We start from the raw sequence: 52,126 nt of genomic DNA on the forward strand, positions 1-52,126 counted from the left end.
GCGGCTGATTTCTCACGGGTTTCACTGCGGTTCAGGAGCGCGGACCCTGCTGGCTGCCACTTTCCCAGTTGCCAGCATTGCCGAGTTCCAGCTTCTTGAGCAGCTGTGGCTTTTCTGTGTGGGGTAGGGCCCTGGGGTGCGCAGGGGAGTTGCTGGGGTGGTGATGCGGAGCTGCCCCTCCCCCTTCCTTTCTCCTCCCAAACCCCTTTCTCTGATGATGAATGTGGGCTAAGCCTTCCAGCTCAGGCACTTTTCAGAAGCCTCACACTGGGCACATGTGCAGGCCTCGCAGGAACATCTGGAGGTGGTGGGTGTGCACTGACCTTGGGCTCCTCACTCGTTAGGAGGGAAAGAATTCATGCCACAACGGTAGGATGGTTTGCCTTTTTTTGAAAATACATTTTTATTGATTTCAGAGAGAGAGAGAGAGAAACATCAGTGAGTAGAGAGAATCATTGATGTGCTGCCTCCTCCACGCCCCACACTGGGGATCGAGCCTGCAGCCCGGGCCTGTGCCCTGACCGGGAATGGAGCCATGACCTCGTTCATAGGTCACCGCTCAACCACTGCGCCACGCCGGTTGGGCTGTTTTGCTTTTATTGAAACAAGTAAATCAGACAATTACAAGAATTTTACAAAAATTAACAGAGCCTGTGAGGACCCCCGGTCTAACCATGTGACATCTGCACGTTCGTATCACTCCACCAGGGCCCTGGGCCCGGAGGGGAAGGAGGGTCCCCCACACACCGTCGTCTACAGCGCTACGAGACCAGAGCTGTCTCTCTCTCTCCCTCTGCTGCTCCTGACCCTACCCATGGGAGGCAGCAATTCTCCAGAAACTTCCAGTTCTCACAGTACAGCAACCAGCCAGAGAGCAGGCCTCACTCGGGCAAACAGTACTTGTGGGCACTGCTCCCGTCCGACTCCGGGTGCCGATCACAAGCTGGAGAGGAAAAGGGCAGAAAACACGCACACACCTTCTAACTCATGTTCAACAGCAGCCGAAAGGGTTCTCTATTTTCTTCCTGGTGGCAGGGATTCTCGCCTTCTGGTTAACACTCACATTAGGTAAAACCCCTGTTACTAAGAGGAAATAAAATTGCCTTTTTATCTTTATCTAGAGGATTTCAGAGGCTCAATAAACAACTGTTAGATTCTGAAAGAGGAGCTGGGGTTTCATTCTCATTCGTGCACACCTCACTCCGCACCCTCTTAGCCATAAAAACCCTGATAAGCGCTGGCAATGGGGCTCCAGCGGCGTCCCGGTCAGAGCCCGCCACCCTCCCCGCGGGCAAAGGAGTTTAAATGGAGCGCCGCCCCCACCAGCTTCCTGCTGGTTCCGTGGCCGAGTGCTACTGCCCGTCCCGCCTCTTGCAGTAGTTGCTGTAGGCCTCCTCGAACATGTCCTTGCAGGGGATCTTGGCCTTCAGCTTGGAGCAGATGAGGAAGGAGCCCCCCATCTTCCTGTGCAGCGAGTAGGTCTCCTCGGGGGGCGGGATGAGCCGGTGCTTCAGCATGATGGGAATCAGGTTGTGGATCTCCTCGGTGGTGCTCTGGGTGCCGAAGTCAAAGGGCTCCTGAGAGGCAAAGGCCTTCCCCAGCGTGAGGATGGCGTCCACGTGGGCATCCTCCATGGCCTGCAGGCACAGAAGGAAGGGATCAGCCTGCCGCCCGGAAAGCTCGGTTTGAAGCTGAGTGTTTCATTTTTAACAAGATCGATCCTGGTAACCAGAGCTGGAAAGCAGCATTAATGCGTGACCTGGGCTCCGTGTGAGACAGAAGGGATGGCAGGGCCTGCAGCCCAACGCAGGCAGGAGGGCGCCCCACCTAAAGGCACGCAGGTTCAACGTGTGTGCAAAACACACTGAAGAGTTTTCAGGCCCTAAGAACAGGCTCGAGTGCTGCCGTGAGCGGGCTGATTCCTCCCCGCTCCTAACCCCCGAACTCCAGGCGCAAACCTCCGAGTTGCTGGAGTGAGAAGGGAAAGCCACCTTCCCGACAGGTCCCTTAAGCACCCCACTCGGCTGCCCCAGGCCCTGCCACTCAGAACCTCGGGCACAGAGGGGGGCAGGGGCTGGCTTTCAGGCACCGAGCTGCCGGGGCTCTGCAGCGAGGGTGGCTGTCACCTCGTGTCACCCATTTATAAACGGAGGCTCTGCTGTGACTGCAAAGGAGTCCACCCCCACCCCCGCACCACCCCGCCCCCTGGCAGGCCCCGGAGTATGCCTGGAGCGGCAGACATGAGCCACCAGGGCCACGGGCGCGCACCTTGACCTCATAGCCGGTGAGGAACTTCATCTCGATGGACTTTTTCAGCACAGCCTCCCGGTCCTGGTCGGCGGCCGCCCTGATGATCTGGGCACACAGAGGAGCTGCTGGGGCCAGAGCCACCCTGCCCGCCCCCAACACTGCCACCCGGCTCACTGTTCCTCCCGGACCCTGGCCCCGAGGTCCCAGCGGGGCCGGGAGCCTGGCGGGGCCATGACCTCCCCAGACTGATCACAGGACAGGAGCCGTCAGCCTCCCTCCCTCCCTCCCAGTCCCCACCCCCAGCCCTGCCTCAGGACCACATGGCTAGGCCCTGCCCCACCCACCCTACCTGGATGTAGAGGTCAGTGAAGGATCTGTCAAATTCCCGAGTTGCCCCAAAGTCCAGGAGAGCCACCTGGGAATGGGCGAGAGCAGGGGCAGGTTGGCAACTGGGGGCTGAGACCCCAACCTCGGAGCCCGCTCCAGCAGAGACCTCCGGCCCCTGCCCTGCCCCCACGCAGGGCTCACCTTGTGCTGCTCAGGATCATAAAAGAAGTTGGACCAGTTGGGGTCTGTCTGCATGAAGTGGAACTCAAACAGCTCCCTTAGGCACAGGACCAGGATGTGGTGGCAGATCTGGGGGCGGGGAGAGAGCCCGGTGACTGAGAGTCTAGGGCTGGGGAAGCCTGACTCCCAGCCCCACCTTCTGCCCAGATGACACTTAGTTCCAAGGGAACTACCTGGGGGCAAGGGGAGGACACGCAGCCCCGTCCCCCTGAGCCACACAGGGGTCACCTGGAGGCTGCAAGGCCAGCTGCAGACACACCTCGTTCCGGATCTCCTGGCTCAGCCCCTCCGCCTGGTCGAGGGGGAAGCCAGACACGAGCTCTGTGGTCAGCACGTGGGGGCTGCAGAGCTCGTCCACGACCTCGGGCACGTAGAAGAAGGGGTGGTCCTTCAGCAGCTCCCTGTGGGGCGGAAGTCACACCGGGCCAGCTCCCCCCACACCCACCCTGGGGGAGACAGGCAGGACAACAGGGACTGGCCAAGTGGGACCTGCTTCTCAGTGGGCAGGACCCGGGCCACAGGCACCCACCCCTCAGGACCCCTTCCCCCCCTGGGCTGCCTGAAGACGGCCCCGCTGTCCTCTGCTGGGGACAGCAACAGGCACGGGGCCCCCAGCCCAGCGGCCCCGCCAGAAGCTGTACCTGAACTTCTTGGCACAGGCGGCCTCTCGCTTGTAGTCGCACTCAAGGGCCAGCTCCCGCCTCAGCACGTCGATCAGGTGCTCGGGGAACAGGCCTGGACAGGGTAGGAGGGTGTCCGGGTGAGCCGAGGGCTCCCTAGGGAGGCCCCCGCGGGTACCCAGAGCCCGTCCCAAATGCCTGCCGGAGGCCAGGAGCGAGCACAGACCTTCCGGAAGCACGTTGCTCATGTTCAGCACGGCCATGAGGTTGTTGACGTCGCTGTTGATGCTCTGGGCCACGCCAGGGTACTGCAGGGGGAGCAGGGGGTGTCCCATGAGCAGAGCGGGACCCCGCTCCTTGGGTGAGTCACAGCTGCCTACCTCTCCCTCCCACCCCGTCTCTAGAACAGCCGCCACTCAGGGCCCAGCCCTCCAGCTCGGGCCCAAAGAGACAATCACGGTCCCATCCTCGCCCACGCCAAGCTCCTGGGGGCTGTTCCACCCCCACAGCCACTCACTGGGCGAACCCGTTCCAGCGCCCAGTGCTGACCAGGCGCTGGGGCCAGAAACGACGACACAGACCCCGCCCTGCAGGGCCCACACCACGGCCGGCTCCCCTCGCAGCCCCTGTGGGACGCGTGCACCCAGCGCCTACCTGGATCTTCATGGCCACCTCACGCCCGTCCTTCATGCGCGCCAGGTGCACCTGCCCGATGGAGGCGGCTGCGAAGGGCCGCTCCTCGAAGTACTCCAGCTTGTCCCTCCAGTTGGGGCCCAGGTCACTGTTGAGAGTTTTCTGGAGGGAGAGGCAGGGAGGGACCGTCAGCCCAGCCCAGCCCCTCCCAGGAGGCCCCGCAGCTCCTCTGCAGCCCAGGCCCCGGCACGGCACCGCCCGCCTCACCGTCATCTGCTTCAGGGGCATGAAGTCCGCGCTCTGCCGCACCCGCTCGAAGATCTTGGCCAGGTGCGGGTTGATGAAGGCGTCGTCTGGAAGGCAGAGGAGTCATTGCAGAGGGCCGGCCCCTGGGGAGGAGCGCACGCACCCTGCCCGTGCGGGCTCCTGGGAGAGGCTGCTCTGCCCTCCCGCACACTGGAGCCCAGGCCCAGTGCCACCAGCAGGCCCCGCCCAGCTCCTTCCTCGCACCCGGCACACAGGTGGACAACAGCTTCAGAGGGACGGACGCTGACCTGGCTGCACACTCGGGGCCCTGCTGGAGACAGCGCCCCCAGCCCCTCACCGCTCTGCCACGAGGCACCGGGTGAGCCTGGGCAGCCGGGCCCCGACGACAGGCCGCGTGGCTCTCTGAACCCACCCAATGACCTGAGAAGGTGCGCTTCTTAGAAATAACAGCCGTAGCTTTTCACAATTATAAAAAAATAAATTTAGGAAATAAAGGATAAAAATGTGTAAAAACCCACAATCTGGTCACCTGCAGGGAGTTACTTTTTCTTTCTGACCCTTTTCCCGGGTTCCATCCAGAGCACTGCCTCCAGCTGCTCAGTTACTGAATGTTCTGAATCGGCTGTCGTGGGAGCCCCCTTCCCCCACCCCCGGCCCTGCTGCTGCTTCACTGGCTTCAGCTTCTGTTAACAGTCACGCCCCGAAGGACGTCTCGGTCCGTGACCCCACGGCACCATAAGGTCCTAATGGAGCTAAAAAATCCCCATCACCCAGTGACCTCACAGCCGCCATGACCTGGTAGCACAAGGCCTGCTTCACGCTGTGGTGATGCTGGTGCCAACAGACGAGCACACACAATACGGACCGTTTGTCGCACTCGATCGAAGTGGCGGCTGCTGCCTCACGTGTACTATACTCTCTACTTATCACAAGAGGCTCGCTCTGTCTCACAGGATACCGGCCCTGGCCAGGTGGCTCAGTTGGTTAGAGCGCCATCCACATCCACCAAGGTTGTGGGTTCGAGCCCTGGTCAGGGCACATACAAGAATCAACCAATGAACACATCCGTAAGTGGAACAACAAACCCATGTTTCTCTCTAAAACCAGTAAATAAAACCTCAAACAGTCACAGGTTACGCCAGCAGCAGCCCCACACGTCCGTGTTGACACCTGATTGCATCACCTCCTGTGCTGGCTCGGTCCTGTGTTCTGTGCAGTGGTGTGTGGAACAGGCGTGGGGCCAGGAGCCACAGGCTGAACCGACTAGACTTGTGTGATGTTTGCCCCGTGGCACCGCCTCAGAGGCTTTTCCCAGAACGTGTCCCTGTGACTACGCGCACGTGACTGCCCGTGCGAGCGATGAACCCGCGACAGCCCCGCAGCCGGGCCCTGACCGTCCGCGAGGCTTCCCTCGGTGTCACTGGACGTGGGCGCCCGAGTCGGCCGTGCACCACCAGACATCAGCTAAGCGCTGCTACGCGTGCACACAGCCCGGCAGCACCACCCTGTGCCCGCCGCCTGCCCGAGCGCCTGTCCCACTGGCCGCTCCACGAGCCCATCCAGCTGCTGGGGCGAGGGCCTCGGCCTCTGGGGCGTCCCACCCTCTGCTCGTGGGGCCACACGGCGCCGGGCTGTTCAGCTGCCTTCCCTCCTTGGGCCACGTGCTCCTTGCCTCCAACACCAACTGGCAGGACCGTGAGCCCTCTTCCCGCTCCCTCCAACCACGGGGGGGGGGGGGGGGGGGGGGGGGAGCGGGGGGGGGGGCGGGGGCGACAGCAGCCAGACTCGTCCACTTCTGAGATGCCAGGACCACCTTAGCCGTCTCTCTGCTCCCAGAAGGAAGGTGACTGGGCTCCCGTTTCAGACCCTGTTTAACCGTCCCTGCTGGCACTAGCCAGGATCGAGCAGGAGGAGCCGTGAAGAACCCCTCCCCGTTGGGCTGAAGCGCGCTGCCCCCCAGGTCCGCGCACCAGGCAGGGCCCACTCACCCTGGATGCTCAGCATCTGGCCCAGCTTGAGCGCCGCCCCGCGCACCTTGCACAGCGTGCTCACGATGCGCTCCGCGTTGGCCTCCGACAGGAAGGGGCTGGAGTCCAGCACGGCCTTCTTCCCCCCTGTGGGCAGAAGCCAGGTCATCGCGGCACCCACCACCCTCTTGAGTGCCAGGGCTCGCAGGGGGCCGTCGGGCAGGTGCAGGGCCTGAGGACCCCCTGGCACACCCCAGCCCACGGCCAACTGGCTGTCTTGGGCCAACACCATCACCCCCACCTTCCTTGGTAAACGCAGAGGCAGGAACGTCGGGGGGGGGGGGGGGGTAGTGCCATTTGAAAAAGCCCAACAGGCTCCCTCCTGGATGCCCATCAAACCCCAAGAGCAACACAACTTCCACACCCACCTCCCTGACGCTGCAGAGGCCTTGGGAACACGCCGGCACTGCCGACCCCCACCACACACACGCACGCACACACACACACACACACACACCAGTGCCTGGGCCTGGGCCTGGAGAGGGCACGCTGAAGGGCAGTCAGCTGGAGCTGGGGACAGGCATTGGGAGGGAGGGACCCAATGCACAGTGCCAGGCCAGGACAGAGGTCGCCCAGCACGTTCACACAGGGCCAGCTGGCTCAGGGAGGGGAGCTCAGGGTCAAGGACAGCACCCGCCCGCTGTGCCTGCCTCTCCCCTCTGCCCAGAGGCCCCTGCAGTGACCTCAGGGGTGCGGACGACCTGTGTCCCGGACACTAGGGGTGGGAGGGTGCGCGGCGATGACTCAATGGGGTTGCAGGGGGGCCAGCCAGGGCCCAGTGCCCTGTATCCACCTCAGCGGCCCAACCTAAACACTGAGTCTGCCCTTGTCCTGGGGGGAGGCGTGCTCGGCGCCCCCTCTGCCCTCCCCAGCTCCTCAGCACCGTTCACTGTCCTGCAGCCTATGGCACTCGGTGCTCTCCTGCCTGCTGTCCTGGGAGCCCCGTTAGGTGCCTGGCCCAGCCCTCAGAGGAGGACTGAGCTAGGTCCCAAGGAGGGAACAGGAGAGGTGGCTTGCAGGGGACCCCCTGCCCCCTGCCCCAGGGACTGTATCCAGCCCAGCCTCGACGGAGTGGGGTGCACAAGGTGGGGTGCAGTTTGCAGAAGAGAAGCCCCGAAGAGAACATGCGCATCTGCCAGCCTCAGGGCAGCCCTGTCGCTCACTTAGGAGTCAGGCTCACTCCTGGGTCCCAGGCGGCAGGGGGTCCCGGGAGGGTGAGCGATGTCAGTTCTGCAGGGAGAGACCGAGCTGCTGGGGGCCAGGGGGGCAGCCGTGGGCAGGGCTCCAGAATGGCTGGACCAAGAAGGGTCCCCAGATCACACCCCAGCTACGGCTCTGTCGCCAGCGGGGACACGGCGGGTCCTGAGAATAACGAGGAGCCGGGCGGCAGAGCATGGTGGGCCTGCCGCTCAGGAGAGCCTCCTCCAGGGCGGAGCTGGCCTGGCTGATCAGCGCCCTCCAGGCCACGGCATCGCAGGCCTGTCCTGAGAGCTGGAGCAGAGGTGGGGGGCTGCCAGCCCCTCCTACCTGGCCTGAGCCCGTCCTCTGGCTCCTGGGCCTTGACCTCCAGCCAAGGTCACTGCTTCCCTGACAAAGGACACCGGCTTGAGCCTGGAGCCAGTCCTAGCCTCCTCCCTGCCCAGACCTGCTGGGCGAGGACGCCCGCCGTGGGGGAGGGAGGGTGCTGCTCTCCCCAGGAAGCCAGGCCTCATGTCCAGTGTCTCCAACACTAAAAATACTCCCGCTAAATCCCCTGTCCCCAGCCCCTTCCAAGGACACACGGTGTCCCCTGTCCTCAGGCTGTGGGGACAGCCTACTGCCTTCTGTCTAGGAGGTTCCTTGACCCACAAAAGGGTCTTGCGAGTGAAGAGGGGCCACCCCTGTGACTGGCAGGCCCCTCGGAGCCCAGCCCTGAACTGGCAGCCTGGGCAACAGGGACAGGACAGGGGTGTCACAGGGGGCCCTCCTGGAAGGGAGAGGAGGTGTCAGATACTGGAAAGACTGACATCTCCTGGAGAGACGCGTGTTCTGACCTGACCCCTGGCTGACCCCGGGAGGCAGGGTCAGAGGTTCAGGACCTTTGCCTCAGAGATGGAGGACCCTGTGGGATCTGTCCCAGCAGCACCCACAACCTCAGCCGCAGGAGCCCTGGGTGCCTGACCAGCCAGGCCCCAGGCCCCAGCAGCTCCAGAGAGCAGGGGCGGGGCGGGGGCCGAACCTCAGCTCCATTGGAGGGGCCAGGGCGGCAGGGTGGGCCAGGATGGTGGGGTGGGCCAGGGCGGTGGGGTGGGCCAGGATGGTGGGGTGGGCCAGGATGGTGGGGTGGGCCAGGGCGGCGGGGTGGGCCAGGATGGCGGGGTGGGCCAGGATGGTGGAGTGGGCCAGGATGGTGGGGTGGGCCAGGATGGCGGGGTGGGCCAGGATGGCGGGGTGGGCCAGGATGGTGGGGTGAGCCAGGATGGTGGGGTGGGCCAGGGCGGCGGGGTGGGCCAGGATGGTGGGGTGGGCCAGGGCGGTGGGGTGGGCCAGGGCGGCGGGGCGGGCCAGGATGGTGGGGTGGGCCAGGGCGGGCCAGCACTGGAGCAGAGCCGCCTTCAGCCACCAGTGAACGTGCCCCAGAGGGGACCTGGGGGCCCCAGAACACAGGTGGGACGTCAGGGCCCAGCTCACCTGAGGAATCCTCAGAGCGGAGGGTCTTCTTGGCGACTTCAGCCAGGGCTCCAAAGCCCAGACCCACAGCCAGACCTGGAAGGAGGGGAGGGCGCTGGGTATTTGCATGGGAGCGGGCTGCTGCCTACTGGCCTCCACCCACAAGGCCCCTCCCCCACCTCCACACACACACACACACACACACACACACACACGCACGCGCACACACGCACCCCTCAGCTTCCCAAGGACCCTCGAAGGCACTCCAGACCATTTTTTTTAATCCTCACCCGAGGACATGCTGGGAGGGATGGAGGGATGGAGGGAGGAAAAGAGAAACAGAGAAAGGGAGAGGGAGGCGGAGGGAGGGAGAGAAAGAGAAAGAGAAGGGGGAGCATTGAAATGAGAGGAGCATCCATCGGTAGCCTTCCGTCCGCACCCCAACTGGGGTCAAACCAGAACCCAGTGTGTGCCCTGACCAGGGACGGAACCAACTCTTCGGGGCACAGGACGGCGCTCAGAGGACAGAAATGTAGGGACACACGTATCTGTTCTTTTCAGAGAAGATCTGGCAGGTGCATCTGTCCCCACCCCATCACCTTTGCTCATAGACAGGCGACGGGACACACAAACACCCCAGGACAACACACAACAGAGAACGAGGCTGGGAGGACCCAGCCCAGGGGAGAGGGGCCAGGAGCGGGCGCCCGTGGAAGGCAGCCCCGCCTGCGCCGTCTGGGAGAGGAGGCTCAGGTCGTCAGAGCCCTGACTGGGCTCCTCGGAGGAGACCACACGACGGCCTGACGCAGCCGCTGCAGCGAGTGGGAACATTCTGCAAAAGCAAACGGTCGGGTCCCCAATCCAAACTGGGAGACGCACAGGAATTCAGGCTGCAGCCCTCACGCAGGCACCCACAGTGGTCGCAGCCCTCCCTCTCCCTTTTGCAATCTTCTAGATCCAAGTTCCTCGGGGCCTGGTGCGCCCGGAGGCAGGGAAGCGGATGGTCTCAACTGCCAGGGAAGGCCTGCCTAGAGCCTTCCCCTCCACTTTCTAGCAGGTCTCGCTGCTGGGGGTGGGGGTGGGGAGGGGGGGGCACATGAGCAGAGAGAGGATGAAACCAGGTGGCTGAGCACAGGGACTACAGCAGAGGCCCTGGAAGGCACTAAAGAGGCCCTCAGGCCAGCGGGCCCCAAGAGCACAGCCCGGGGCCCAGGGGCGGAGGGAGCAGCAGCCCCCATGCCCAGAGGGGACAGCCTCACACTGGGTGCTCTGATGAACCAGGAAACCTGCACACATCTCCCAAATTTTATAAAAACAAAGCTCCTGCCTCATAGTCACTGGAGATTAAACACCTGAACTAAGTCATGAGGTGCTTCCCGTGGGGCTGGCACAGGTGCTGCTACAACCGTGTTTGCTGTTATTACCGTGGCTCCTGTCCAACATGGCCGGACCGGTCCTGTCCGAAGGAAATACCACGCCCGCCACACAGGGAATATTTTTACAAGCAAAAAGCATGTAAAATGAATTCTAACATATATTTTAAGCCAGTTTATCCAAAACGTTATCATTTCAACAAGTACTCAGTATGAAAATTATTAGCGCCCTAGCCCGTTTGGCTCTGTGGACAGATCGTCGACCTGTGGACTGAAGGGTCCCAGGTTCGATTCCGGTCAGGGCACATGCCCGGGTTGCAGGCTCAATCCCCAGTGTGGGGCGTGCGGAAGGCAGCTGATCAATGATTCTCTCTCATCGTTGATGTCTCTCTCTCTCTCCTCTCCCTTCCTCTCTGAAATCAATAGAGACATGTTTTAAATTATTAGACATGTTTTACAGTGTGTGTCTCGCCTGCGCCTGGCTCAGTCTGGACCAGCCACATTTCAGGTGCTCGCCCCGTGTGGCTGGCGGCTGCAGCGCGGGAGGGGCAGTCCGGGGCCAGGAGAGGCTGCACTCTGCAACCAGCGAAAGAAGCCACTGTCATCTGGGTGCCCTCGGGCCCACCAAGGACATCCTGGTGGACTGGCATGCAGGTGCCAGACCTGTTTTCCCTCTGGCGGTCACTGGGCACAGCGCTGGGAGCCTCGTCTCCAATTAAACATTAACTCTCCTGCCCACCCCTCACGTTATCTGACAGGAAAACAAACGATAACAACCTTCAAACTCTAGCAAGTTTCACTAGTGTCTGCATCTAGATTTTCCTCTGCCTAGATCAAGTCCAAAGAGCCTGGCCATTGGGAACAGACACTATGGGTGTGTGTGTCTTTTTGTGTCTGTGTCACTGTGTGAGTGTGTGTGTGTGTGTGTGTGTGTGTGTGTGCTGTGAGTGTATGTGTCTCTGTATCTCTGTGTGTCACTGTGTGAGTGTGTCTCTGTGTGTCTGTGTCTGTGTGCGTGTTTCTGTATGTGTGTATGTGTCTGTGTATGTCTCTTTGTGTCTGTGTGTCACTGTGTCTCTTTGTGTCTGTGCGTGTGTGTCTCTCTGTGTATCTATCTGTGTGTCTGTGTGTGTGTGTCTGTGTCACTATGTGTGTCTGTGTGTGTGTCTCTTTGTGTCTGAGTGTGTGTGTGTGTCTGTGTGAGTGTGTGTGTGTGTGTGTGTCCCCCGAGTGGGGGGGCGGGGTGCTGAGCCCCTCTTCTGCAGGCAGAGGCACCCCCCAGCTCCTCCTGCTGGGCCCCTCAGATCTTGGTCAAACTGTTCCCAGGCCATCTCCAGGCTGCAGGTCAGAGCCCAAACTCTCCAAGGCCCAGGGCCTGTCATCAAATCACTAACCAAGAGAACTGGCTACAAGGTGGCCACAGGCTCCTGCTGTGACCCTACATGCTCCCTCAGGACCAGCCCAGGGCCAGGCCCGCCAGGCAGCCCTGACCTTGGCCTCCAGAGCTCCTGTGTGTGACTGAGAAACGGTGGCTCCTGGCAAGCGGAGAGCAGTTCCCAGAACTCTGCTGGGGGCAAGGCCAGACCCAGCTGGATCCTCCTCCTGTCAGAACGGGCACCTCCGCCCGGATTCTCCAGGTCCTGGCGAGGACACCCAGAGCTGCTCGCTGTCCGTCCCCTGTGGCCCATCGGCCCCCCAGCACCCGGAGCCCTCAGGACGGCACGCCTCTCCCCCCACTTTCTGATTCCTCCTCAGGCCCAGCCTGGCTACACAGTCTGCTGGGAGCCCCGAGAACCAGCGTGGAGCCCGCTTTCAGCCCAGCCTGGCCTCCGTCCCAGCCGTTGAGACGGCGCCAGCACCTTCTACGAAAGTTCCTGACATTCCATTTCCCTCACAAACGGAAGTTTACGTCAAGAAATGGGGTGGGGAAAGGGGTCGGAGGGGGCTCTCCCCCCGGCCGGGATCTGGGAGCCGAGGCCCAGCCTGGCCCCTGCCGCCCGGAAGACGCTCTGGGGTCACCAGAGCCCAATGTGGCCCTTCCTGGATCAGCCACTGGGCTTCTGGCCAGAGGCTCCGGGGCTAAGAAAAGGAGACAATGAAACGCCTTCTAACAACAGCGCGTTGGTGAGGAGCCTGGGGAAGATGCACAGGAGGAAGTGGGGAAAGGATCTCAGGACCCCAGGCTCAGCAGGGGAACGACAGGCGCGGGTGCTTCCATGTGACAGTAGGGCGCGTGCACAGCGACAGCACAGGGCACTCCTGCGGCCTGACAGCGGAGCCCTGTCTGCATTAGCACATCTAACGACCCTGAGCTGGCAAGCAAGTCCACAAAGCAGAGGTCCTCTGCTTCCGGGCCCGAAGGCTCGGTAATTCAGTCCCCTCTCTGCATCGCTGCGTCCTCCCTGCCAGGCCCTTGGGGGAGAGGCCCTGGGGGGGGCGCAGCCCACAGCGCAGGAGGAAGGGGACAGGGAGCCCCTGGAGGAAGCTCCCTGGAGGGCGTTCCGCAGGTTCTCTGGGGCTGGCCCTCCCCACTGGGTAGGGGAGGACCTAACACACTCTGCTGACTGCAGGGGACAGGGCACAGGGACAGGCAGCCGGTCAGACTGCCATCGGTGAGAGGGGTCCCTGGGCGAGTGGGGCGTGGCTCAGCCCGTCATCTGTAACGGAGACAAGAACTGCCTGAGCCTCCTCCCGCCCTCAGAGGGAAAAGGACACACAGGACCCTAAGCCTGGCCTGCCCAGGCCGCGGAATGTCTTGCCCCACAGCAGCCCTCCTGGCTGCTCAGCGAGCCGGCGCTCGGGGCTGGGGGACAGGCTGCACAGCACATGCCCTCGGGAATCAGTAAGGAAACCGGCGTCACTAAGTGCCACCCCACGAGGGGCCAGAGTGAGTCCGGCCCTGGACACCACCCTGTCAACCCAGGGCCCGGTCTCCACAGCCACCAAGAACAGCAGGTGCCCATCAGTCAGTATTGTGTGGAGAAGCCTGACCTCAGACAAGGCAACGAGGGCAGTGTGCCAGGTCAGAGCACACAGAGGAGGCAGCAACACTCTCCCCTCCCGCCCTGGCCCTGCCCCAGCTAAAGGCCTCACCACTACAGGCTGACTCTGCAGGCCCAGGGGTCTCCATCAGTGTCTAGACTCTAGACACAGAGATGGTGGGGTTGAATCTATCACAAACTCAGTGACTCAACTGACTTTCCTTTTATCTTGGAATCATGGCTAAAATATCCTTTTAGAAGACCCATAAGCAGGGCGGGATGGGTGCGGAGGGCCAGGGCCAGCCGGGGAGGGCTGCCCAGGCAGCGCTGTCCCCCTCTCCCCCCATCCCCCTCCCCACCATGGCCGCCTTTATAATCTTATGAGGGTGGTGGCATCGTACACCCGCTTCATGCCCTTGGGCCCCAGCGTACTTGCCGCGCGTCACTTGTGCCAGGACAGACCCTAACCCAGGGACTCTGCGCCAGATCGGAACATCAGCTAACGGCTGACCACTGCCGGCCCACACCTCCCACCCACGTGGTTTGTAACTCTGGGCTTGAGAGAGAGAGCAGGGCTTGGAGCGCATCATGATTCACCATCCTTGGTGACGGCCACTGGCACCTGCCTTACCACCTCCTCAGTAACAGAGAGAGAGAAAGACCCCAAGTACTGGAGAGACCAAGCTCAGCAGACCCTGAAAAATGCCGAGCCTTCAGAACCTTAACACCAACGTGGCTAAGAATACCATCATGTTCCTGGGAGATGGAATGGGCGTCTCCATGGTGACGACCGCCCACATCCTCAAGGGCCAGCTGCACCACAACCTTGGGGAGACCAGGCTGGAGCTGGACAAGTTCCCGCACGTGGCCCTCTCCAAGACACACAGCACCAACGCTCAGGTCCCCAGCAGCACAGGCACTGCCACTGCCCACCTGTGTGGGTGAAGGCCAATGAGGGCACCGTCGGGGTGAGCGCGGCCACCCAGCACTCCCACTGCAACATCACTCAGGGGAACGAGGTCTATCCCTGGGGGGAGCGGGCCTAAGCTATCAGTCGGACATCCCCTGAGGGCTCCCAGACTGCAAGAGGGCACAGGCTGAGCTGAGGGACCCCCCCTCTGTCCCCCCAGTGCCTCTAGTTTTTTAATAAAAAGCCCTGGCTGAGTAGTTCAGTTAGTTAGAGCATCATCTTGATACACCAAAGTTGTGGGTTGGATCTCAGTCAGGGCACAAATAAAAATCAACCAACCTATATATATAAAAGGCTAAGTGTCTGCCTGGGTAATGACGTCACATAGCAACACCCGGCTTCCTCTCCCTAGCAACTAGCCTCCTTGCACTTTCTTCAGCCCAGGAACACGGCTTGCTTTATAGCAGGTGGAAACACTTTACACTGTAATCACATGTCTGTGAAGCGTTTTCCCATGCCTCATCTCATTTGATCCTCACAGAAGTCCTGGAGTTGGTAGATAGGAGACTCGGTGGAATCCCATTTTCTTTTCATTAGCCAAAAAATGGAGATTTAGAAAGCTTAGAAACTTGATCCGACTGAAAAGAAGAAATGGTGGACCTTGAAAATGACTTCAGGTTTTCTCACTGCACAGAATATAGTCAAACACTGCTGCAGTTAAATATTTTACCCTTTGTTCTCCCTGTGTGATCTACAATAATAATCTGCTTCATGTTGATAGTTACTGCTGTGTTGCTGACAATTACCTGAACGAGAAGTTGGGGTGCTTCACTGGGCTGGACAAAGTTTACCTAAATCAGAAAGCAGGTCTAATTAAGCAAGTTTATTCTATGTCTATAAAAGGCTAAGTTGACTCCGCATGTGCAATACATATAAAGCTCTCGCTAGTGCCAATTGCACGTGTGTGTTTCTATCTGTCACTGTCGATAGTGAATTTGGTTGACACTTCTATTATAGAGAAAGGGCGAATAGCGATATTAAAATATCTCTTCTAATCCTTTTAATGGAAACAAGTAATCGATCTCTCTCTCTCCCTCTCTCACTCTGAAATAAATTTAAAAAGAAAGTAATGTTACCCAACTAATAGCCACTGTGTAAAGCAGGGAACGAACCATGCCAAGTCTTCTGGGGAGCAGGGACCACTGGAGGCCACCAAAGCAGTGATTCTCAAACTCCTTCTGGTAGTGGCACCCCAGGACCTTATGTTCTGTGTAACCCACCCTTCTCTTCTGTTAATACTGTTCAATATTAAAAGTGTTCTTACAGAAGAGGAATTGTTAACTGATACGTAGCCCATGGCTAAGCAGCATATTTGTGTCAGAGTTCAGAAAGTAGCTCCAGCAACCAGACATTCTGGCTCCAGGACACTTGCTGACTCTCAACGATAAAAACCGGACCTTGCCCTGGCCAGTTTGGCTCAGTAGGTAGAGCATCGGCTTGCAGACCAAAGGGTCCCGGGCTCAATTCCAGTCAAGGGCACATACCTCGGTTGCAGGCTCCTCCCCGGCCCAGGCCCTGACCAGGGCTCGCACAGGAGGCAACCAAGTGATGTACTTCTCTCACATCAATATTTCTGTCTTTCCCTCTCACTTCCACTCTCCCTAAAAATCAATGGGAAAATATCCTCGAATAAAGATTTAGAATAAATAAATAAATCCTATATCATAAAAGCCTAATATGCAAATTGTCCCCTTGGGCAGTCGTTCGACCAGGAGTTCGACCGCTCGCTATGACATGCACTGACCACCAGGGGGCGGCATAAAACATGGCAGATGTTGGTGACGTGGCGCTGGCAACAGACAGCAGTGAAGGCGCTGCCGGCTTCGATGGGCCCCGACAACAGTGGGACCACAGTGGGACGGTAGAGCAGGTGAGCGGGCAGCACCAGGCCAAGGCAGATGCGAGCGGGGGTCCGATCACCCTACAGACAGCGACCAGCAGCGGAGGCGGGGGTTGGGGCCGCCACCTGGCTCCCAGGCACTGAGAGAGCCGATTGATCACCCCACAGGCAGGATGGTGGAGCAGGTGAGGGGGCAGCGCCAGGCCACGGTGGGGTGCCAGGCGGGGCTGCAGGGCTGCAAGGCTGGGGGACAGGCCACCCCGAGGGACCCACCCGTGCATGGATTCATGCATTGGGCCTCTAGTAAATAAAAAATAAATAAATAAATAAATACCTGACCTCTGCTCAACCAGCTTCCAGATAACCATTAGACTGGACTGTGCTGACTTACATGAAGAGAACTTTTAATGCCCCTGATTTCTTTCTTTCCCCCTCTCCCTCCCAATGGAAACCCTGCCTACACTGAGATGTTAAGATGGTCGTTGGGACGGAGTCGCCATCTTCTCAGGCTGCTGGCACTTGAATAGACCATCCTTCCTTACATCAGCCCCTGCCTCTTGAGTATTGGCTTTCAAAGTGGCAGGCACCAAACCTGAATTTGGTATCACTATGAGGAACTGTTTGAAATGCTAACTCAAGTAAAACAAGGCAACAGTTTTGTGCTAAAATGTAAATGACACTTTATACTAGACTATAGCAACAGATGTCAAATTTTAAGTTAGCCATGTACAAGAAAACCTTAAAGTTAAGAAAATTCTATCTGATTAACGCAGTCTGCTCTACACATTAAGAAGACAGTCACCGCTCTAGGGTTGGTGCCCAGACACCTCCCAGAAATTAAAAAAATATACACACACACACACACACACACACACACACACATATATTAGAAGCCCCGTGCACAAATTCGTGCACAGTGGCGTCCCTTGGCCTGGCCTGCGGGATCAGGCCGAAACCGGCTCTCCGACATCCCTGAGGGGTCCTGGATTGTGAGAGGGTGCAGGGGAGGCCAAGGGATCCCACCAGTGCACTATCGGGGCCGGGGAGGGACGCGGGAGGTTGATCAGCTGGGGAGAGACCACGGGAGGGCTCCAGGGCATGTCCGCCCATCTCGCTCAGTCCCGACTGACCGCACCCCAGAGCAAGCTAACCTACCTGTCCGAGCACCTACCCCCTGGTGGTCAGTGCATGTCATAGCAAGCGGCTGAGCAGCCTTAACATATCATTAGCATATTACACTTTGATTGATTGAATGGCCAACCGGACGACCGGACACTTAGCATATTAGGCTTTTATTATATATGATTTTTTTTAAAGATAGCCAGCCATCAACATTAGGACTCACTCCTGGGTCCAGCTCCCGGAGCACAGAGGCCATCCTAACAATGAGTAGAATGTGGCTTCCAAAAGAGAAGAGACAACAGAGAACAGTATGTATGTACACAGGAGGGGAGATGTATAATCCAGCCCAAGCAAAGGAAAAAGCAGGTAGTCACCCGATTGTGACCACTCATGGCCACTCAGCACTGGCATCATCATGAACCAAGCAGACCTCTGTTAGACACAGTCTTGAAAATAACCACTTGCCCACGGCTCATATGTGAACTGAGTTCATTAACTTTCTGGAGAACCTTCTGAGGACAGCCATGCTTTAGAGGAATGTGCTCCCAGTTACTCTGTCTAGAAGTACACCATTCCAAAGGAGATGGTGTTTTCAATAGGAACGTCTTAGTCAGTAATTAAGCAAGAGATGTGACAAGACAATGTCAGAAAGGCAGATACAACTGCTGTAAGCCTTCACTATAAAATGATCCTTCAATGCTGATAAAAGAGCACAGGTGTGCTGGGCACAACGGCTACTCAAACCCCCAAAGAAAAGGACAAATAAAGCCCACAGCTCTACGGCATCTTAGAATGGACTTGAAATGCCGGCAGCTCAGGGCCTCGGCACCTCATTGTCATTACTGATGCCCCACAAGCCTGTGGGGACCCGGCAAATGGGTCTCCAAACGGCTGGTTCCCGGAGCAAACACCACTCTGTCTAGTTAGCCACACAGGCCCAGTGAGGAACTCCCGCACTATCCGGCCTCCTTCCTGCAGAGGCCTCCGCAGGGCTGAACGGCGGGGAGGCCAAGGTAGTAGGAGAAGCTGAAGCTGCAGACACGGAACCCCAAGCGTGGCCTGAGAAGCAAAGCTGCAGCTCACCGTGTGGCATCAGCCACACCAACCCCTAGGTGAGCTTAGGCACAGCGGATTCCAATAACTGAATCATCCACCCCTGGGAAACATCCAGGAGCCCGTACTACTTCCCCAGGACACCTGTGGGCCCCGCCCTCTGCCACCTCCATGCTGGGGCCAGGGTAGGCCAGCCCCACTCAGCCAGGACTGGCATGCCAGGGCAGGGGAGGGCACAGACACACAGCCGCCTTACCTCCGAAGTTGGCCAGACGCCCAATCCTTGTCACCGGCACCTTCCGCTCCCGAGCCCGCTCACTGAGCTGGAGGGACAACAGAGAGAGCCCTCAGGGACAGCGAATGGGGACAGGGCCGGCCTTCAGGGGCTCGTGCTGCCCCCATCCCCTCTCCACCACCAAAGACAGCAGTTCTGCCGGGCAGCACCTCCACCACCAAGAGGCCTCCATGTTCCCAAAGCCTCCAGACCACAGCATCCCCGGAGGGGCCTGACACCAGCACCACCGGGGAACCACCCACAGGGCCCACTCCAGGGGCCCTCCCGGACGCACCATCTGCTTGTGGGGCTTGCTCTCGGGGCGCGCCTTGGCCTGCCGGGCCTTCTCAATGTCCTCGGCTGTAAGGCCCCCCACAGGGGACTGGTCCTGGTGGAAGAACCTTCGCTGCAGGCCAGTGGGACAGAAGGGGGCTCTGCTATCTACAAAAAGCCTCCCGTCCCGCCTGCCCAGAGGAGAGGCAGTCTGCCCTGGGAGCCCAGCTTCCCTAAAGGGTCCACTGTCAGCGTAGGCAGGAGCTGGGCCCTTGCTGCTGGCGTGATCCTGGGGTGGAGACGACGGCTGGTCCTGGGAGGAGGCTGCAGAGAAGTCTGCAGAGGCGCCCTCGGCCCTTGGCCCTGAGAAGTGGAACTCTGATTCTGGGTCGTCAAAGCTCTCCGACACGTAAGATTCTTCATGCTTGTCCTGCTCCTGCAGGGAACAAAAGCCAGCGTGAGAGGAGCAAGCGGTAGCCCACCCTCCTGTGCCCATCCCCCTCTGCACAGGACAGCACATCCCCACTGCCCCGCCTCTGGCCTTGCAGAGGGTGACACCACATTACTCCCGAGGCCTGTGTAGTTCTGGAGGTGAGACCTGGATCCCAGTCCTGCTGCTGCCAGGGCTCCGCTGTGCGGTCACTGAGAACCTGCTGGGTGTCCAGCCAGGCCCAGGCCCGTTAGCACCACTCCCAGCAAGTTCCTCCTCTATTAATCGGGGCTAAGGACAGGCCTCCAGGGCTCTGGGGTGCGTGATCCAGGGAAAGAGACAGGAGGCCTTTGAGAAGCCAAAGCATAACACAGACCAGCGAGGGCAAGGGCAGTGTACAGACGGGGACACCCCACCACTCCAGGCCAGCGCCTCGCCAGACACAGCTCCCCTCACCAGCCACGGCCTGCCTTTAAGAGGCTCTCTCACTGGACGACTTGGCACAACCAGGTCTGGCCTGCCTGTCCTTGGGAGTTGGGGGCACATACTTTCCTTGTAACAACTGAAAAGACCTGATCTTCAGGCCCAGATTCCTTCTGCTTTAGAACTCGGAGTGACCTTGGGTGAGTTCTCGGCTACTTCCTCATCTGAAAACAGGACTCCCCACAGTCACAGTTTTGTGGGGGCCACAGACAAGGCACAGACAGGCCAGGGGAACAGCGCCAAGGAGGCTCTAAGTGGAACAGCACTGACTCCTGAGGGAGGTCAGGAGCCTGGGTTCCGTTCCACTGAAATGGACTCAGTGCACAGTGCTGCCCGCGGCTCTGCCCACACGGAGTCGGTCCACAGCCTGCGCACCCTCAGCTCTACAGGCTACTGCCTCCAGGGACGGAAGGAGAGGAGGCTGTGACTCTCATGCCCAAATGAGAACAGGCTGAGGGAGCCGAGGTGACCTGGTAAAGGCCACCAGCCGGCCATGCCTCAGAGCAGAAATCAATCGTATTGGGTTCTCTGGGTACCTCTCTGGGTACCTCTCAAGATAGCCAGGCAGCCCTGGGTGAGGGGCCTGAGGCAGGTTCCTGAGAGCCACAGCAGAGCCCCTGTTGCCCCTGACTCCGTGTGGCCGCCTGGCCCTGCATGGCCATGACTGGCTTATGTGGCTCTGGGCCTCTGGGCAGGGAAGGGCCCCGTGTCTCGATGGGACCAGACCTGGTGTCTGCTGCATGAAGACGTGAACAAGCCCCTGGAGGGGCTGGAGGGCGAGGTTTCCGGAGGATCTGGCCTCCATCCCCTCAGAGAGAAGGGAGGCACAGGCCTACGTGCTGAGGGAGAGAATGGGAGCACACGGAGGCCAGCACCCCACTAATGTCCACCTCGTGGTGGGCAATGGCCTCTCCCTCCTCCCTCCTCCCTCCTCCCTCCAAATGACTGTCCTGGGGGATGGCCCTGCCTGAGCAGACAGAGGAGCGGGTGGGAGCCTGGGCAGGAGGCCCCTCCCCTCCCAGGGAGGCCTGTCCAGGTCTCCACGCTGCCGCACGCCTGGGAGGCCCAGTGAGCTGGACAACTGCCCCTCCTGAGTGTTCCACAAGCACCACATCCAACAGGAAGGCACTCTCCTCACTAGGAACGGCACTCGGGCCGGAGCCACAGCCCAGCCTCACAGAGGAGGGCAGGAAGAGGACACACAGACCTGATCCTGTCACTTAAAAACCATGGGCCTCGCACCCAACTTCTTAGTCTCCATCTCCCCACCTGAGAAAGGGGTGCACATCGAGGCCTGCCCCTTTCCAGGCCAGCAGTGAGGCTCAGGAGAGGTCCCGAGAGTGAGACTTGTGAAGCTGAAGGCATCTGTGGTGAGAAATAGCCACGTGGTGCCACGGAACCCTTCGAGAGCAGCAGAGGGGGATCCGGGACCTACGACTAACCAGAGGCCTCAGGCTGTGACGGCCTCAGCCTGGCGGAGCCTGAGTGTCCTTTGTCCACAAGGTCAGCGACCACAGGGGAAACGGAAGGAGAGGGAGGTGTGCTCACGCACACGGGCGCACACAGCTTCCACTCCCCCGGGACTTTCAGAAACAGTCACTGGGGACACCTCGGCGGACAGCCCTCTGCTCTATGAAGCCCTGTTATAATCACCTGTCCTGCGCTCATTTCTACCTAAAACCTTCCCCGTGGTGGTAAAGCAGAGGCTCTCTGGTCTGTGGCACAAAAGACAGCAGGAAAGACGAGAGGAAGACGAGAGGCGGAGCGGAGTGGTCCTCAGCTTTCACCCAGGAAAGCAACACAGCAGCACCCAGAGACCCACAGAAAAATGCAGCGGGCAAGTGGGAAAAGCCTGAGGAAGCCCAACGGACACAGCCTCCTGTGGCAGCTCCATGCGGAGGCGACAGCAATGGAACACGCTTCCCAGCCTGGCCGCCCCTGCCCAGCGGCTCTTGCTCTGCCCAGTGGAGCTCTGACAGCGGGTGGCTTCCATCACTTCTTTACAGAAATCAGCCCAACAGACAACACTCGTTCACACAGGGAGAAGGGTTCTGCCCTCTAAAAACTGCTCAGTGACGGCCACATGCCGGTTCCTTCCAGCTGCCTCCACAGAACACAGGCAAGTGTTACTTTTTCCTGTGATTTTTTTAAATTCCCAAAATTAAAAAGGCTTCTCTTCAATACCTCAAGACAGGCCAGAAACTGAACACAGACCAGGCAGAGGGAACGGGGCCAGTCACCGCGATCCCCACGGACAGGGCTTGAGACCAAGGCCTGAGCTCGGCACCCGTGCCTGATCAGCCAGGGATCTCCTAGTGGAACGCGTGGGCTGGGCCGCTTGCTCCTGGGGCTCCTCTCAGCTCTGTGAAGCTTCCTCTAACTAAGGCGTGAGTCACCCAGCAGCCTCTCACAGGGGCCCTATCCCACCCGGAAGGGTAATGGACTACACTAACCAGTGGGCTCTCTGGCCCTGGCCACAGGGAGACCAGCCACCCTAGCTGTGTCCTAGTCTTACCAAGGGCTCCAAGTCCAGCTTCCCTCCGACTGGCACCCCGCTGGCCCAGCCTCCTTACCTGCGCCGTGCCCAGGAACATGCTGAACTGCTCTGCAGCTGTGGACTGCAGGGCCCGGGCTGCCATGATGAACTCCGCACCAAGGCCGAAGTGCTGCAGGTGGGTTTCCACGGCTGCCTCCGTCAGCTTGGCAAGGCCTTTGAGCACCATGATCGCATCCCCCATAATGGAAGCCATCCTTCAGGGCTGGAAGAGAGCAGGCAAGTCAGGCAGGGGGACACCACACCTCATACAGGGTCACACTCACACTGATCAACTCCCCGTGATCCTGGGCAGAAGGCAACTGGTTTGCACTGACCTCCCTTTTGACCTGGGCTGACAGAGCAAAGAGAGGAAGGGCCCAGGGCTCAAGGTCTGCTCTGGGCCACTCCCTGCACGGCAGCCCTGAGCAGCATGCAAGGCCCCAGGGGCCGGCTGTGCACCCTATGAAGCACCCTAGGAGACCTAGAGAGGGAAGTGACTCGCCTGAAGTCTCCCGCCACCAAGCGGCAGAACCAGAACTTGAACCGGGTATACTGACTTAGTCCAAGGCTCTTTCCTCTGGACCAAACTGTAGGCTGGGGAGGGAGCACCTGTTCCCAGAGCAGTTCCCAAACAGGGCTGCCTGCCCCTGCCCCTGCCCCTGCCCAGCTGCACTCGCTCTGCCCGGTGAGGCCTCTGACAGACACCCACAGACCACAGGGCAGCCAGCGCCCACCCTCCTTCTCAGACTCAACTACTGGGCAAGCCAGTGTTTTCAAACCACAGTCCAGACCACAGTGCAATCCATCTGGAAAATCCGAACCAGCATTAAAATGCAACGACATGACGTGAACAGAAGAGAAAGCGTCAGAGGTCCTATGGGAAGGACTGTCTTATGAAACTTGTTTCCCTCGTGTGTACACGTGAGCTCCTCTGTCTCTTTTTTCTCTACCGAGTCAGTCTAAAATGTGTTTCTTAACGTAGGTCAGGGCCAAAGAGGCTGAAAGTCACTGTACACAGTGGTACCTCCCAGGGTGCGGACTGCTGTCAATCACCCAAGTATTGTTAAGGTCTGCTAGGGGGCTGTGTGCTGGGAAGGCCCTGTTAACAAACTGGGGCTGAAGAAAAACCACAAAAAGGAAAGGAACAGCAGGACACCCCAAAGAAGGTACACTCTGGACAGGGCAGGGCAGGGCAGAGCTGAGATGAGCTAAGAGTCTCAGAGATCAGACAGAAGCCAGAGAGGAGAGGGCGTGGGAGCAGGCACTGCAGGCAGGGGACCTGCATGAACAAACACGTGGAGGCTGAGGAGGAAGGTTACACCTGGACGCAGGGCGTGGGCCACAGGAGGGAGAGGAGGTCACAGACACCGTGGGTCCCTCTTCCCTTCACACGAGTGAGCAGAAGCACATGCTGGCGGTCCGGTAAGAGCACACCAGGACCGACCCGAACTCCAGGGCTTCTGAAGATGGCAGGCGGGCTCAGGCCCTCCTGCCCTTTGCAGGGAGCAGCCCAGTCAGCCCAGGATTCCTGCGGGATCAGCACTGCCCCTCCGCAGGGCCCAGCTGCTTTTATTTGAAAGGAGACTTGTAGTGACAGCCAGGGAAACCCCCTGGTGCACAGGAGCCTTGGGGAGCCGAGCTGACCCACCATAACCTGCCCCAGGAACACCTCCACCTGCACAGGGCTGGGTGCTTTCACTCTCATCTCCTTTTAACCTTTTTTTTTTTTTTTTAAATATATTTTATTGATTTTTTTACAGAGAGGAAGGGAGAGAGGTAGAGAGTTAGAAACATCGATGAGAGAGACATCGATCAGCTGCCTCCTGCACATCTCCCACTGGGGATGTGCCCGCAACCCAGGTACATGCCCTTGACCGGAATCGAACCCGGGACTCTTCAGTCCGCAGCCGACGCTCTATCCACTGAGCCAAACCGGTTTCGGCTCCTTTTAACCTTTATAAACAACTGGATGACATGGAGATTACTGCCCCCGATTCTAAAGGAGAAAACCAAAGCCAGAGAGCTTAACCGACTGGCCGAAGTCATTCAGCTTCTGGAGGGTGGCCTTGGGCCTGATCCTGGCCCTTGTCTGCCCACCACTCCGTACTGCCTCCCCAAGCTCTTGGCCTCTGACTGTGAGGGCACCGCTCAGACACAAGCTAAAACCAAGGTTTTTAGAAGGTGACCATCCCCTTGAAGAGACGGCAGTGAGGTAGGAGGGCAAGCCCAGCCCAACACCTGGTGCCATTTCACACCCCAGGCCTCCTCCGGGCTCTCCCACACTTGATGACTATGATAAACAAGGATGAGGCCCCCCCCCCCCCCCGCCCCCTGCCGCCAAGACGTTCTCCAATGTCAGGACTGGGAAGAGACCATGCAATCAGAGACCAAATGCAGCTGGTGCCAGCTCTCAACAACTCGGCAGCCCCTGGCCCACCCCCAACACACACAGGCACACTGTCACGTCCAGGGAGAAGCACCCTCCAAGGTCCACAGACCCAGTGAGGGAGGAGACATCAGGGACATGCGATGGCAGAGGCGGGGCCCCTGGCCACACCTTATCCGAAGGACCCTCCTGGTGGCCCAGGACCAGGCACCACATCCCACTGCCCCTGGGGTTCCCAGACACAGGCCTTCCCTTTGCTCACCTCTGAATCCAGTCCCGATGAGCAAGGCAGTCGTCTCCCATTGGCCACAAACCCCAGCAATTCCGAAACCTCTAACTCATGTCAAATCGTCCCTAAAACTTCCAAGACCTATTAATTCAGACTTTGTTTTCAGGCTTAAAACTAATTCTTCCTGAATTTCTCATCCTAGTTATCAAAACCACACACACAGTTTCCTTAGAGCGAAGCTAAGTGTTGTGGGGCTTCTCCCCACTCTAGTTTGAATGGCCCGCTGCCCGAGGGCAGGTCCATTTGAAAGATCCGTTTGGTCCTGCACAGGGCAGGGCTGGGACCCACAACCCTGTCCTCACTCTTCTGGTTTCTAAGCATGTCAGCCCTGAGCACAGCTCTGTGACAGGCTGGAACTGCACCTACTTCACACGGACACTTTTTTTAAAAGTCACCAAAGGGAAAATGTTAAATAAGTTGACCAAAAATGTTTACATTTCCCTGCATTTGGGAAATATGGTCTCTTTCAGTATCTTCCTTACTGTATTTTCCTAACTTTTTCGTTCACATATCCTACTTTCAAAGTGGCAAATAGTAAGTCACCTTAAAAAAGCACACGTTAAACGGTCACGTAGAGCCCTGACAGGCAGCTCGCTTGGTCAGAGCGCTGTCCCCGCACACCAGGCTGCAGTGCCATCTCGTTAGGGCACAGACAAGAAGCATCAGTGAATGCATGAGTAAGTAGAACAACAAATTCACGCTTCTCTCCCCATTCTTCTCTCTTTAAAATCAATTTTAAAAATTTACAAAGTACTGTTAAGTATTTCCTCCTGCCAAGACAGTTGTGTTCTCACACAGTGACCTCCCAAAGGGCATGAATCTCACCTTAAACCAGTGGTTCTCAACCTTCTGGCCCTTTAAATACAGTTCCTCATGTTGTGACCCAACCACAGAATTATTTTCGTTGCTACTTCATAACTGTAATGTTGCTACTGTTATCAATCGTCATGTAAATATCTGATATGCAGGATGGTCTTAGGCGACCCCTGTGAAAGGGTCGTTCGACCGCCAAAGGGGTCGAGACCCACAGGTTGAGAACCACTGCCTTAGACAGTGGGCACCATTGGGAGAAAGATAACTAGACCAGTGATGGCGAACCTATAACACGCATGTCAGAGGTGACACGCGAACTCATTTTTTGGTTGATTTTTCTTTGTTAAATGTTATTTAAATATATAAAATAAATATCAAAAATATGTCTTTGTTTTACTATGGTTGCAAAGATAAAAAAATTTCTATATGTGACACGGCACCAGAGTTAAGTTAGGGTTTTTCAAAATGCTGACAGGCCGAGCTCAAAAGGTTCGCCATCACTGAAATAGACCATCTCCTCTGGAAGGAAGACCCACCCGGGGAAAGACCATCACAGAACTATACCTCCAGCTCCCATAACGCAAACCCTGCTTTTCTCAAATCAACAGATGTTGCTGATCAACAGCCTATCATTCATGAGCAGATTCACATGTGAATGTGTATTTCAAAACCACAGCCTGTGTTCGAACCCCTTTGACAAAATTATTTATCTAATGCGCCGGGGCTGTACCCAAACCTCCCACACATTGCCCGGCTCAAAGTAGTGTCTACCTTCAAAAAAGCGGGGAGGGAAGGGGAACCATCGCCAGAAGAAAGTATCTTTCCAGACATTTTTGTCACCTTCTGGTTTTCAAAGACTGGGTCTCACGTGTCCTACTTCTCATGCCAGAATCCCAGCGTGACTCAGAAGTCAGCTACCCAGAAAATGGGTGGAAGCCCATCTAGGAATGCACGAGAACCAGGCACCCAGCTGCACCAGGACCTTTCATCATGATCGTAAACAAAGTTGAAAGCTCCCAAACACATGTAATACACAAATTAAAAACCTTACCCTCCCCACGATTTCATCTGTAAGTACTAGTGCAGTGATGGCGAACCTTTTGAGCTCGGCGTGCCAGCATTTTGAAAAACCCTAACTTAACTCTGGTGCCGTGTCACATATAGAAATTTTTTTATCTTTGCAACCATAGTAAAACAAAGATGTATATTTTTGATATTTATTTTATATATTTAAATGCCATTTAACAAAGAAAAATCAACCAAAAAAATGAGTTCTGTGCCACCTCTGACACGCGTGTCACAGGTTCGCCATCACTGTACTAGAGCCTCACCCCGCTGGATCCTGCTGATCTTTCACAGGTTTTCAGGACCTGGCCTGGGAGTAACAGAGGCCTGGAGCATCAGGCTCTGCGCCTACAAACAAAGTGGTGGGGGTGGGGGATGGTACTCACTGGGAAATGCCTACACGGCACCAGCACCAGAACAGTCCTTTAGTCATTTACTGAACACATGTTCGTTCCCTGCGTCTCCTCCTGGTGCTCTGGGCCAGTCTGTGCAGGTCCGCGTGAACCTGCCCTTGGCCCGGGGGCGCTCACAGCTGTGGTGGCAGGAGGCACATCTGTAATGGGCACAGACACCAGGGAGACAGCCAGGGGCCGGCTGAGGCTCCCGTGCCAGGATCGGGTGGCTGACCCGTGGGAAAGACTGCACTAGTAGCTTGGACACGGGACCCAGCTCCGCCCCTGCTGCTGGCACTAAGCATGTCACTCGTCTCTTCGTCTGTCAGGCGGAGAGCACTTTGGGTGACTGGCCAGGCCGTTTCTGGTCCTAACGTGCTAAAGTGCTTCAAAGGAAGCGAATAAAGATGCTGCCTAGAGAGAGAACAAACTGGAATGCATGCAGCTCACCACTCGCCAGGGATAGGGACTGAGAGAGACGCACAGGCAGTCCCCTGGCAGGGGAGTCCTCAGGCTCAGAGGAAGTTTTCCTGTTGAACTATCTCATTCATGTTGGAGAACAGAGTCATAAAGTGCTGCCGACCGGGCCAGATACGGTAACATGCCGCGGCAGAAAAGCGAGCCGTGTTCCTTTTACAAAATAAATCTAACAGGCAATCCTGACAGGCATAAGGCAGAGGAAGGCATCGTCTATTTTTCCACTCGGTACCCACACGGGGAAACTTACCTGGGGGGAGGGTTCCATACACACCCCAAGTCCCCCTTTCACAGCCAGAACTCACCATCTGTCACTTGTCTCTTCTTACAGGTGACAGCAAGCCAGGAATGGTGTGAATGTACTAAGCCACAGTTCAATCCCCTCCGTGCTCTAGTCGGGCCAACCCAATTCTCCGCAGGCCTCTGCACAGGAGCACACTGGCTTTCCAACTCAAACATCACCTCTTCTGGGAAGCCCTCGCCAACACGTGCCACTCCTAAACCCCATCCAGGCGCCCCCAGCACCGTTCTTACTCCATCCTAGCAGTGACCACACTCAAAATCTGCCTGTGTAACTGTTTCTCCACCGGGGCTGTCAGCAGAGAAGGCAAGGACCACACCAGTCTTTCTGCCTCTGTATCTCCAGTGCCTGGTACTAGGCTAGCCACAGAGCAGCAGGAGGTAACACCTGTTGTTAAATGAGCTCAGCTGGTCTCAGGTTAAGAGAGCCTTGCCAATGCTGGGACTGGCTCTGCCTGCTTGCAGCTCTTAATCTACACAGGAAATTAAAGGCCTCATAGGAGCCTGGTCTGAGGCAGGTTCTCACACTTTAGTGAGCATCAGAATCACCCAGGGGACTGGTTAAAGCACAGGCTGCTGCCCCCCCTCCTTCCCCTACCCTCACCCCCACTCCCACACCCGTTTCTGGTCCTACAGGTCTAGGGCAGGGCCTGAAAATCTGCATTGCTAATGAAGTCCCAGGTGCAGCTGCAGCGGATGGTCCTGGGAACTTTCCTTGAGAACCCTGCTCTGGAGGAAGAGGGGGGAGGGAGCACAGGTGGCCCACACTCGGGGCCAGGCCCCACATCTACACAGAGGTCCTTTCCTAGGAGTTTCTCCCCGGTAACTCCTCCCCAGAAGTCTGGCTTTACCCTTAAGGGCAAACCGTCCACCTACTCCTTCCTTTCCCATTTCCCTTCAAGAAACTGAAAACAGACATAAAAAATGAATGAGCTTAAAGACAATGAGCCACAGAGCCAGGCACCAAGGCCTCTGAAGACGTCCCTCCCAGCATTCCTCAGCACGGACTGTTCAACGATCTTCAGGAGGCCCTCAGGTAGGGGTTCCCAAGTGGCCTTCTGACCCAACACCGCCAAGAACAATCTATTTTTTTAAATATATTTTTATGGATTTCAGAGAGGATGGGAGAGGGAGAGATAGAAACATCAATAATGAGAGAGAATCATTGATTGGCTGCCTCCTGCACACCCCCTATTGGGGATCGAGCTTGCAATCCCGGGCATGTGCCCTTAACCGGAATCGAACCCAGGACCCTCCGCAGGCCAACGCTCTATCCACTGAGTGATTTATTCATGCCAGCCATTGCCCTAAACCAGTGGTCGGCAAACTCATTAGTCAACAGAGCCAAATATCAACAGTACAACGATTGAAATTTCTTTTGAGAGCCAAATCTTTAAAACTTAAACTATATAGGTAGGTACACTGTTATGAACTTAATTAGGGTACTCCTAAGGCTTAGGAAGAGCCACACTCAAGGGGCCAAAGAGCCGTATGTGGCTTGCGAGCCGCAGTTTGCCGACCACGGCAGGGCAAGAACAATCTTTTTTACTTTGGGCATGAACATTCTCAATTCCTAGCTTTCATGGGCACTGAAAAGTTCCTTTACACGCTTGAAATTTTTCTTTTACTAAGAAAAAAGGAAACACCAGCTGACAGCTTCCTCCAAGGACTCAAGAACGCATGTGTTACAGAAAAGACTTCACCTTCTGCACCAACCCGTAAGTCTCTGCAGATGTGCTCTTCACCTCGGCCTTCACAATCCCACACCCGGGCCATCACTCAAATATCTCAGCCAACTCCAGGCTTCTATCTAGTAAGGTCTGGCCTCTGGGTCTCTGTCAGCAAGTTCAGAAATATCCTAATATGCTATCAATTTTCAAAGGCAACTGAGGACATGAGAAAGAACCCAGGAGAGAGAGAATATCTGTCCTTCCCATCAGCTGGCCCTAGCCCAGGCGGTGAGTCAAGCCTTCACAGTGGGAAACAGGCCTCCAGTCATTCATTCCCCACAGCGCGAGTCACCTCCAGAATGTCCCAAACCTTCCCGTCTACAGAAAATCCTCGTTCCCCTTCTCCCAGGCCAACCTGCCTAATAATTATCCAAGAATCCTGACAAAATCTGTCAAACTGCATTTCCTTAAAAAATAAAAAGTAGGTATGATAATTCAGTTATAGGAATGTAAGCCACAACATTGTGTAAGATTGATTATGTGAATAGTGATATATCTATAGGTCAGAATGCTATGCAGCCATTTAAGATGACACTATGAAAGGTGTTCACTGACAAATGAGAAAGTTTATTATATATTCCCGTGTGAAAAAGAAAAAGCAGATTACAAAATAGTATTATCCTTCCTTTTGGAGAGAGGGAGGGAGGGAGATGGATGATAGAGCATGTGAGAAGCAGTCAGTGGTTTTCTCTGAGTGGTGGTCATAATAGATCCTTTTTACTTTCTTCATATTTTCTATAATATTCTACAAAGAGGATGTACTACTTTTATAATAGAAAATATATAAAATAATCTTAAATATTTGTTATTAAAATAAAAAACACAAGCAAACACACAACTGTGTAGTTGTAAGAAACTGTCCAGGTCCTAAGTATCTGTTCCAGGAGGAATAGGTGAGGGCCAGACAGCAGTTCAGAAAGCTATAAATAATGCTCTCCACACCCTTGTTTAGCCACCAAACTTCATCAGAAGACAACTGCCCCTAGAGGCCGCCAGGAAGATGGAACATGGCCACCCCACTTCGGGGAAAGAGGCTCAACTGCCCTTCTCAGAAACTGGTGAGAAAATCACTTGGCACAGGCAGGCAGCAGGTCCAACGCTGGCCCCTGTGTTAAAAGACAGAAACCATTAATGGGTACTCTCCGCCCCCCCCCCAAAAAATAGGGTCCTAGTTTAGAATAATGTAGTAAGTGCAGTGACCACATTTTTTTGCAGCGAAGTTAAGACATGTAATATGCCTAGGGTTCTTCCAGGTCAGGGTCAGCAAACCATGACCCTCAGTCAAGTCCAGCCCTGCTGCCTGTTTTGTAAATCAGTATTTGTTGGGACACAAACCTGCTTGTTCACTTATGTACTGTCTACATCTCATTCATCTACACATGTATTATCTATTGCTGTTTGGGGGGGTTGTTGGTTTGTTTTTAGCTATAACAGCAGAGTTGAACAGATGCAAGAGAGACCTAAAAAATCCCCACAGCCTTAAATATTTACTATGTGGCCCTTTATAGGGAGTTTGTTGACCTCTATTGTAGGACAACAGAAAAGATATAACCAGAACTGTACCAGGAAATCTGGAAAGGTCACTAGAGTTGTATCAGAACAGCCCATCAAGGCTGAAATCCCCAATTACATCTCTGCTCCTGCCCCCCACCCCTCCCACCCCCGGAGCTGGGCTCACCTCACCAGACACAGAGCTGCGCACCCCCAGGGGCCCCCAGGCTACAGCCTGACAAGGGGAGCAGGCTCCCTGGTGACTACCTTTTACTGGGTCACCCAGGTCAGGGCAGCCCCTAAATGCTGCTCATGAAGGGGTCAGGTCTGGGGAGTGTGAGGGGTGTCAGACGCCAACTTCCTTTCCATCTCTACTCCCTCCTTCTGCCGCTTCAGGAGGCTCACAGCCATAGTCTTGCCTCCCCCTAAACTGACAAATGCCACTGTGGGTCCACAGGCTGAATCTGAGTAGATATAAATCATCCCCCATCTAACCGACCCTTCACTGGTGCACTTCCACTGTGTCCCTCACAAGAGCCCCTGCGAGGCAAGCCCCAGGTGTGTGCCTGGGAAACTGAGTCAGGGTCAGAGGGAGAGGCACAGGCCCACAGGGTGAACACTGCTGCCTCCACCCTAAGCCCACAGAGGGCCCTACCGCAGGGCATGAAGACTTCCTGGGGAGCCACATGACTGGCCTGTCTGCCCTGGTCCACACAGACCCCCACACGGGTCTGAAATTGCAGTCCCTGGATGGCCCAGATGGGGTAAAGTTAAAGATCTTGAAATGAGGAGAGTATCCACGTGGGCCCAATGTAATCACAGGGTCTGTATGAGAGGCTGGAAGACCAGAATCAGAAGAAGACATGAGAGCCCTGGCCGGTTTGGCTCAGTGGACAGAGCGTCAGCCTGCGAACGGAAAAGTCCCAGGTTCCATTCCGGTCAAGGGCACATGCCTGGTTTGCAGGCTCAATCCCCAGTGGGGGGCGTGCAGGAGGCACCCAATCAATGATTCTCTCTCATCACTGATGTTTCTCTCTCTCTCTCCTTCTCCCTTCCTCTCTGAAATCAATAAAAATATACTTTAAAAAAAAGATGAAGACATGAGAGCAGCAGAGGTTAGAGGAAGGGATGCAGGCTACCTACAGAAAAAAAACGAGCCCCGCTGGCACCTTGATTTTAGCCCATGGAGACCCATTACCGACTTCTGACCTACAGAACTGTAAAATAATAAACCTGTGTAAACCACCAGGCTAATGATAATTTGTTACAGCAGCAACTGGAAACTAATACAGTGGCTATTTTTTAAAGGCCCATCATTGGGTTGGAAGAGGGGTTATATCCTGAAATAATTTCCAGATCATTTTTCTAAAATAACTTGGTTCGGTCACCACCACCCTCCCCAAACAGTACTGACTGCCAACCAAGTGCCAGGCGCTGCTAGGTGCTAGAATACCCATGGTCAGCTCAAAACACATTCTTGTTCTTGACGACAGAGTCCTGCTGGCTTTCAGTATAAATATGTCTCATGCTCCTACAAGCCTCTTTCCCAAGTTCAGTTCAACATTCACGCCATTGCTGAGCATTTATTAATGCCAGGCTATCCCACAATGTCCCAGTAAGAGCCTCCACTCTGAAAATACCATCACATTCGTTTTCACATTCTTAATTTTCCACAACACGCTTACCTCAGATTTAATAGTTGAATGCAATAGTATTAATAACAAGAACTATCATTATTTTTTTTTTTTTTACCATTAGCCAAGTTTTATTTCAACGTTTTTTCTGCTCATAAATGGCTCTGAAAAAGCTGATATGCAAGAGGCTAACCCACTGCTGTCTAAAGGCAACGACGCGGCCACTGAGAATGTGGCTTGGACAAGAGGCTCTGCTGAGTCTCCCCCACGAGGGGGCGGGGCAGAGGAAGAAATAAACATTAGCTCTGTCCTCCCATGTATTATTATTAAAGTGTGTGCCTACCACTTTATATTGCTCCTAATCCTCCAACAACCCTAAGAGGTATTATTGTCCCCATCTGCTGATGAGATAAAACAGTCAGGGGAAGAAATATCCTTTAAGTCCCAAAGCGTCAGGTGCTGGCCTATCCCTGCCTGTCTGATGCCAGGCAGCTAAGAGATAAGACACCTGCCCCCGGGTCAATAACATTTTTTAAAATAAATAGTCACTCTCCCTGAGACACACAAGGTCCATACCGACTGCAGAAAATTATGAGTCATAAAAACCCTGGAGCTGGCTGGGCTCTCCAAGGCCATCTGGCCCTGTGCAGAGCTCCTGAGCACCGGGGCTCCTAGAGAGAGCGGAAGTCTCTCCCCAGTTCCATACGCCCCAAGTGTCTGGCACTGTGCCTCGTCCACACCAGGAGCTTAATGCCCATAGGCATCCTGGGTGCTCCCGAGCTCATCAAGCTCTCCCACCTAGAACCCAGAACCAGACACCCAGGGGTGCCGAGCATCAGGGAAATGTTCTTCCTTTCTGCCACCACCCTGAGACATCCCAGCCTTCCATGCAGAGCCACAGGCAGCAGCAGCAGCCCCCCCGTTTTACAAGGTGGGGGCAGGAGAGAGAGAATGGAGGAATCGTGACTGTCATAGGAGCAGGGCCAGATCAGTTACCAGTCTGCCGGCGGTGCCCGCTCAGGCACTAGGAGTTGGGCAGTGAGGGGGGCGGTGCCCATACAGGTTGAGGTTCCTCCACTGCTTCCACTTCTCTCCACTCCTTGCTTGTAAGAGGACTGAGAGGGGGAAAGACGGCAGGCCTGGTCCTGTGACAGTGAATTCCATGCAGGCCTGACCAGGAAACAGCAGACCTGGCCCATGGTAAAACGGTGCCCAGCCTTTTCTTTACCAAGTGTTGGCTGTAAACACGTTAGAGAGCAAGAGCCACACACGTTGTTTTAATCTCAGAAAGATATGAGATATTTGCTCCAGCACCTGTCAAACAGTAACCACCTGCGGTCACGGGGCAATCTATGCCTACCTTCACCCTCCCGAGCCAGGACGGGCGCCAGAGAGAAATGCACCGGGCAGAGCACAAACACTGACCCAGGCTCTGGGCTTTAAAGCTGTGAACAGTCCCCAGGGCCTCTCGTCCAGCCCAGTTGGTAGGAACGTGGCCGCCAGGCCCTCTAGTTCCCAGACATGAGGAGTGCGATGAGGCTGCTGGACGGACAGCAGGCTGGGTGCGGAGCCCACACCGGGCAACAGCCCATGTGCCCTCAGGCACACCGCTCTCCTCTCTGGGCCTGCATTTCCTCATTTCCTCAAGCGTGGAACGAGGCCACTGACCTAGACAATCACCAGTTCCCAGAGGTTAGGACTCCATCGTGTATCCCTAAAGTGCAGAAGGTTTGATTTAACAGGCGTCTAGAAAGAGTAACGCTCAAAAGAATTCAAGTACTGACCCTTCTAGACATTCCATAACAATAGCAAATGGGGAGGGCAGACCCTGCTTCCCTGGGTGGGGAGAGGGACTCACAGGGCATCTCAGGAAACAGACCTCTGGGGAAGTCCAGCGCGAGGGTGCAGAGGCAGAGAGCAAGGAAGGGGCGGCCCCTCTCACACAACCTTCTCTTCACACCCACACCCTCATTCACTGCCCTGCCAGGAACAATCAGCTCCGCAGAGGCTGGCAGACCCAGGACCCAGGGCACCGAAGGCAGGACACCAACCTGGCTTTCTCTTCCAGCTCCACCCCAGCCCACCCTGCCCCACTCACTCCGATCAGAGGGCCTCACTCCTTCTAGAGCTGACCTGTTTCCCTCCAAAACAGAGGCAACCAGATGTGAGCACGCTCAAACCCTTGGCCTACATCTCAGACCGCCCCGCAGCCTGGCCTCCCCATCCTCTCCTCCCCACACTGATGGCACCCTCCTCCCTCCTCCGCTAGGACCCTGCCCCTCCCCGTTTTTCCTTTGCCCTCCATCTCTCCGTCCACAACATCCTCCACCTCCGCCCACAACCTTCTCTAGTGTTCCCACCCCAATGTGCTTCCCCTTCAGCCTCATCCTGGCCAACCTCTCCCAGGGATAGAGTGCACTTCCCATCTTTCCTTAACCCAGCACACTGTCTGGCCCCACCCCAAACCCTCCCCTTGTGATACTCACAACAGCCACCTGATGGCTCAATACACCTGAGGCCACCCCAACACCACCCTCCTCAGCATTTCCTGCTGGCCCCACACATTCCCCTAAACCCTCTCCATGGTTCCATGACTCACTCTCACCCCCCATCTGGGATTCCTTCGCCAGTTCCTCTTCCTCAGAGCCCCCAGCCTGGTCCTGGCCCCATCCTCCCTGCTCATCTACACTGTCCCCTGGGCTGCTCCATGGGTGATAGCAACGCTTCCCCAAGGCTCTGCATCCCGTTCTCAGGCCAAGCAGGCCATCTCAACACTGAACCAATTCATTCCAGAACAAGCCCCGTTTATGCACACATCACATCACCCCTCAGAATCCCACAGGCACCATGAAGGGGCCCAGGAGAACGTGGGGGGTGAGGGGATGTTCTACACCGTGACTGTGGTGATGGTTATGTGACTATAGGCATTTGTCAAACTACAGCACCTTACACTGGGAAGAGTGAATGTACGTATGCAATTACATCTGAGTAAAGTAAGATGGAGGAAAATCCCGCAGCCCCTCAACCCCTACGTATCTAAAACTAACATCACCATTACCCCAGCCAGCTCTTCCTCCTCCCGCCCGCACCTCTGTTTTCAGCAGTGACACCACCCATACACACCCAAAAAGCTCCTCCTCCCAACTAGAAATCTCAGTTTAGAAATCCTATCTGCATAGATGTATATTCTCTTGAATCTGTGCCTTGCATTCCACCTCCCCCACCCCCTCCTGGGACTCAGGCCACCCTCACTTCTCACAAAGCACCTCCCTGGGCTCCCTCCCTGTCCACCCTGACCTGCCTTCAACCCTCTGCACACACCTGCTGGCCGCAGTGCCCTCCCCACAGCAATGCCCCTGCTTGGGCCTCGGCTCTAGAGCTCTTCTCTCCCTGGAAACCTCACTCTTCCTTCAGGCTCCAGCTCCCAGGCCTCCCAGTAGGAAGCTGCTTTCCCAGCCCTTTTCCACCAGCATCAGCACCCACTCCACCTGGGTTCCCACAGCTGAGAACCTAAAAGGTCCTTGCAGTCTGCCCTATAACCACACTCTCTCCCCGGCCCACAGTGCACACAGGGCAGGGAGCTGCCTCCCAGAGCCCTCCAGGCTGTAGCTGGACTGGCGAGTGAGTTGTAGGGGCTCAGGAACACTTTCTGGCCTGACCTGAAGTGACAGCTAAAGTGACCAGGAGCACTAAGCCAAGCCCTCCTGACCCCACTGCCGAGATCAAATGTAACAGGACCACAGCTGGCAGCAATGCTGCTCGGACTGACCTACACTCCTCAGGGCAGATCACACAGGCTGCTTCACCCCCATGTGCTCCCTGCCCAGCCCCCTACTGCTCCCCACTCCCACCCTTCAGCCAGACTGCACTCACCCCATCCCCAGGCGCTCACCTACCCCCGGCCTTTGTTCCAAGAGCCTGCTGCCTGGACCAATGCTACTCAGCGTGGCTCTTGGACTGATATTGTCAACCTCCGTAACAGGAATAAGCACTTAGAAACTTTTACAGCAATTTAGTGTTGCCATGCAGGTCTTCCTGCGTCTCGAAAAAGCATTCATCTGCAACAAATTGAGGTGGGGGGGAATAAAACCTGTTCCTTTACCAGAGTCTGGGAAGCACTGGCCCCTTACTCCCACCCCAAACTTCCGCCTCTTCCTACTGAAATCCTGCTCATCCTCAGGAGCCCAGCTACCATGCCTTCTCCTTCCAGAAGCCTTTGCAGCCCTAGCCAGTTTGGCTCAGTGAATAGAGTGTCGGCCTGCAGACCAAAGAGCCCTGGGTTCGATTCTGGTCAAGGGCACATACCTCGATTGTAGGCTCCTCCCAGCCCAACCAGAGGCAACCAATTGATATGTTTCTCTCACATTGATATCTCTCTCTCTCTCTCTCTCTCTCTCTCTCTGTCTTTCCCTCTCTCTTCCACTCTCTCTGAAAATCAATGGAAAATATCCTTGGGTGAGGATTAGAATAAATAAATAAAAATAAATAATTTTTAAAAAGAAGCCTTTGCAGTGTCCATCAGTTAGAAGTGTCTGACCCAGCGTCCCTCGTCCACACCACACCAAGGTGACACCCCTTACTACGACTGCCTGAGGTCGGGGACCCAAGTCTTACTCACTGTTCTATTCCCACTGCCATGTTTAGGCAGACAATCAGCCGATATCTGTTCAACGAGGAGGAACAAATAGGAGAATTGAAACAATGAGGAGGATCTGTTTAACCAGATCCACCCGCCATCTCAGTGGGCTTTTCTTCAAGGGCAGGATGTGGGGGGCACCGACCCTGAGGGCACACAGGGAATTTTCAGGTTTGGACCAGACGCTGCGCCTCTTCCCCAGCCCAGATGGGAATAGGAGGAATTTTTTTGTTTTTAATGCAAGTCGATGGCTCCTGAGACAAGAACTCAGTCACTATTCAATTTCAACAGATTCTACAATACCCTGAAATGGCCATTTGAGTGAAAACACATGCACACACTAAAAATAAATCACACCCAAGTATGAAGAGCAAAAGGAGATTTTCAGAGTTAGTTCCAACTTTCGATATTCTGTGGGACCCAGACCTCAAAACTAAGGGTCAAGGGCTCAAACAATATGCTGGTGGACAGGCCGATGGATGCCCACTCGAGTTTGCAAAGGGTGGAGAGATGCCCCCTCAGGTCCCACCTAGATTCCCCTCACTCTGCACCAGCAGAGCCCACCCTTCCCGCAGTTGCACCTGCAGGAGCTGGGCCTCATCCCCCACTCCCTTCCGCGGCTCTCGCAGTTCCCAGGCCGCTGTTTAGCGGGAATGCTGGAACTATTTCCAGACAACACTGTCAGATCAAGACAACTGTCTACCTAAATATTCCTGTCTAATTTTGCACACAGCTCTTGTTTCAACTAACAAAGATAATGACTCAGTGTCCGTGGCTCCTGACGGAAAATTATCCTGCTAAGTTTGGAGCTTCCCAATAATAGACTTTTTTAAACGTCTTTTTGAGGAAGGAGAAGTGAACTCCCTGTCTAGATGCTTCTCTACAAGCAACAAAGGGCAAGAAAGACCCCCTCACTAACCAAGGAGTGTTATGGGAAAATCCTAACACATCCCCACAGGGCTGACTGACAACAAGAAAGGGAAATTCACGGTAGGCACTTGGGATGTTTTTCTCTGCCCTGTACAATAATCACCTGTTTTTCAGCTTTTTCTGCATTCCATCCACTTAGGACTCAGAAATTTGGGGCATAAATTCTGGCTTACTGGTAGACTGAAGGCAAAATCTAGACTCAGAATTACAGTATCTTTCTCTGCATGAAAGAAAGGGCTCACTGTCTCTGACACGGATGCTTCGAAGAATCAACTATAAAAGACCTGCACAAACTATACAGGTGTCCATGCTGCACCACTGCACTCCGGGAGGCCTGTCCCAGGGAGGGGCACGTGGTACATTTAAACAGACCCACACGTATGTTTCCAGGCACCTCCTCCCTGCAGGTGCACGCCTGACCCCTCCCATATCACAAGACACAGGGACGTCTTCCTAGAATGTGAGGCTGAGCGAGCATCACCTTGGAAAAGCCGCCTGCGGAGAACTGAGTCGGCCCTTCTGCCTGCATTCCGGCAGCTTCGACTGGTTTGCTCAGGATTTAAAAGCTGCCCCACGGTTATCTCTCATGCATATCTCCAGTCTGGCAAAATCCCGAAAGGCTGCAACCACCAGTCTTCCACTTCTTTTGCACTCGGGACCCGCCGGCCACTGCCATGCATGCAGCGGGCACGGCAACAGCCCAGGGCTTCTGCCCCCCATCCCTCACTACCTTCCCCGGGAGCAGGGCTGGGGTCCCCTTTAAAGCCCCGTCCACACAGTTTAGGGCAGAGGCCACCACCCAGTTCCTAAACCTCTCAGGTCCTAGGAGCCTCTTTTAGAGTCTGACCTCAGTGGTTCTCCAGGAGGGCGCTGCTGTCCTCCGAGCTATTTTGGGCTGTCACAGCCCGTGTGTGTGGTGGGGACTCCTAGTACCTCGCAGACACAGGCCGGGGACCTGCTACTCATCCCACAATGCACAGGTCACCTCCCATCACAGCCATCCGGCCCGAAATGTCAAGTCCGGGGAGGAGGATCCCGTCTTAGGTGGCACACAGGGACGGCCACCGCTTCTCCGGAGTTGCCCGAGGTCTCGCCAAAAACTACAACCGCCCTGCACCACCTGCAGCCTGCAGCCATCGCCAGCACCAGCGCCTCACAGACAAGGGGCTGCTCCCCGAACCACCGCCTCCCCCCTGGGCCTCTCCTGTTAGGTCGGAGAGAGCCCAGGATCGGATACATGCAGACATGTGATGAGACAATGGACTCCCCCTGGAATTTCTCACAGATCAACGTGCCAAACACAGATAGCGGCTTCTTCTCCCTGAATCCACATACCCCCACACAGATGCTGACTCCTTCCTGAATACCTTGCTGACCCCCTGCAGCTGAAGCTTCCTCAACTGAATACCTCAGCTCATGTCCCCGCCCCTCACCCAACCGCGGTATAAAAACAGCGCCCCCCTCCATGTTGGCGTGAATCCACGTGCCCTGTCTTTGGGGGTACGTGGGTCTCCCGGGGACGCAGAATAAACTTTCCTTTCCTTTCTTTTCTGATTCACTGGACTCTCTGTTTCTGGCGCCGCCTCCTGAGCCACCTAACCTAACATCTCCCAGGAGAAGGGCCCTCCTGCCAGCCTGACCCCCAGCCGGAGCAGGACAGCTGGCCGCGGGCACCAGTGCCTGCTGCAATCCTCTGGCACAGGGGAGCTGGCATGCCCAGCTCTGTGGCCTCCTGCCACGCACAGCCTGGCCCCCGCGAGCAGGGAGGGCGGACACGCTCCCCCCGGGAGCCTGACCTCTCACCGGGCGGACAGACGGACGGACGGGCCCCAGTCCTGCCCCCAGGCACCTGGGAGAACGGGCCTGGGTTTGGCAGAGGGGGCGGGAGGCCAGAGAAAGGCAATTAAGCCCAAACCCGAGCAGCAGCAGGAGGGGCCCAACAAAAGGGAGCGGGAGAAAGGACCAAAAGTCACCCCAAACCCCGCTATGGACCCCTCCCTCCAGCGGGCTCGGGTCAGGAGTCAAGGCTCGGACCCGGATCTGCAGCCAGGCCCGTCAGAGCCGCCGAACCAGCGCCGAGGGGTCCGGGAGGGAAGAGAAATCCCACCACGAGGGAAGGGGCGCGGGGAGCTGCCTGCAGACAAAGAGACACGACGCGGGGCAGCGGGTCGGGGGCCTGCTCGGCGCCTTCCGGACACCCGGGTCCGGCCGCCGCGCTCGGCCCTCCCGGAGGCAGGCCCGCGGGCTGGGGGGCGCGGGGTGGGCGACGTCCGCCGGGCCCCCACCCTGCACCGAGGCGCGAGCCCGCCCCCGCGGCCAGTGAAAGTCGCCCCAGGGGAAGGCGCGCGGCCCCTGGGGGAGGACGCCAGGGCGGCCCCGCACTGGCCGCAGGCACGCGGCGCAGGGCCGGCGGGCGGCATCCTTACCCCGAGGCAGGAAGCTGGGCCGCGGTCACCTTCGCGCCGCCTCTGCGCGCCCGAAGTGTTTACCAGCTCGCCCGCGCCGGGAGACCAGCGCCGACCGCCCCGGGGAGCCCCGCCCCCGCGCTGCTCCCATTGGCTGCGCCGCCGTCGCCGGCCGAACGCCGCGCAGAGCGGAGGAGCGTGCTCGATCCGTGCACTCGGCCCGCGGCCAATCAGAATCGAGGGCGGAACGAGAGCAGCCAATGGGAGGCCTCCCAGCGCGCGGGGCCCTCTCTTTCTTCTCCCCGCTGCCCTTTCCCCCAGTTCGGGAAGCCCGCTCCGGGCCGGAATGTGGGGCTGGTGGCCGGCGCGTGCGCCCGAGAGCCGGCCCTTCCTGGCGGCGAGGCCCCGGACGAGGCCGCGGTGGGCCGCCTCCTGCCGCCGCCTGCTCTCCCGGCACCGAGCGGGCCTGGAAGGGAGGCGGCGGGAGGAGGAGCCGGGGCTGCAGAGAACGCGACTCGGGACCGGCGAGGCCTGCACCGTGCCCGCCGGAGGCGTCCCCACGCCCCTCCCCGCTCTCGGGGCGTCCCGGCCCCGCCTCCTCGTCCTTGGCCCGCGGGCTAACCTGCTGGCTTTCGGCGGGCGCGATCCCCAAAACGTAGCCTGCGGGCCGGGGCTGCCGCCCGCGCCCCAGGCCGGGCTCCCAGCAGGTGGCCCGCCAAGCTGGCGGCTCCCCGCTGGGCTCGCCTCTCCCGGGGCGATCCGCCGGCACGTGCAGGAGCGGAACCGCACGGCCCATTCAGTCCGGGGCGGGCCCGCCAGCGCCGCCTCCGCAGGGAGAGGGCCCCAAACCACCCCTCTAACCGGAGACTTAAGGTCGGGGCCCAGGTCGGCCCGCAACTTCCTCCCAGGCGGTGCCCAGAGCCTGGTCTGCAGCTCCGTGCAAGCTGGTTGATGGAGCTGGTGGAAAAAAGAAAAGTACGGACAATGCATTCAAACCACAGGCTTGCCCTTGCTTCTGAGACTTTCTATTGGAATTAATATTTACCTTTTGGAAACTTGTTTATTTTAATATTATTAGAAAAATGAAAAGCCCTTTTCTGTTGATGCCGGGAATGGGGGCGGCAGGGGTTTATTATGTAGGCACAGCCCCCAGATGTGTGCTTCCAGGCCACTGCACTAAAGCAAATGCAAAACAAAGCGAGGCATGGCATTATTTTTTGTTTCCTAGTGCAGATAAGTTATGCTTACCCTATATTAGAGTCTAAGTGTGCAATAGCATTATTGTCTAAAAACACAATCTGTGTGCCTTAATTAAAGAATACTTTGTTAACAGTATGGAGTTTCCTCAAAAAACTAAAAATGGAGCTCCCATTTGACCCAGTGATCCCACTTCTAGGAATATATCCCAAGAAACCAGGAACACCAATCAGAAAGGATATATGCACCCCTATGTTCATACCAGCACAATTCACCATAGCTAAGATCTGGAATCAGCCTAAGTGCCCATCAGCAGATGAGTGGATTAGAAAACTGTGGTACATCTACACGATGGAATACTACGCTGCTGTAAAAAAGAAGGAACTCTTACAATTTGCAACAGCATGGATGGAAATGGAGAGCATTATGCTAAGCGAAATAAGCCGGTCGGAGAAAGATAAATATCACATGATCTCACTCATTTGTGGAATATAATGAACAACATAAACTGATGAACAAAAATAGAGCCAGAGAAAAAAAAATTTTAGAAGTAATCCTGTTATTTGCAGATTTTTAGTATTTCCTACAACTTTTGTGATATTATACTATGTTAATACAGTTTTGGTAATATTATTATACTAGATGCCCAGTGCACAAATTCATGCATGGGTGGGGTCCCAAGGGGGTGGGGAGCCCATGACGCAATCAGCCCTCCAGACGGGCAGTGGGACACCCTTTGCCGGCCCAGGGTTCCGGATCCTTTCCGCTGACATTCCCACCTGTTGTAGGGAGCCACCTGGCAGCTGCTTTTATATTGTTTTTCCTTGCGGAGTGTCTAGGGCAGTGGTTCTCAACCTTCCTAATGCCGTGACCTTTTAATACAGTTCCTCATGTTGTGGTGACCCCCAACCATAAAATTATTTTCATTGCTACTTCATAACTGTAATTTTGCTACTGTTATGAATCGTCATGTAAATATCTGATATGCAGGATGTATTTTCATTGTTACAAATTGAACATAATTAAAGCATAGTGATTAATCACAAAAACAATATGTAATTATATATGTGTTTTCCGATGGTCTTAGGCGACCCCTGTGAAAGGGTCGTTCGGCCCCCAAAGGGGTCGCAACCCACAGGTTGAGAACCACTGATCTAGGGGAAGTGGCTGCAGTGCCCAAGGCCGACTTCCAAGAGGCCAGAGGCGCTGTTGCGAACATGCCAGCAGCATTGGTCCCTCGGTACCTGGCCTGTTCTCCGGAGATTGGACCTGCAGGGAGTGAGTGGCTGCCAGTGGGCTGGTGGGCCACCAGGACAGGTCTCAGCTGAGCAGCGCGCCTGCTGTGGGAGCACACTGACCACCAGGGGGCAGCTCCTGCATTGAGCATCTGCCCCCTGGTGGTCAGTGCACATTATAGCGACCGGTCATTCTGGTTGTTAAGTCGCTTAGGCTTTTATATAGACTTAAAATCTTTTTTCTTGAAATATTAATGTTTATTGTATATAATATATTTTAAATCATTTTTCTTGAAATATTAATGTTTATTGTATATAATATATTTTAAATCATTTTTCTTGAAATATTAATGTTTATTGCATGTAACATGTTTTAAATCGTGTTTCTTGGAATATTAATGTTTATTGCATGTAGCATATTTAAAATCTTTTTTCTTGAAACATTAATGTTTATTGCATGTAAATGGCTAATTATTTTGTATCTACAACCTGGTAATAGATTTATTTTGTATATTGTAAAAAAAAAATCAAATAAAAGAAAAGGAAAAAAAAAAGAACATTGCCAAAAATGCTACCTATCATCTGAACCTTCAGCGCTCATAATATTTGCTGGGGGAGGGCCTCGCCTCCATGCTGACGGCTGCTGAAGGTTGGGGTGGCCATGGACCTTTCTTAAAATAAGACAACATTGGAGTTTGCTGCATCGGTTGACTTTCTTTCACAAACGACTCCTCTGTAGCATGTGATGCTGTTTGCTAGCGTTTCCCCACAGGAGAGCTTTTTTCAGAATGGAAGCCATTCCCCTCAGACACTGCCACTGCTTGGTCAGCTAAGTTGATGTAACGTTCTACCCCTTTGTTGTCATTGCAACACCCTTCACAGCACCTTCACCGGGAGTGGGTTCCATCTCAAGAAACGCTTTCTTTGCTCTCCCATAAGAAGCAACTCTTCAACCACTAACATTTTGTCATGAGACTGAAGCAGTTCAGTCCCATCGTCAGGCTCCACTTCTAGTCTCGTTCTCTTGCTGTTTCCGCCATGTCTGCAGTACTTCCTCCACCCAAGGCTTGAACCCCTCAGAGGCGTCAACGTGGGTTGGAGTCAACTTCTTCCAACTCCTGTTAATATTGACATTTTGCAAAGGCGGGGGGGGGCGAAGGAGGACATTTGTAAGACTTTCAACAATAGAGTTTTAAAAATGATAGCTGCAGGAGCTGATACCTGAGATTTTCAGTTAAAATTTAAGTAAAAGATAGTAAAACTAAATGACATGTAGTTAACCAGCATCATTCATAAGCTTCATATGACTTTAACTTTTACCATTTTATGTTTGTTTGGGTGGTAAAGGTAATACATGATCATTAAAATAAGGAAGGTTCGGAAAGGAGGAAAAAAATTGACATTTTGACCTCTTCCCATGAATCATGAATGTTTTTAATGGCATCTGGAATGGTGAATCCTTTCCAGAAGATTTTCAATTTGCTCGGCGCAAGGTCGCCCCAAACATTCAATTTTTTAAAAATGCAGTTATCTGCAAAGTGCAGTGCTGTAAGCACCATGAGCCCTGGCCAGGTGGCTCATTGGGTGGGAGCATCGTCCAAAAGGTTGCAGGTTCAATTGCTGGTCAGGGCACATACCTAGGCTTCAGGTTTGATCCCCAGTCAGTGTCTATGCAGGAAGCAACAAATAGATGTTTCTCTCTCACACTGATGTTTCTCTCCCTCTTTCTAAAAATCAATTATATATATACTAGTGACCTGGTGTATGAAATGTGTGCACATTAAAAGGGAATTAATTAGAGGAAATATTTTAATATTGCTATTTGCCCTTTCTGTATAAATAGAAGTGTCAGAACTGAAAGAAAATATATATGAAAATCTTCCTCCTGTCAGAGTCTGGGGCATGCCATGGGAACCAGAGTCAAGTCCCTGCCCACCCACGTGCGCCTCGAAATCACGCGAGACCCAGACCCAGCCAGCCCCACCCCCATTGGGCTAGATCCAGACCCGGCCAGCCCCACCCGTGTCAAGCCCCGCCAGGTGGGGGTGCAGCCTCAGGTCACCTGGCCCAGCGCCGGGGTAGGGGGCGCAGCCTGAGGTCCCCCAGCCCAAACCGAGGGGTGTGCCTTGAGGTCCCTGGCCCAGGCCAGGGGGTGTGGCCTGAGGTCCCCAGTGAAGCCCCGCCAGGCGGGGTGCGCAGCCTCAGGTGCCCCAGCCCAGCGCTGGGGTGGGGGGCATGGCCTGAGGTCCCCTGGCCCAGGGCGGGGAGCACGCCTTGAGGTTCCCCGTCAAGCCCTGTGGGCGGGAGGTGCGGCCTGAGGTCCCCTGTCAAGCCCTGTGGGTGGGGGGCATGGCCTGAGGTCCCCCATCAAGCCCTGCATGGCGGGGAGCGCGGCCTCAGGTCCCCTGGCCCAGTGCCGGGGCGATGGCGCAGCTGAGGTCCCCCAGCCCGGCACCAGAGCGGGGGGGGTCGGAGGGGGCACAGCCGCAGGTCCCTGCTGATTGCTCGTTAAGGCTCGTTACAGGAACTCGGCCTCCGCTGTGGGCACAGCCATCTTGTGTTACAGAATCCCTGCCTCCGTTACTGTGTGATGGTCAATGTGCATATTCCCTCTTTATTAGATAAGACCTATCTCTGGGGTGAGGATTAAAAAAAAGCGCAATGAAACGAACAAGCCTGTGCTGCTTTAAGTACGTGGGTTGCCCATGCCACCTGCACAAGCCCTGTGTGGGGAATTCTGGATTAGGTAATCATTAGTGCTCCCCTTCCGCTAACACATTTTCCTATTTTTAAAGACTTCTGAACATTTTAATTAACTGATCTTCACCTTTCTTTAGGTAATCCATTCACATGATTTTTTTTAAAAACTATTTTAAAAAGGTTTGCAGTGAAAAGTCTTCCCCTACTTCATGTCTCTCCTACCCACTTCCCAACCCCAATGGCCCCCCAACCCTCCCACACAAATGTCACCACTGGTATCAAGTTTCTTGTCTCTTTTCAAAGTTTCTTTAGATAAGCAAATACAAACACGCACTCATATTTTACAGAAACGGTCGTCCAGTACACTTTGTTCTATTTTTTTCCATTGGATGACATAGCTTGGAACTCCTTTCCAAATTTGTACATAGAGAGTCCTCATTCTTTTTTTTTTTTTTCAGCATTACATCATGTGGATAAATCATAAGTTATTCAACCAGTCTTCCCTCGATGGTCATGAGGACTGTTTTAATTCTTTTGCCATTTCAAACAGTGCTGCTGTGAATAATCCTGTTTGTTTTCAACATGTGATTAATTGGAACCGAGGCAAGGCTGGGCAGGTGCCCAGAGAGAACAGCACAGTGCAGAGCCCACAACGGTCCGCACTGCTCCTCGGCCTGGCGGGCATGACTCATCGGCTCCAAGATTCGTCACACGCCCCCCCAGCCCCAATGGGGGGAACCAGGTCATTTCCAGAGCACCAGCGCAGGCCAGAATTTGAGGAGGCCTCCAGACTAAGGAAAGTCCAACCCAGTTCTGCTAAGAGAATGACTTCAAGGAATCCCCAAGCCTGTTCAACAAAGGCAAGACTAATTACTGCAATTAGCTCGCCACACAATTAGACATGAGTAAGCACAATAAAGGAGCCAGCTCCCACCGCTGAACACGCGCTTAGCCCATTAACAGTGTCTGCTCCCCTGCTCTCCATTTCCCTTGGAACATAATAGAAGCAATCCTGTTATTTGCTGATTTTTAATATTTCCTACAACTACTGTGATAATATTTCCTACAACTTTTTTAAAAATATATTTTATTGCTTTTTTACAGAGAGGAGGGGAAAGGGATAGAGAGTTAGAAACATCGATGAGAGAGAGACATCCATCAGCTGCCTCCTGCACGCCCCCTCCTGGGGATGTGCCCACAACCAAGGTACATGCCCTTGACTGGAATCAAACCTGGGACCCTTGAGTCCACAGGCCGATGCTCTATCCGCTGAGCCCAACCGGTTAGGCTCCTACAACTTTTTATAACTATTACCATATCCTTACAGCATATGTCTGCCTTCTCAATAGGGTATTATTTTTTGTTTTCAGATTAATTTCTTTTCAACACACTGTAGCATATTGAAATTGGCCAAGTTTGCCAAATCACTGGCTTACCTTTTCTATTTTTCAATTGAGATATAATTTGTATGTAGTTAACTGCATAGATCTTCAGTCTATAGTTCAGTTCCTAAGTTTTACAAATGAATAGATCATATAACCAACACCCCAATTAAAATATAGAACAATTTTTCCCTCCAAAACGTTCCTTTATGTCCCTCTTTCCAATCGCCCCCCACCTCACCCGAGGCAACTGATCTAAGTTGATTTTGTCCAGGAGAGATAACTGATTACATGACATAAATTGGGATGCAGAACCCTCTAAGTCAAAAATTAGTACGTAATTCATGCTCTTGTCCTTAAGTTCTCAGGTGTGTGTGGAAAGACATCCAGGTACTGAATACATGTTTTACTTTGCGCTCTCTCTCAGACAGTCGCTGTATACCTTTATAAAAAACATTTTTTTATTCACTTAAATTTACGAGTACTTTCCAAGTTTGGGCTCCAAATCTGTAAACAAGAGAAGTGACAACATACTGAAGCTGGGCTGCAGGTCCATCTCTTGCACCATTTCCTTCTGAGATGTCCAGAAACAGGGCTAAGGGGATGAGGCTGTGAAGGGGACTTTAGAAAAGAGAGGAGCCCTGTGCCCCCAAAAGAAAGAGCCCTCTGCAGGCACGAATGTGGTCAGGGCAGGCGGAGAGCTGCAAGGAAAAGAAGGTCCCTTATAGGGAAGGACGGACCAAGGGCACACACAAGACTCCATTTGGCCGTGACCAAGCGAGTTAAAAGTCAATGTGAACTTTTGAGAAAAGAGTTCACCGGAGGGCCTGCTCCCCGAGGGGAAATAAGCAATTTCTGGAAGAGACAAAGAGGCGTAGACCCGAGTCCGAAAGGGCAGAATGGCCCACTGGTGACTGAACTTTGGGTTTTCTTTTCTTTGTGCCAGGAGAGGTGTCAGAAAGTCATCTGCTCATGTAAGACATTTCACATCATTCCCACCCAAGAACCCAGGGGTGTGTGCGGTGGGGAAAGGCTGCGTAGGAGGCCTCATAGATGGGAGAACAGGTCGCTATGTCGTTATGGGGGGTGTGCAGCCCCGAAGGACAAGCTCCCTGCCTCCTGGTGCCGTGGACCCCAGGGAAGGCCCGAGGACAGGAGTTCTGCATCCCCAAGGAACCCCCGACGACCTCTCACCCAGGGTCCCTGGGGCAGAGCTGGGACCTGAACTGCAGAGCCCTGGGATCACGCGCGGTCACCAGTGATAAACTTGCTCTAAGCTCCAAGTGACCAGTGTGGATTGTCCTTGCCGAGGAGCCACGGAGACCCGGGGACTGGTGTGGCCACCAGACTGATTAGAGACCAGTGGTCCCGGCTTGATGTGAAAGTCAGACAACCCCCTTGACTTTGGACTGTGTACGCCTCTGGGTTTGGGGACACGTGAGTGAAGGAGCCCCAGGAGAGAGATGCTGAACTTCCTGTGACTAATCAGGCCAGTGGGGAACGAAGCCCGTTTTCCTTATGAGAGAAAAAATCTGAAAGACAGGATCACCTGTGCATCCGAACTCTGTGGGACCGTTCATCCTACTTACTCAGGTATTATCTGAACCCCGAGATAGCTTGGCACTGGGGTAACATTTCCTGCCTTGGCAACGACTTCTAGAACCTGTGCTCCAACTAACCTGGCCGCCACCTTTCTCCAACCCCCTCGGCGTTCTGCCTCCAGGGCTTTGCTCTTGCTGCCCCCTTGCCTCCGGGGTCCTCCCCTCCAATCTGTAATCACTCAAGTCCTACTCATTCTTTAAGACCGAATTCCAGCCCTGGCTGGTTTGGCTCAGTGGATAGAGCATTGGTCTGCGGACTGAAGGGTCCCAGGTTTGATTCCGGTCAAGAGCACATGCCTGGGTTGTGGGCTCGATCCCCAGTAGGGGGCGTGCAGGAGGCAGCCGATCAATGATTTTCATCATTGATGTTTCTATCTCTCTCACCCTCTCCTTTCCTCTCTGAAATCAATAAAAATATGTATATAAAAAAAAGACCGAATTCCAATTTACTTGCTACATGACGCCTCTCTGATCACCTCAGCCAGCAGCTCGCTCTCTCTCTTTTACTTTTATAAGACTTTGCTTTAGCAATTGCATGCCTCTTTGTTACATTACACTTGATAGCGTATTGTAATTATTTGTCAATTTTCTTTTTATATCTAATAAACTGTAAACTCCGTATCTTGATACTTCCTATAGCACCTTATATCTAGAAATTACTCTTTAAATCTCAAAAAAAAAAAAATTTAAATTGCTGCCAAGGTATGGTAGACCTTGGGAATATCTTTCCAACACCCCTGTCTCCTCCCCATTGTGTAGTCACCATCAGTGTGAGTGGCGTTGGCCTCACCCAATTGCGGGAGTGGACCCCTATGGTGCAAGCCAATCCCTACCCACATGCCAAAGTGACAGGTTTCTTTGAGCCTGAGTCAGTCAGCACATGGCAGGCCCACAGTGATGGGTCCTGGGATGGTCCAATCAGAACGAAGCACAGGACTCATGGTCAGTAGTTATGAGAAGCAATAGCCTCTCTCCCCCCAGATTGTCATTGTCAAGAAATTCCAGCTGAGTTGCTCTTCACAGGCATCTTCCAAACATGGAGAAACCAGCCTGAAAAGGAATCTGGCCACGAGTGAGGACAGGCAGAGGGAATCAGGGAGCCCTGACTAAACCATATTGGAAGTCTGCCCTAACGCTGAAGTTTTCAGCCATGCAAACCAATAAATTCTCCTTATGGGTTCTCTTACTTGCAACCCAAAGCATCCTAACCAGCGCATCGGGAATGCGGCATTGAGATGAGCATCATGGGTTCACACACGTGCACGTGTGCATGCAACACACAAACACACAACATGAATCTTACTAGGGAGAGAGGAAAACACACACACACCTCCAGTTCCTGGGGTGGTTGTAACATCTATTTTACAAAACTACACACTTTAAAGCTTTTTATAACTATTACTAAGACATAGAACTGAGGTCCTTTGATAACTTTTCATTGATTTCTGTATTAAAAAGTGATTTTGCGCCCTAACTGGTTTGGCTCAGTGGATAGAGCCTCGGCCTGTGGACTGAAGGGTCCCAGGTTCGATTCTGGTTAAGGGCACACAAAAAAAAAGATACAAAAAGTGATTTTGCAATTTTAACCTGAATTCTTAAGAATATCCCAGTCACTAGCAACTATAATAAACTAGAGGCCCGGTGCACAAAATTCATGCACTTGGGGGGGGGTGTCCCTTAGCCCTCTTGCAGTCTGGGAGCCCTCAGGGGATGTCCTACTGCCGGCTGGGAGCGGGCCTAAGCTGGCAGTCAGACATCCTCAGCACTGCCGGGGAAGCGGGACAGGCTCCCGCCACTGCCGCTGTGCTTGCCAGCCATGAGCCTGGCTTCTAGTTGAGGGGCGCTCCCCCTGTGGGAGTGCACTGACCACCAGGGGGCAGCTCCTGAGTTGAGAGTCTGCCCTCTGGTGGTCAGTGTGCATCATAGCGACCGGCCGTTCCATCGATTTTCATATTAGCCTTTTATTATATAGGACCATTTGTTTTCCTTTTAAGAAAATAATATAAGACTAGACCTCAGGTGGGGAGCATACGATAGAGTATACAGATGTTGCATTATAATGTTAGTTGTATCCCTGAAATGTTTTTGTTATCAGCCAATGTTATTCCAATGAATTTAATTTTAAAATTAACATATAGTTCGTGACCCTTTTAATAGTACCTAAAGTAATAGAGTCAACATTTATCTTTATCTTATTTTTTAAATATATTTTTATTGACTTCAGAGAGAAAGTGAGAGGGGGAGAGAGAGAGATAGAAACACCAGTGATGAGAGAGAATCATTGATTGGCTGCCTCCTGCACGCCCCACACTGGGGATTGAGCCTGCAACCCAGGCACGTGCCTGACCGGGAATTGAACCGTGATCTCCTGGTTATGAGTGGATACTCAGCCACCAAGCCACGCCAGCCGGGTTCAACGTTTACCTTTAATGTGAGGTTTGTGTTTCCAACATTCTCCTTAGGAGGTGAAATGGGTCCTAATGCCTGGGAGGTGATAGTTACTTTATCTTGACTGGCTCCGCGCCTCGACCTTACAGCTCTGTTTTCGTCTTTTCCCACCTGCTTGTTTACTGGCTTTCTTGGCAAGCAGCCCGCGCCTGTTCTCTAGGGGCCTCGCTCCTTGTGAGCTGGGACCATGTCTGGTGCCACTGTCGTAACCCCTGCCCTCCTCCTGCCACGTGGAGCCCCAGAGCTTCTCAAGAGCTGGGGGACAGCCCATGGAAATTTCCACCGCAGCTGCTCAGCCCCAGCCCCCCAACCCGCATCCTGGCCTCCGAGTCTACCAGCCCAAGGACACGGAACCTGGCCCTGGGTCAGCTCCTCGGTCTATTTATGACTTTTTATCTCAGGGTTTGTGCCTTGGCACTTGGCACTTGGGAAACCTCCTCCCCTCCTCCCAGTCAACACACACGTCCTGACCCGGAGGAGAACAGGGAGTCAGATAAACTCTCGTCTTTCGTGGCTGCTCTGTCTCCCCGCCTTTGGTTCATTCTTGGTTTGGGTCCTACCTTCTTAGAATTGAAGGAGAGAGAGAGAAGTTTCCAGACATGCAAAAGCTGAAGACGTTCAGTGAAATACAATTTAAAATTACAACTACCGTTTAACAATGCAGGTG

At 54.9% G+C, this 52,126-nt stretch overlaps 1 protein-coding gene across 1 annotated transcript; it reads right to left on the reverse strand.

Annotated features, from left to right (window-relative positions):
• Positions 1-373: 373 nt before the first annotated feature.
• Positions 374-40,998, reverse strand: COQ8A (coenzyme Q8A). Its single transcript, XM_070401333.1, has 15 exons — positions 40,918-40,998; positions 22,386-22,571; positions 18,922-19,335; positions 18,609-18,675; positions 9,035-9,109; positions 6,326-6,451; positions 4,338-4,423; positions 4,092-4,232; positions 3,664-3,745; positions 3,459-3,552; positions 3,077-3,218; positions 2,779-2,886; positions 2,600-2,665; positions 2,269-2,355; positions 374-1,637 (listed from the first exon to the last, which is right to left on the reverse strand). The coding sequence occupies exons 2-15, from the start codon at positions 22,560-22,562 to the stop codon at positions 1,353-1,355; spliced, it is 1,950 nt and encodes a 649-aa protein (XP_070257434.1). The 5' UTR covers positions 22,563-22,571; positions 40,918-40,998; the 3' UTR covers positions 374-1,352.
• Positions 40,999-52,126: the final 11,128 nt, after the last annotated feature.

Source organism: Myotis yumanensis, unplaced genomic scaffold, assembly GCF_028538775.1.
Source record: "Myotis yumanensis isolate MYYU_CA2020_CCGP unplaced genomic scaffold, mMyoYum1.0.hap1 SCAF_22, whole genome shotgun sequence".
Lineage (NCBI taxonomy): Eukaryota > Metazoa > Chordata > Mammalia > Chiroptera > Vespertilionidae > Myotis > Myotis yumanensis.

Coding starts and splice junctions, on each gene's coding strand:
- COQ8A (XM_070401333.1), bottom strand. CDS start 22,562: ATGGCTTCCATTATGGGGGATGCGATCATGGTGCTCAAAGGCCTTGCC. Junction 6,452..9,034: donor CCGCTCTGAGGATTCCTCAG/GTGAGCTGGGCC, acceptor TTCTGCCCACAG/GGGGGAAGAAGGCCGTGCTG. Junction 3,746..4,091: donor AGGTGGCCATGAAGATCCAG/GTAGGCGCTGGG, acceptor CTCCCCCTGCAG/TACCCTGGCGTGGCCCAGAG.